The sequence below is a fragment of the Elaeis guineensis genome, chromosome 14, assembly GCF_000442705.2.
Source record: "Elaeis guineensis isolate ETL-2024a chromosome 14, EG11, whole genome shotgun sequence".
Lineage (NCBI taxonomy): Eukaryota > Viridiplantae > Streptophyta > Magnoliopsida > Arecales > Arecaceae > Elaeis > Elaeis guineensis.
Window position 1 is genome coordinate 63,151,131 of NC_026006.2, and position 62,637 is coordinate 63,213,767.

At 38.8% G+C, this 62,637-nt stretch overlaps 2 protein-coding genes across 14 annotated transcripts; both read left to right on the forward strand.

Moving 5' to 3' along the window:
• Positions 1-13,725: 13,725 nt before the first annotated feature.
• LOC105057207 (uncharacterized) lies at positions 13,726-42,211 on the forward strand. Of its 13 annotated transcripts, none has more exons than XM_073248832.1 (23): positions 13,726-13,954; positions 14,046-14,145; positions 14,324-14,396; positions 15,058-15,131; positions 16,269-16,291; positions 16,404-16,579; positions 20,550-20,651; positions 20,797-20,818; positions 20,910-21,061; positions 21,252-21,350; positions 24,077-24,131; positions 26,028-26,115; positions 27,585-27,798; positions 36,071-36,248; positions 36,331-36,368; positions 40,084-40,156; positions 40,229-40,333; positions 40,425-40,450; positions 40,583-41,173; positions 41,294-41,459; positions 41,587-41,636; positions 41,731-41,930; positions 42,022-42,210. In XM_073248832.1, the coding sequence occupies exons 4-23, from the start codon at positions 15,090-15,092 to the stop codon at positions 42,070-42,072; spliced, it is 2,451 nt and encodes an 816-aa protein (XP_073104933.1). In that variant the 5' UTR covers positions 13,726-13,954; positions 14,046-14,145; positions 14,324-14,396; positions 15,058-15,089; the 3' UTR covers positions 42,073-42,210. The 13 variants fall into 13 exon arrangements, with proteins under 13 accessions (XP_073104933.1, XP_073104934.1, XP_073104924.1 ...); XM_073248833.1 differs by having other exon boundaries at positions 41,303-41,459; XM_073248823.1 differs by having other exon boundaries at positions 40,583-41,459; positions 42,022-42,211.
• Positions 42,212-52,939: 10,728 nt separating this feature from the next.
• Positions 52,940-57,056, forward strand: LOC105057370 (uncharacterized). Its single transcript, XM_019854723.3, has 4 exons — positions 52,940-53,272; positions 53,384-54,602; positions 54,676-54,865; positions 55,143-57,056. The coding sequence occupies exons 2-4, from the start codon at positions 53,417-53,419 to the stop codon at positions 56,602-56,604; spliced, it is 2,838 nt and encodes a 945-aa protein (XP_019710282.1). The 5' UTR covers positions 52,940-53,272; positions 53,384-53,416; the 3' UTR covers positions 56,605-57,056.
• Positions 57,057-62,637: the final 5,581 nt, after the last annotated feature.

Below are 62,637 nucleotides of genomic sequence, written 5' to 3' on the forward strand. Positions count from 1 at the left end.
TTGCTAGCTTGTGTTGGTACTCGCTTTGGTGGCTTGAAGAGATGCGTCCTAACGTGTTTGGTTCTCCTCCATTTAGATTCGTATCTCTAGTTGATGCCGTCATGTACAATATGAAAAATTTGACCCGCCTCTATAGCTAAGAAGCGTGGTTGTGTACGATTCCTTGTGGTCATGGGCTGCATGTGGTCTGATGCCCTGCTCAATGTGCGATCCTCGTGAAGAGGAATCTTGCATGGCTTAACCACCTTCCCCATATATTCCAAGATGCACCTACATTTTTGCTGGACTAAACGTGAAGAAGATAAGCTTCAAGAGATGCTTTGCATGTACCAATCTTCTCAAGTTTGTCAATGCTGAGTTGGCAATTTAATGCTTGGTCACCTAAAGCAACTCTTGCGACTTAGTGGCATGTTCCCCAACTGCCTTCATTATTCTTTGACTGTTGGGATTAGTAGATGGTTATCCACTCACTTAAACCAACCAATGTCAAAAAATGTTTGTGAAGAGGGGATAACCTTCACTACTCTAGAGGCTCCAATGATATTAATGGCAGCATTTAACCCATGGCATACTGCTGACAGCTCTGTCGCTCGGACAGAATTTGTGGTCAGCGAAATGGCTCACCGTCAAAAAACCCAATCTTCATAATTGCGGTCTATGAAATCGAGGCATCATAATTAAGAAGGGGCTTTAAATTCTAATCAGCAAACCATAAAAGCTATTTACTTCAACCCCAATAAAGGTGAAATAAGTTAACCTGTAGAACTTTCACTCTATTCTTTCTTTTTCTTTTTTCTTTTTTTTTTTCAATTTTTTCACTACTTAACCCACTCACTTTCAAACATTAACCAAACAGGAAATATGACTAATCCAAAGATAAGCTAATGAAGGATTGTTACCTGAAGCTAAAAATATCTAACCAATAATCACAAAATTGCATTTATTCATGAATAATAGCAACATTGTTCAATTATATCATCATCGTGGAACAAAATTTCACACTTTGGACTCGTCTAAAATTTTAAATTTTTTTTTTTTTTATTCAAATAAATAATGAGACCTAATGGTCGCTGCTGCAGGTCATGACAGGCAGGTAGTAGCTGTTGTTTAGGTAGCCGTTATATAATGTTATAAACGCAACCGCCGTCCTCCCGAAAATATTATTATGCCTCTTAATGGCACATTAAAGACAAGAACGTGAACGCGCAAGTGACGCTTCTTATACGCGGAACCAGCTTGTTAGGCTGCCCAACACTTTTCTCTTTTTAATAATTAGATAGAGGATATCCCCATCTTTTTCTTATGTCTCACATATAGAGGCGAAGAAAAGGCATACTCCTTAGACTTCATTAAAGGCTAAAACTTGAAGGCCTTATAGAGCATCCCCATTTCTCTGGATTGGAGTCTGCCTTCCCCAAAATCCCAAGGCCCACTTGTGCAAGGTATGATATATTTTAATTTGTTCCTCATCTAATTGACATCGTATATTTCTTAAGGAAGTACTTCCTTTTTTTTCTTTTCCATTACCCCCTTAACAAGCTTGTTTGGGGTAGTGTGACCTGGATTCCTGATATATAATGTCATCTATACTCTGTTCAAGATACTCCAATCCCATAAACTAAACTACTTGCGCTTCCATACCTGTCCTTAAAGGATATTTGATTAATTTGGATTTAAGCAAGAAGTTTGTTATGTTTGATTTGCTTCAGGATCATGGGTCATCACCACCACCACCACCACCACCATCATGAAGGCCACAGCTCATATGATGATCCCTGTTTTGCCTGCTGTTGCTGCCCTTGCTTTGTGGTTTCCTCTGTCATTAGGGGATTCGGGAGATGCATCTTTGTGGCCTGCTACCCCATCCTGCAATGCTTTGGATTGGACGAGTACAGGCATCGCCACCACCACCACCATCACAGCCATTTCCATTGATTCCATTCCTCTAGCAAGTTGTCCTTGAATTTGTTTATAATAATATTTCGATGCTTTCTTTAAGTAATAATTAGGCGTTCCGGGTTAGTAATGTTAGTGACGAATTATGAGAAAGTTTGTGGGCTAATGAGAAGTGGTTAGTGCGTCATTGTTCTCCAAATTGGCACTCAAGAGACTTTGGTTGCAACTAAGACTTTTCTGCTGCTTTAAAAGTAAAACGTTTCAGTTTCCTAGGTTTGAACGTTGGTTGATGTGGCTCGTCTACAAACAGACTGCAAGGGACAAATTCATACAGCTTATGTAATTGTTTACATTATATATATTATATTTGTGGAATCATGCTAGTAGAAAGAATTGCTTTTGAATGGAAGATGGTGACTCAAAACATGATCTTTCTAGTTCAATCTCTAGATGGAGAGGGTCCTTTGCTGCCAAGAGATTGTCATCAAAAGGATTGGAGGACGACACGGGTCTACTGAAAATTGTGAGGATTGGACATGCATTTGGGCCACAGGTTCCTCAATTTGGATGCAACACCTTGGTTGGAACTAATGATGTCAGTTTACCGATAATCCATTAATTATTTGGACCTGAGATGTCTAAATTTTCAGCAGAGAGGGCAGCCTTTTTCTGGGAATCCTCTGGTGGGACTTCGAGACATTGCTTTTGTGAATGTGTCATGGATTTAAGTCTTATTATGATAATCGGAGGACCAGAATCTGACATGCGCATAGCATTTAACTTGAATGCATGGGCCCCGTTTATTAGATGAGCGGAAGGCCTCCACAAGGTAGCCTTCAAATCGAAAAAAATTATTGATTAAAACAGTTCTACCATATGTTATTATTTAGAATAGCTCAATCATGTATATTTTATACCATCTAATAAAAAATCAGCATATTATTTTGTTGGAAAAAGATGTACTATTGTCTAATATTTTTTACTGTTTTGAATGAAAAAAACTTCATTTTTTTAGATGATGTGATGGTTTTTTATTGATTGATATAAAGTACGTATGATAGAGTTGTTCAAACCAATAATTCATCCAAAGTCAAGAATTTTCTTCCATGAGGATTTTTTTTTTAGTTGTGGCAGTTTAGTTGATGTAGATACAACAATTCTCTCAATATAAATGTGCAGAATACATATTTTTTATTTCATTGTCCTTGTAAGCGTGTTTGGTGAGCCTTCAAAGTGCTGAAAATTATTTTTGTAAAGTGAAATTATAACCACTTGCAATCATTTGGGAACCCAAAAGTAATTTTGGAGTTAGCCATGTTAAATTAAAATGATCAAAAATAACTTTTGCTCCTGAGAAAGCTAAAATCACCTTCATAGGCTGCGGGAGGAAGAGATATCGATAGATATACTATGTTATTAGTAATAACTTAATTATTATTATTATCCATTATAAGTATTATTTATTAAATAATACTTACTACTAGGAGTATCATCATCTTACGTAAATATTGAGAACATAGTTAATAAAAATATTCTTATCCAATTAGTGGATGATTATATTCATATTTGATATAATAAACAATATTATCAAATAACCAATAAAATAAAAAATAATAAAATAAGAATATACTATTCGAACACATGTTAGAAGTGATTTTTTTCACCTAACAATCAAATATCAAAAGGATATATATATAAAAAAACTAAATATCACAAATGATGAAAGTGCGCTTCAGCAATTCAAAATTCGCTTTATGAAAGTGCTGTTTTTTTTGGTAGAACTGTGAAATTGTTATTTACTGAAAACTGATAAATACAAAGTATTAAACAACCTGGAGCTAGCAATCACAAAAACAGGCTCTGATGACAAACATAAGACAAAAGATGTAACATATACATAGTAGTTTGATTACATAAAAAACCTATAACAGAAAATTCAAACAAGCAATTAGTAGTATGATGCAATCCAACACCCCAAAATTCAACCTTGATATGCGGGCCATGAAACAGAAGAATGTATCAGGTGAATCTGTAGCAATATAGTAGAGATTTTTGTAGGATTTGAAGAGAATAATGAAGTATTTGCAGCCTTGTGACTAATATAGCAAAGCAGATATAGGGAACATTATGTAAAGATTCTGTACTTGTAACCCAGTAAGATCATCCAATTTACAGTGTGTGGAAAAACAAAGTTCATGTACTGCAGACTTGTAAGTGTGGAATCTAAATATAAACATATGTCCAGAGCTCCTGCAGCAATAAAAGCGTTTGACATAAGAGTACTGTGCAGTAACTAGAGGTGGAGTCAAAAGTATATATAAAGCAGTTCGCCAAAGATGTAGATGATAACATAGCCATCTTAGGCGATGCCCAACAGGGATGAGCATCAAGGTGCACCGAATCATCGATATGAAGAACCTGGGAGCAGAAAAGCATAGGGTCCAGATATCCTCAACAGCATAAAGTGGCCTGAATGTGTACATAAGAAAATATAATGATCTTATAGCCAAAGGCAAAGCAGAAACCCAGAGTGGAAAAAGCTTATCTTGTGCATTCAAAGTGTTGAAATGAGCTGTAGATCCCTCTGATTAGGAATGCAATCGTCTAATTAGAGGAAAATATGTTTGTATAATTCCTAAATTGAATCCCTCTGATTATGAATGCAATCGTCTAATTAGAAGAAAATATATTTGTATAATTTCTAAATTGAATCCCTCTGATTAGGAATGCAATCGTCTAATTAGAGAGAAATATATTTGTATAATTCTTGAATTGAGCCCATGAAAATTAATAAAAAGAGCCCTTTTGGTCCTAGAGAAGTAATTCTTCTTCCTCTGAAATCTTCGTCTTCACCCTCTTTTCTATTCTTCTTCTGTTTATACTTCTGTTTGTCAACATGGTATCAGAGCATATTTAGGGAACAGAGTGCTCTGTTCTGCCTCATCTCAATCCCTAAACCTCTTCAACCGTCGATCGTCCACAACTCAAATCTCTCCTCTCAAACAGAGTGGGATCTGTTCCCCCTTCAAACCATCGCCGCTGCTCTCTCTGTGGATCCCTGCAAACCTTGAAAGCCACTCTCCGTTTCTGTTAAATTTCTCACTCTCTCTCTCACATCCCTTCAAATCATCGGCGCCTCTTTCCCGAAACCGTCATCTTCGTCTATGATCACCGCCTCTACTATGATCGCCGCCACCGCTGCCGTGGCCATCGTCGTCGCCGCCGCTGCCTGAGCCTTCTCCACTATGATCGCCGCCTCCGCTGCCGCTGCCATCGTCGCCATCGCCACTGCTATCGCTGCTTCTGCCATCACCGCTGCAATCGCCATCGCTGACGCTACTACTGCCGCTGCCGTCGTTGCTACCGCTGCTGCCATCGACGCCACCACCGTTTCCACCCGAGAACCACGGGGTTGAAAACGGTTCTCATCCCTTATTAGATGCTGTTTTTTCTGGAGCAACAATGGAGCGTCATGTTTTGGAGTTTCTGAATATTATCAAGGCACCTTTTATGGAAGCAGAGATTCGATATTTTTTCGTCATCTGAGTTTATCTCAGATCGTTGGTGAGAAAACTTCAATTTTCTCCCTCAAGATTGTTTTTGTTTACTTGATCATTTAAGTTTTTGTTATGGGTGATAAAACTCCTTTAACCATGGAGGATTTAGAAAAGTTAATGGTTAGGATGATGGAATCTCGTATCTCGGGTAGTGAGTTTTCAAAGATCACCCTAGAAACTAACCCGGTCAAATTGGATGGGTCGGGTACCTACTTAAGTTGGACGCGACATGTTCGTCTAATTTTAGATTCTCACAATCTTGAGGGGTTTATAAGTGGTACTGCAAAAAGGCCAGAAGGAGATGGGATAGCTGTTAGACAGTGGAATTCTAATAACTCTCGGGTGGTAGCATGGCTCCTTGCCTCTATGGTACCAAGTGTTGTTCATACGGTTGAGGCACTAACGAATGCTTATGAGTTATGGCAGGCTATAGCCACAACTTATTCTTATAAAGGCAATAATATGCATGCCCATAAGATCCAGCGAGAGCTTCGAGGACTTAATCAGGGTTTCCGATCTGTAATAGAGTATGTTGGAGAATTAAAAAGGTTGTGGAACGATTTTGATTTTTATAGTCCCTTTACCCCTAATCATCCTGGTGATGTTGATGTGTTTCGCAAATGGATAGAGTGACAGCGACTTGTGGATTTTTTAGATGGACTAAACCCAGAGTTTGAGTATCGACGCTCTTCTATTCTTAGTACACAGGAGTGGCCAACTCTTGATGAAACTATTTCTTTGGTTCTTAGTGAAGAAACTCGATTAACCACTATATCTTCTTCTACGAACACAGCTATACGATCTGCACTTGTGGTACAACCTAATACTCTTAGAAGCTCGTCTCCTAATTCTGCTCAAGAAACTCAACCTCGACCTCGTGGGGTTAAAATATGTGACCACTGTCATAAGCCGGGCCATATCAAAGCTTACTGCTATGAGCTACATGGTCGTCCAAATAGAGGTCGTGGTCGTGGAGGTGGTCGTTTTGGTAGAGGCCGAGGTCAGTATAATCAGGCTTATTTTTTTTCTATGGAAGATTTATCAGTTGAAGAAATGCAACTTTTGAAAAAATTCAGATTTGGTGTAAATATTTCTGAAAGCAGCACTTCCACAGAAGATTCTTCAAATCAACCAGCCAGTTCTCAGGGTAATTTTGCCCAAATAGGTATCAGTGATCAAATTCATGCTCTTAACTGTAGTAATTTTTCTCCATGGATTGTTGATTCTGGAGCATCCAATCATATGACTGGATCCTTTAGAGATTTTGTGTCTTATATTCCCTATTCTGATCGTGATAAAGTTCATCTTACTGATAGCTCCTTTACCCCTATTTCTGAAAAAGGATCTATCAAATGCACTTCCGAATTATCCTTATCATTTGTTCTACATGTCCCAAGATTTCCTATAAATCTCCTATCCATTAGCGCTATTACAAATGATCTTGATTGTGCCGTAACTTTTTTCAAAACACATTGTGTCTTTCAGGAACCAAAGACAGGGAGAAAACTTGGGACTGGCATAATGCGTAATGGGCTCTACTATTTGGAGGGAGGAGTGTCTGGAGGCTACTCAGAAACCAGTTTGATTGTTTCATCTTCACAAAAGGAAGATCTGTTGCTCCAACACCGTAGGCTTGGTCATCTTTTATTTACTCTCTTAGCTCGTATATTTCCAACTATTTTTGAAACATATAAAGAGAAGCTTGTATGTGATGTCTGTGAACTAGCTAAACACACTAGAAGTACTTATCCAAACTCAGGCCGACGTAGTAAAGCAATGTTTGAGGTAGTTCATTCTGATGTATGGGGACCCTGTGGGACCACCGCTATTTCTGGTCATTGGTGGTTCGTCACTTTTATTGATTGTTTTAGTCGTTGCACTTGGGTTTATGTATTGAAAAATAAGAATGAAGTGTTTCAATCATTTAGAGATTTTCATAAAATGATTGATACTCAATATGGAGCAACTCTTAAGATTTTTCGCTCTGACAATGGAACAGAATATCTTAATAAAGAATTTGAGGAGTATATACATAATAATGAAATTATACATCAAACGACGTGTGTTGACACACCGACTCAAAATGGAGTTGCTGAAAGAAAGAATAGACACCTTCTTGAAGTGACAAGATGTTTGATGTTTTCTATGAATGTTCCTAAGTTCTTATGGGGAGAAGCAGTGTTAACTGCAGCATATCTGATTAACCGAATGCCACTTCGAACTTTGGACTATAAGACTCCTCTTGAATGCCTGCAAGAAACTAATTCTTTTATAATTCCCCCCAAGGTATTTGGTTGTGTTTGTTTTGTTCGGGATCATCGACCTTCGGTTGGCAAGCTTGACGCTCATGCCCTCAAGTGCATTTTTGTAGGATATTCATCTACTCAAAAAGGATATAAATATTGTTGTCCGACTGAGCGGAAGATGTTTATCAGCATTGATGTAACATTTCGGGAGTCTGAACCATTCTATATATCTTCTGTGTCCTCTTCCTCTTCCGTTACCTCTGAAATTGATCGAGAGGGGGAGTCCTCTGGAGGGAGTCCTATTACTGTGGATGTTACTATGGATGTTGGTACAAATGGTGCATCTGACACTCAAGGAGAAGCATCTGACACTCAAGAAGAAGCATCTGAAACTGCAACTGAGACTCTCCCACAGCCTGTTTTATCTAATTCATCTCCTCTCTCAGAGTCTATTACGCATTCTCCAGTCTCCAGGTCTTCCTCTCCTGTCCCAACGGGTTCATCTTCTACGATCAATGGTAATTCTCCTGTACCTCCCATCCATTTTACATTAGATAATGATGGTCTAAATGTTCCTATTGCTTTACGGAAGCCTACTCGTAATGCTGATATTCCTACTCGACTTAAGGATGGAGTATGGTACAAACATGACATCACTAACTTTGTATCCTATGAGTCTCTCTCTCCATCTTATCAGAGTTTTATAGCTTCTTTATCCTCTGTCTCCATACCCGAGAACTGGAAGGTTGCTAAGAAAAACTCCAAGTGGAAAGCCGCCATGCTTGAAGAAATGCAAGCACTAGAAAAAAATAATACATGAAAACTTGTACCTTTGCCAGTTGGTAAACAAACTATGGGATGCAAATAGATTTTTACAGTTAAACAGACATCTGAGGGTACTGTTGAACGGTACAAAACTCGCTTGGTAGCAAAAGGATATACTCAGACTTATGGCATCGACTATGATGAAACTTTTGCACCTGTTGCAAAAATGAACTCTGTTAGAACCCTTATATCATGTGCTGCTAATTTCAGATGGGATCTGTTCCAGCTCAATGTAAAGAACGCTTTTCTTCATGGAGAACTTCAGGAGGAAGTATATATGGATGTTCCTCCAGGATTTGCTACTGCTCAAACAGTGAAAAAAGTATGCCAGTTACGACGATCTCTTTATGGTTTGAAGCAGTCACCTCGTGCTTGGCTCGATCGCTTCCGGCAAGCAATCATTCAGATGGGGTATAAACAAAGCAATGCAGATCACACACTCTTCTTTCGGCACAATAAAGATAAGATTGCTGTTTTGATTGTCTATGTTGATGATATTGTAATCACAGGAGATGACTCTGAGGAGATAGCTCATTTGAAGGCTAGCTGGCACAGGCATTTGAAGTAAAAGATCTTGGACATCTTCGATATTTTCTTAGGATAGAAGTTGCTCGTTCTTCAAAAGAAATTTTTCTCTCCCAAAGAAAATATATTCTAGATCTTCTTACAGAAACTGGTATGTTGGGATGTCGACCTATTGCTACTCCTATTGAGCAAAATCATTGACTAGTAGCCGATACCGATGTCCCTATTGATCGAAAACATTATCAACGATTGGTAGGGCATTTGATTTATCTATCTCATACACGGCCTGATATTGCATTCGCCGTTAGTGTGGTAAGTCAGTTTATGCATGATCCACGTTCAGTTCATATGGATGCTGTAACACGGATACTTCGTTATCTCAAAAGCTGTCCTGGTCGAGGTTTGCTTTATTCTTGTCATGGCAACCTACGGGTGGAGTGTTATACTGATGCTGATTGGGCTGGATCACTTGATGATCGTCGCTCTACCTCAGGTTACTGTACTTTTGTTGGAGGTAATCTAGTCACTTGGCGAAGCAAGAAATAGAATGTAGTTGCTCGATCTACTGCTGAAGTAGAGTTTCGAGCTATGACACATGGCGTATGTGAAATTCTATGGTTACGGATCTTGTTATTGGAACTAGATCTTTATCAATCATCACCTCTTATGCTATATTGTGACAACAAGGCAGCAATCAATATTGCTAATAATCCAGTACAGCATGATCGAACAAAGCACATCGAGATCGATCGACATTTTATCAAGGAAAAGCTTGATGCTAGAATCATTTGTATGCCTTATGTGCGATCTGCTAATCAACTAGCAGACATTTTGACCAAAGATCTTAGTGTGTCTTCTTTTTCATTTATTCGTGACAAGATGGGTCTTTATGATATCTATAACCCATCTTGAGGGGGAGTGTTGAAATGAGCTGTAGATCACTCTGATTAGGAATGCAATCGTCTAATTAGAGGAAAATATGTTTGTATAATTCCTAAATTGAATCCCTCTGATTAGGAATGCAATTGTCTAATTAGAGAAAAATATATTTGTATAATTCCTAAATTGAATCCCTCTGATTAGGAATGCAATCGTCTAATTAGAGAGAAATATATTTGTATAATTCTTAAATTGAGCCCATGAAAATTAATAAAAAAGGCTCTTTTGGTCCTAGAGAAGTAATTCTTCTTCTTCTGAAATCTTTGTCTTCATCCTCTTTTCTATTCTTCTTCTGTTTATACTTCTGTTTGTCAACACAAAGTGTGTTCAATGAGACTCCTGAGCCAATAGCACACTAGAGTCATTGATATCATCGAGTGTTTGGGTAACATCAGCCTTACCATAAGGTTTGAAACCAGAAGGTGCAGAGACACAGCCAACATTGACCAAGTTACATAAAGTAGTTGGTCATCCCAAGGAATATATGAAAGGATAAATATATAAATAGACCAGCCAGAGAAAGAGTTTGGAACCTGTAAACCATCCTGCATGATGGAAAGAAAGCTCTGGACAATGCAGATATCCCGTCCTGGATGCCCCAAACTCATGGCCAGTAAAAATATCATGGTCATGATATAGAAACAAAGGTATGAAATCTGGGTGTGAAAAGTTTCATGCAGGTATTTATCCTGCATCATTAAATAGCACAAGGACTGGCCCAAGACAATATCATGACACAGACCTCCTAAATTCAGCAGTAGGAAGTTGATAAAACTAAAGACGATGATAGTGAACTCTATAAGCATCTGCATAACGAATTAATTTAGCATCACGATACAAATCAGCTTCTGAGGACCATAAAAACTCACCTTGCAATGCTGTATTTGCCATGTGATCAGCAAGTTGATTAGCCTCTCTATATATATGCAAAATTATACTGGAAGAAGCAATGTGTTGCCAGAGTTGGAGATCATGAAAGAAAGGAATGTGTTGTATAGTAGATCGATACCGCGACTTGAGCTCATTAATGACTGTAGTAGAGTTGCCTTCTAATATAAATCTAGAGATGTGTAGGTCTTGCTTAGCTCTCTTGACACCTAGCCAAGCTGCTAATAGTTTAGCATAAGGCACTGATAGATGCAAAAATGATTTTCCTCCTCCTCGAACAAACCGACTACAATGATCTCTAATCACATATTCTATTGCTGCCTTATCGAAACAACCAATGCATCAAAGTCGATTTTATGGCCCGTTCTTTTGTAGGTAAAAGATTTACCCATGAAACTATATTTTTCTGGGTAAGTATTTCTCAGGTAACATTTAGACAGGAAAATAACTTATCTATGTTCTTTTATACATGGGAAAGTGGCTTTGAAATATGTTACCCATGTTCTTTTGCATTATTACTTTTCCGGATAAGTCGCTAAACTTTATCCATATTTTCCATAATACCCTTTTATTAGTCTGAGTTATTAGGCATTAACGATAGAGACTTCGGAAACGAGAAAAAAGATATTTTAGGAATAAAATTAAGAGATCACTTTATCGGTTGATGGAAAAATCATTTAGCTATCTCCTGGATGGGTAAAATTTTCCTCCTATTTTATGAGTAAATGCCACCCATAGAAAATAATTTACCCATCTTGAAATCTGTGAGAACATGGGTAAGTTGGTCAATAGGAAAGTTGACCAACTTTTCCATGATATTTACCCACAAAAGAACGAGCAAAGACTCCAACGGGAGGGGGTATCCAATAAATTATAGGTGACATAGTGAAAAACTCAAAGAAAGAAAAAGGATTTCCCCAGCATTAGATGGAGTCAAGAAAGATGCATACATTACCACTTTGCGCACTACCTGAACCGCAGAAGCTTTAGTCTGATTGAAGATGCGCTCATTGTGGTGTTGCCTTAGTGACAATGTAAGGCAAGCAACAAATGCTTTCTGAGTCGGATCGCTTAGAGCTTGCTTTTAGGAAGTATCCAAAAATTGCTTTGCTCACTTATACAATCAAATATATCTTATATGAAAGTGCCAATGCTTGCTTCTTCTTCTTTTTTTTTTTTCCTTTCTTTTTTTCTTTTAAAGGGACGTGACCTCTTGAAGGCAAGCCAAGTGAAGTCAGCTTTTCGAGACTCTCGCATTATATACAAAATAGAGATAAATAACTAAATGATATTTTATGAAATAGTGATATTTGGAAAGAATCATAAAGCATGCCAAATGGGACAACAACTCAACAGCTGCAAATTTCCAATTTTCAACCTATCTTTCCGTTGAAATCCTTTAGATGATGCACGATACCTTCTATATATTGTAATGCAGTAAACCGCCATTTGCAAAGACAAATGGAGAAGTACACGTTCGACCATGGCTGAAGCCGAATCAGATACACATCGGATATTAGTATATTATCAAATACAAATACAGATGCAGATATGGATATTAGTCAGATATTAAAATTTATATCTATATTTATTTTAAATAGATATTAATATAAATCAGATACTAGATGTATGGATATAAATACTGATATAAGTCGGATAATTAAATTTTATGACTACAACATTAAAGATATTACTAAATGGATGATAAATCAAATTAATAATAATTAATATGGTTGTATATTTTTTTTAAAAACTAATAAATATTATATAAAATTATACAAAATCATAAAAGAAATTAGATATTCGGATACGGATCGAATAGTCGTCTATCTACATTCATATTTATTTATTTTTAATGAATATAGTTATCAATACAGACATTAATCGGATGTTCAAATATCTGTCCGCATTCAGATAGATTCGGATGTAAAAATAGATCCGGACAGATACTAGTCATATTATTTTTATCCCAACATCAGGCATAGGAATATTTTCGAGTTATATTTGTCAATCTGCTCCATTGTGCTCCATTATAAGGTTTTTTTTTTTTGCTCTCGGGCACCATTGCAAACACTTATTCCATGAAAAAAAAAAAATCTCCCTTAAATCAAGAGTTGCTAATAAGTTATATAAAAATAATAAAAAATGAGTGTTCGTTGCCAAAGAGTGCTAGCCGAATGAATTGGTAGTACCACTTTACAGGAGGCGTGGGTTTAATTCCACCCTTGCTTTAATACTTAGGCTTCCTATTCTAGTTTGCACAAAAAATATTTATATAAATCACAACTATCTCGCTTTAAGACTCAGGCTTCCAATTGGTAATACCACTTTACAGGACGCGTGGGTTTAATTCCACCCTTGCTTTAATACTCAGGCTTCCAATTCTAGTTTGCACAAAAAATATTTATATAAATAAATCACAACTATCCTTATCAGAAGTTTTTTTGAATAATTTATTCGATTCTGCTCTTTAAAAGATATCCCATGATAGAGCAAAAATTTCAATCTATATAAATTATATTTTTTTTTATCTCGTAACCGATAAGAAACTAAAGATATCTTTTCTACGTCACAACATCATCGGTGCGAACGGACTTGTTGCACCATGTCACTCTTTTTACACGACTCGCACCATATCCCCCTCCTATGCGGCCCTGCGTCCGCCCCAGGAGCTCCGGACAAAGTATATGTACATCATAGCCATATAATACCCGACTTCCACCGTAGCCCATTAACCGACATTGTAGTTTATATATCATAACTTCTTATACGCGACTTACACCGTATCCCACTGCTGCCTATAAAAGCTTCTCCAGGGGCGGCTCCCATGTTTCCCTCCCTCCCGTTTTTTGAAAGAGGGTTTCTCGTTCCTCCCGGCAGGAACTCCGATCTCGTCCACGACAACAGAGCGACGGCGATCGGATCCCTGCACCCTGTGGAGAAGAAATCGCGGTTTTCGTATGGATCTGTAGCTCGTCTTTTGGTAAAAGTATGAGTTCCGTGAGTTCTTTGGTCTTCTCCTTCGTTCATTCTTGGTGCTTCCTGTGATCGTTGTTGGGTTCTCGCAATAAAATTTAGGTTTCCAATCTTGTTTACTTGGATCTTTCCGCTTTTCTTCTTATTTTTTGGGAGATTAACGGTTTCATGGAGAAATTGGCTTTGATGATAGGTGTGTTGTGAAGTGTATGGATCTTGTAATGCTGATCAAATTGGAGGTTAGTTCGGGTGCCATGAAATGATATTAGGATGGAATAATAGTTGATTTACAGGTGATCTGGGCTCCCCCGCTCTTTTGGAGATTTATCAATGTTCTCAGATAAACGTTTTGAACATTTCTATCATTATGCATGCCTATTTTAAATCAGCGATCTTGATGTTTTTCGGACCTGTACAAGCATTTCTAGATTTGTTTGTTTTTTCCTGATTCGTATTTAGGGTTTTTGGCAGACGGTAGATGACCTGATTTAACTTTTCTTGGTGCCAGAGTTTGTTTCAGAAGGAATACTTTTTGATAACCCAGGTGACATGTACTCTGGTGAACTGCTGTTATTTTGCATTGTTAATTGGTTGGTTATTATGACTGCTTATAGTTGTTTTCTAGGATTATTTAACAGAACCCTCTAGTCTGTATATGTCAAATTTAATATCAGTTTAGTTATAGTATTGGTGGTCTTACATTATCCGTTCTTTTTGAAATTCCATTGTTTAGTCACTGAAACCGTCTCTATGATGCCTCTCACTGGAGATTTCAATTATGAAAATAAACATAGTTCTATTCTCTGTGTGCTGATGTTGTCGAATATTATGTTATTTATACCATTGGTGGCCTTTGATCATCTGATCTTTTTGGAATTGCATTGGTCATCTTAATTATAATTTGGCATGTGGAACAATTCATCATGGTAAATTTGTGTTCATGGTGTAACATTAAGTTAGGCTTTCTTCTCACTTCTCTCTTGATGCCTGAACATTTTATCACTTATTGTATTGAGTTTTTTATTATTTTTTATTTTATTTTCTTGCTTTATTCATTTTTGGATATGAATTGGCTCTCATATACTACACGAGATTGTTTTCAGATGCATTTTATGGAACTTTTACTTTCAAATGATCTTAGTATGAGGTGTTATTTACTACAGACTATTGCATCCTTATGACAGCAAGTTGTTATTTATTCGCAGTTTATTTGTATGGACAAATCACATCATCAAAAATGTTACAATGGATGGGAGGTTCTAGGCGCAAGGTGACTGCTGTGAGTATTCATTATCATGTTTTAACTCTGGTCAGGTATTGGAGGCTTATTTCTGAAAAAAAGGTATTATGCATTTGTTGGACAAATATCAACTCTTTATTTTAAAGAGACGTTTTGGGAAGAAATATGATACAACAGGTTGATAGACTAATATTTTTGAGAACTTATTTTAACTATTTTGCACTGGTGTCAACATAAAAACTTCTAGCTTTGTCTTAAAAAAAAAAAAATCCAAATCTGACTCTTTAGGATATAAAATATGTATGAAGAGAATTGTTTGGTATGTCTTCAAGTTTAAGTAGCACGACAGCCTATTTCTATGAGGATCAGTTATATTGTATATGCTCTATGCAGTGAACTTCTTTAATTTGTTTAAACACGAAAATCATTTCAATTCTCCCTACCATGCAGTTCATAAAATCTCCTCTCTCCCCTAACCTTTGTTACATGAGTTTTAAGCTTTTTCTCCCCTTTTCTTTTTGATCATCTGCAGCTGCCTTCAAATCCTGCTTTTTCCATAGATTGGTGATACGTTTTCCGCAGTTAGATTTAGGAATTTTTTATTGGTTTGAACCATGATTTTTCATGTGTTTTTCCTTTGTATGCAAGTTTTCGGTATCTATGAATTAAATTCTTCTTCAAAAGGCTTGCTGCTTAAAGCTCTTTAACTGTTATTCGAGTGTCTCGGTTCTCCTGTTAATCAAGCAATGTAACACTTCTTGACATCACAAGCACAAATATTGGATTTTGACTAACAATTTATGGTCCGACAACAGATGCTACAATGAACTCATGTGACACTTGATTGACTTGGAACTTGCGTTGATTTAATTCTGTCTATTGAGTTTTAAAATGCTTCTTTTTCGTAGAAGCTGAGTAAGCCTTTGATTTCCTCAAGTAATCATATATTCAGTTTCCCATTGTGTACCTGCTAAGCACTCCCCCATTTTTTAAGTGAGGAAGGTGCCTTTTATATGTCATCTTAACATGTATGGACTCTTACAGTTCAGAAAGTTCCAAAATGCTGAATTTTATTTCTAACAGTCTACTTACATGAGTTCTGCGTTGTTCTAAACTTGGTAATGATATGTTGTCTATTTGATTTGTTTTGATTATGATGGGATGGTGAATCATCAGTCCAGAAAGACAATGCATAACAGGTAAGTTGTATCTCCACTACAACATCTTCAACTGCACCCTCAGTTTCGAGAGTTCCTTGAAGATTGTTCCTTGATATTCATGCACAACACTAATGAAAATCATAAACTAAAGGCAAAAGCAATACTTTGAACAAAGAAAAAGACAGCAACAGGCACCTGGGCTAGAAAATCATAATGATGTAAGAAACAAGCGGGTTCATTACCAAGAGGAGCCTCGATCACTTGATATCTTAAGCTTGACAAATCTGGCAACAATTGCTCATGAAGATTATTCTAGTCATATCAATGGTAAGAGAGGAGGTATTCCTAAGCTTAAGAATATGATCTCATTTTCTTTATCATCCTTTGAAGAATTCTTTTGACTTAGAAGTCATGAATTGTAGAACTAGCATACCGCTTCTATGCGTATATTTGAGAAGACATCATTTTTTTATGCATTATGTGTAGGCTGATTTAAGGTGGATTTTAGATATGAGTCTTCTTGAAAAGTTCTGATCACAATTAACTAGCCTCATCCCAACTATTTAAAAATCATGTCTAGAGAACCTTTTAGATATTTCTTCTTGCTAATGGTGATGCAATCTTAGTCATATTATTCTAGTTAATGGCTACATAATCTATCACTTCAAGCTTCTTAAAAATAGCTTCCATGATTTCCATCCATATTTTCAGAGGTCTTCCTCTCCTCTTTCCTGACCTTGTTAGTTCCTTTTCTTGTCATTATCTTGCATCATTTTAAAGTTGCTCCTACAATTTCAATAGATATTATGCCTGTTTTAATATTTGCTATTCCTTTGCTTGCTTTAAAGTAATCCATTTTCAACTCTATATATCCTAGTTTTCCATACAGATACCTCAACATCATCTCATCTCTATAATGCCAATTAGATCTTCCTAGTCATGTTATCTTTTTGTTTGCAGCTTGAATATAGTGAAAAAAAAAAGAAAATCATAACTGTGGTATTCTTTTGCTGCCAATATTGATAGTCATTCATTTGTGTTTCAAAACATTTTGTGTTAGCTTTTCATTTTACAAATTCCAAGTCAGTATCCACTAAAGCTTTTCCCCATGATTTCAATTCAGGCTTTAGTCATCTACTAGTTCTAACCATAAACACAATGCCTTTTGCAAACATCATTAACATTGCACTTCTTGTATAGGTGTATTTAGTTCATAAATGACAAGTTTATATAGATAAGGGCTTAAAGCTGCCTCTTGGTTTAAGCTCATTGCAAATAAAACTTACCGTGTCGGCCAAACTAAGGGACATCTTAATATTCCTGACCTGTCCCCATGATCTTATCATGTATGCCTCTACACATTTCTAAGCTCCCACCAATTCAATGATTCAATCTCTTTCACCTCAATTATATGTTTTCTTTTGATTAACTAAAACCCACCTGTTTCTCTTTATTGCAAATGGTTTTTTATTTGAAGCAATGAGGTGCAACTAGCCACAATGCTCAATTTGATGTGACTAACTAGAATGGGCTTAATTGGGTAATATTATGGAGTTTAAAATGTCAAAGGATATAATTTGTTGGAAGCTATAACTATATCTACTTGAAACTCAAGGAGCATATGTTGAGAGATTGTAGAACACAATTGATTTCCTAATGGATGCATGGTCTAACATTTATGCTGCTGGAACTTGAATAAGATGATCTCCTATAACATGTTATAATGCATTATTAAACTTGTAAACATATGTTTCAATAATATGTATCACTAATCAAAAATCTCTTCATAAACTTTGGTGATCCAAGTCAAAGTTTTCCAATAGATAGGGAAAATGCATAGTGGTATGACTGTTTGTGAAGGACGCTAGCTATTTGGTGCAAATGGATGCTATACTATAGTATTTTAGAAATTCTAGGGTGCCGACACTTTTAGGCTCTTAAATACCACAGCCTTACTTGACTCTTTGAACTGTTGTAATAATGTAATATAAGCCTGAAGTGCCAATGCATGACACTTTTGCAGTGTCCTGTATTCTCCCATTTCAGGGCAACCAGGCAAAGAACAACACTTCAATACTCAACTACTCCAAGTTTTGAACAAATATCGATCTAAAGTTTCTCTATACTTGCATTAGCTTGTCAGGACCTTTTCTCCTTTTCTTTGAAATAACATATCATGAAACACACATTATTCCTTTTTTTTAAAACATGAAACAAGGTACCATTGAATAATCAAAATAGGCAACAATACATAATATTATTCTTTTTCTCTCTTTTGTCCTTCTTAGACAATTTAGGGCACCTAGCCACTAGGCACTAGGCACTAGGCACATGGACCAAGAACCTAGGAACACTGTGAAGTGGATGATAAAAGTGATCTATTTGGAAGAATCGTTGGACATAACAACAACTTATCTCGGTTTTCTTTGCTTCTTGTTGTGAACATGCTCCATTGCCAAATGATGTTGTTGGGAAATCTTGGAGTATAATGATGATTTTCCTTTTTTTTCTGCTAGTAAGAACCACATTCCTACTATCATTTAAAATGACAATCTATTTGTCAGAATAGAGGGAAATAATGATTTAGAAACCCATCCTTAGAGGAGTTGGTGAAGCAAACAACTTCTACGGAAGTCTGACACTTGCAAGATAATTGCCTCAACATCGAAGCATCCTGCTTTTTGTCATCGAGGAAGTCTATTATGAAACAAAAGCTAGTGGTTGAATGTTACTGAGGTGAATCACTAGTCTAATGGGCATGGAGTCCCAGCATATAAGAAAGAAACTGAATAAATGAGTAACTGTACTGCCGAATAAATGAGTAACTGTACCTTGGAGGTATCAAAGAACGCATAGCTATGCTGAACGATAAGGCAGACAAAGAACAGTATTGAACTAGTTCACTAAATATTTCATCAAGAAAATGAAAATGTATTGTCATGAGATGAAGTAGATAAGACCCTTGTTAGCTGACAACATCTAGTAGGATTGAGAATCACTTACCATTAGTGGCCAGAACATCAAATGAAACTTCATTGATGCATCAAGTAAGATGATGCTAATGAAACAAGCACAATCATCTAAGTGCAATCTGCTGTTGTTATTGACAATCAATTGTGGCATATAGTCACCAGCTTTGATCAAAATATCAATGTCGAAAAACAGAATTATGATGCTGTGGAGGGTTAACTATGTGAGGTAGTTGGGGACGTGTGTATTAAGAATGACATAGTCTGATACTGAGAGAGAATAGCTAGCTTGTGGAGATGGCATACATTCTTTGAAGGGTGTAAATAGCCAGGTGGCTACAAGTTGGCTGTATGTTGACTTCACAAATATGTTGGTCTATGGCCAATGAGACTGCAGAAGACGGAATTCGTATTCATCTTTGGTTAACAAAGGGGCTTATAGTTTTTTGGTTCTTTAATTTTGTTAGAGAAGCAAGTTTATTTATTTAAATGTATAGTTTGGCATGCTAATTAAAGGTCAATTAGCTCGTGAAGGTCTTTTAGAAGGCTACTTAATTTTATATGTATTGCCTTTGTTTGACTCAATGACCTTGGGTGGCTCTGGAAATGATTTGTTGCTAAAGAGTTGCTCTTGAAGGACGGACAGGCAGAGAACTTGCTGGCTTAACTTGTGATATGCAGAAGGGAACTCTAATGTCATTGGTTTCACTAATGAAAATAGGAGGGACCAAACTTAATTGAAGCATGGCTAGCTTCTTTGAATTCCAAAGAAGCAAGTTCTTGGACCTAGTTCATTTGCAATGGAGTCAATAGTTGTTTTGCACTTGTTTAGAAGGATACATAATATTGTAGATAGGTATATAAATATACCTGGAAATCTTCTTTTCCTTTTTTTCCTTTCTAGTAGGAAATATTTTTTGAGCACTATTCAAGCATTATTATTGGGCAATCTAACAATCTAGCATCTGGACTACCTGAATAAAACAATCAATTTAGGTTTAGTTGTATCTTTATGCAGTTCAACCATGTGCTGGCCCATATTAGCTTTTTAGTCTATCAGTGTAGAATGATAGGGAACAGGTTGATGCAGGACAGTACATGCCAATTGAAATCATTTTAGGCATCCCTATTGAACTATACACAATTTAGTGATTTGATAGGGTCTCTGTATATATTTTTTCTGAAAAAAAACATCGTTGGCAGAATGGTTTAGAACCAGATCCATGTAATGAAGTCTCTACCTTCATATGTTCTTATTGGATTGCTAAGATTTTTTTTTTTTTTGGTTGGCCTTTGGGTTAATTGGAATTTTTTTTTTGTTTATTCAGATCTTGGTTCTCTGCAAGCAGATCGTAAACTCCCAAAGCTTTCCCCTGCAATGATGTTGAAGAAAATCACCTGTCAATATTCCAACAATTTGGAGGAAGCATGTAAGGAATGCACTACTCATATATTTACATCTTATGGTAACCGGAGAAATGCAATACATTCTAAGTTTGGATCAAAAATATCTTTTCTGATTTACTCTGGATTCTGTGATATGACTTGTATGGTGATTTTTACTGTTTTATTCAGGTTCTACTGCACCCCTAAACAAGTACGTGCCACGAAAATTCTTTTCTGCCTCTTTTCTATAAACTCTTTCTGTATCTTGCTACAGAAAAGAAGACAGCTTATTTTTTTAACAGGCTTTCTGCAGCCAGTGCTCTTCAAGATGAACCAGCTGCTCATAGTCTTAGAAGTAAATTGGACGACTGTAGGATGCCAGCATCTTCATATGAGTTTATTTCCGATAATACTGGCAGTAACTCAATAGAACAGCAGGAAGAGGTCCAAAATGGTAATTGTCAGAGAAGTTATTGACTGTTGATTATAAAGTCAATACCACTAATCATAACTGCCTAAAGATTGCTACTTTCTGTAATAATTTCAAGTGATTCTGGGGACTCTTTTCTTCTAGTTGCTAGAAACTTTATTATTTGATAATTAGGATTTTCTTTTGCTTTTTTAATTATTTTGAATCTTCTTAGCAGAAGTTTCTATTCTTGATTTACTCAATGATGATGGACCAAAAGGTAATCCTAAAAGAAGATCAATCCCTGAAGCTCATGTTGCATTTTCGGTGGAAGGTAAGGGCCTAAAATTTAAGTTTCCCTTTTCTGATTCTGACCTAGTCTTTGTCTAGGAAGCCCTCATCCTAAAGAGGTACCTCGATTTATTCTTCAAAATTGTTGTTTTGTCATTTTGGTTGTGTATTTAAAAAAAATGCTGCAATTGAAGGGTTAATGCTAAAATAATTTAGACTTCTCAGTTTTCCCCCTATATAAAATGTATTGTTGGATTTCCAGTTGATAATGTGGGTAAATCGGCACAAAATTATTTTAACTCCAACATATGCAAGAAGTTGCCAAAAAATGGAAAGTTGTATCATGTTAGGACTAGAAGGTTGGAGTAATGCCAGAAATAGTAGTTTGCATGTTCCAAAAACTGAACAAGAAGGTTGATTTTCTAATTGTTGGAAACAATTAGAGTAAATTACAAAAACCCCTTTGAGATTAGGGTTAAATTATACTAACACCCCATAGTTTGAAAAACCTATGCTTACTCGTTGAGGTTTATTTTTATCCAACACTTTGACCCACAACTTAACAAAACATTAGTCAAATCATTAACCTTAAATGGGACCCAAATGCAACATCAGAAAAAAAACTAACCAGAATAACCTTAAGTCAGAATAACCTTAAGTGGCATAACAACTACCCAAGAACATAAGAAAACAAATACATCCTCCTCCCCACCTAAAGGCAATTTTGACTTTTTTATATGAGGTAAATGGTTTCACTAACACTGTTAATTTAACTGGGTGCAAGTTTAGGTTTTACAAACTATTGAGTGTAAGTGTAATGAACATAAACTTAGAAGGGGGGGGGCAGGTTTGTAATTTACTCAAACAATTAAGCATACTCTCATCAACTACCTTGTAGGGATAGGCATGATGGTATGCATGTGAAAGATGGTCCATCCGGTGTCAGTTCTTGCAGCATTTCTTTGAATGATCAAGATGAATGCTATAATCACGCTATTTTAGGCAAGACGTGGAGAAATGTGGTTCATATTTTACATGGTGTTTAATTCTGATCAATTTATGAAATATAATTGTTTTAGTAGGATGCCATTATGTAGTGAAGTAAGGTACATATAGGTCAGCCAATGTCTATGGCTGGTTACACTGTTACAGTATGTATTTTGTTGATGTTGTTTCATCCCATCCTTTCGGGTGTTTGAAAATGAAGTAAGGTAGGGGTATCTAGCATTCTATGAAAAAGAATAAATACCGGTAACTGGATGATTGGCCAATCTATTTATCAGATGAGCATGCTTTGGCTTAGACAAATGCCAAGGGAAAGATATGGGAATGTACATCGCACCATTTTATGGGATATACTGTAGGTTCAGCTATTTTCTGTTGTAAAATATTGCTAGAGGTTATTAAGATAAGAGGGTTAAGGAGGAGTGTGTCTTGATATGACAATGGACATTCATCAAAAGGAGAGCTATCTAAGTAAGCAGGGTTGAGATGCTCTCCTAGAATAGAGAAATAGAGGTGGTCGAGGTGCCCATGAAATTGACAACAATCATCATCTGCAATAGTACCTGAAAGTTGGACATGATGGAGTAACCTATTAGGTGGCACTTATGGCAAACACAAAATCTCTTAGAAAGGGACACCTCGTAGTGGTGGAAATGGAGTTTGTGGCTCAAGGATGGTGAAAAACTACACTCATCAGACTCTAGTTCTGATTGTGCATTTGGAGAATGTAATAACTGGTATAGTGCAAACATCTTAAACCAAGTGGAAAGCATAAGCATTCGTTTGTCAGACAAAGAGGTTGATGACTTGATTCACTTCCACTTTCGGAACAGGCTAGGTGAGTGCTATGTTAGTAAACATGGTTTAATTGCGGTATGATAAGTGGAAAAATATTGTCCTCAAATTAGTAGTTGACTTTTCTAAAGTAGATGCAAGAGAACCCTTACTATGACTATAATGCGTACTGTGGCAGTTTTGTAGCATGGTATCTCAGAATGTTGTCGGTGAACTTATCAAAGCAATAGAGAAAGGTTAAATCTTGTTAGGGGGTGTTTGGTTTGTAACCGAAATTGGAATGGGAATGAAAATCGGAATGACTTGGAATCAGAATCGGAATGGCTAAATCCTCCGAAGTGTTTGGTTTGTGACCGGAATCGGAATCGGAATCGAAATTGGAATGAAAATTTGAATCCTTAGAAAAGAGTAGGGATTGAGTTCTATGGAGGGTGTTTGGTTGGGGGGAGTGGGGGTTTGGAATCAGAATCGGAATGGATGACTCCCATTCCAATCGTTTGGTTGGAAGGAGTTTCATTCCGATTCCGATTCTGGGATGGAATGGGAATGGCTCAATCTATATAGAACTCAATCCCTATTCTTCTTTATGGATTCAAATTTTCATTCCGATTCCGATTCTGATTCTGGTCATGAACCAAATGCTTCGGGGGATTTGGCCATTCCGATTCTGATTCCAAGACATTCCGATTTTCATTCTCATTCTGATTTTGATTGCGAACCAAACACTCTCTATATAGATTAAGCCATTCCCATTCTACTTTGGAATCGAAATCGGAATGGGACTCTTTCCAACCAAACGGTTGGAATGGGAGTCACCCATTCCGATTCCGATTCCAGACCCCCACTCCCCCTAACCAAACATCCCCTTAGTGTGATCATTCTCCTTTCAGTATTTGAAAAAAATTATTTCAAATATAAATAGTAGGTCAATATTGCAATTATTTGATATGTTGATCTCTACTTTGTCAGGTCTTGGTAAGGTAGGGATGGAAACTCCTGCTCATTCACCACGACTACATAAGAGGTTATTTTGTGATGTTTATGGTGAAGTTCTATAAAATTTCTGCAGCATACTTAGTATTGCATGTTGATTTGACTTAGTGTGAAAACTAGGTAAATACTAAAGTAGTTAAGGTTTCTAATATTTTTACTTGTGTTTGTGTTCTGTTTCCTCTCAATTTGCTCGAACTTTTTTGATTATTGAAGAACAAGTTTGGGGTTTAAATGGTTATAATGAATGTTTTATAGTTTCATATTGTCCTGACAATAACATGTTAATGATGCTGCGAGAACAGTCTGAGCATATTGACATGAATATTGATCAAATCATCAGTTGCAAAAAATTAATATGTGCCTGCCTACCCTGAAATTGTAAGAAAAGATTCAATTTCAAGCCCATGCATAAAGAAACATTTCAAAATGCGTCAAGCATTATTTGGATGAGAAAGAGATAATAATACTGAATCATTTAATATTTGGTGGACTTTTATGTTCACTGTTGTATATAATTAGATTTTTGCTGATCATGCTTTGTGACCAAACTTAGAAATTAGTATGGATGGATCTTTGAACCATGGTGATGCAGCACTGGATCCACCTTGTCATCTTAACTTCCAAGTAACAACTGATCACATTCACTCTTAATTCTTTAAATCTATGTACAATATCATTTTTAATGAAATTTAGATAGTAAATAGTATATGGCATAATCCTTGGTTTCCTGACCTATTTCAAAGTGATATGAGGTACTTCTATGTGTTTTTCGCCATCCCTTTCTTGCAATTTTTTATATGCTGCAATAGAATCATTCCCCATAAGTTTAGAACTTAAAGATATTATGGGACTGCTGTTGGATTGGCACTGAGTGCAGTTAGTTGACTGCTGATAGTTAAATTAAATGCAGATGGCACTTGCTTTTGATATCTGGTGCATGCAAGTACTTAGCTTGAAAGTGTATCTGTGCCCCTAAAAGCAACTCTCAAATTCTTGGTCTTGTCTCTGTAAAGTGTTTTTATTGCATGTGTTGGATAGTATGCAAGTTAAAAACTGTTGGTACAAGTGTAAGACATGCAATTTTGACATGAGAATGCAATTTTTAGTTGTAGGAGTGTGAAGTCCTTTCCAACATTAGTAGTTGTTTGCTTAATAGTCATAGAGAATTAGCGTGTATTCATATTTTGCATGAGTCTGGAGTTTTTTGCATAATAGATGATTTTAAAAAGAATAGGCAATCAGTAGTTGTTTGCACAATAATCATAGGGAATTAATCTCTATTCATATTTTGTATGATTTTGAATTTTTTGTATGCTAGATGATTTCATAAAGCATGTGACTTGCATGCTTTCCAAGGTTTTACACAACCCACACCCAACCCCAACACACACACACATTTTTTATGCAGTTTTCTTCAGCCAAATGATAAATCCCTGTATGCTGCAAGCTATGCATGAATTTAGAAACAATGGAGAAAACTGTAGTGGATACTTTGGTGCATTTTCAGCATGTTAATGTCCCCAGGATTTGCAATAGCTTTTTGTTTATTAACACCCTTCTGATTGTTAAAGATAGCATTTTTCAAGCCTAGTTCATGATCGCCAAGCATTATTTAGGTATATGTTATTGCCTTTATGTGTCATATTTAATTCATCTGCAGTCAGTGCCTTGTGCAGAGACTTCTCTGCATTCAACAATTCCATCCAGGAGTTTATAGATCTCCTTTTATTCTATGGTGATTTCATCAAACCAAGCATTTTTTACTGGGATTGTTAGGTTGTCGTTATTTTCTAAACCATCTCAGTTGTTCTAGATGATAGCATCATTTCATTCCTACATATAGATTTTGTGCTGGCGGCAATGATATGTGAAACTCATATAAAACTTTGATTTAAAGTCTTCAAATATATGTTATGATGTTTGACAGGGGGTTTCCTTCACCTCCAAAGGCCTCAAGATGTACGCATTCTTCAGAAAGCCTGAAGTCCATTTCATATGATCTTGGGCTTGAATTGGTGAGAATTGTGATGCTTTCCTATTTTTTCCTTCTTATATAATTATCTCTATTTGTTTAAGAAGTTTGATATAGGATGAATATGGTTGCTTATATCTTCATTGGTAATTGATTCAAAGTTTTTTATTTTGTTTGTTGGATGTTCTGGCAACTGCTATGAGACAGTAAAGTGTTTTGCAAGCCTCCCAATATGTTTCAGTTATCATATTTCTGCTCTTGAGAATCAGGCTTCAGCCATGTACACTTAATCATGTGGTTCCCTGGTTAATCGAAGAAAACTGCAAACTAGATGTAAGAACTTTGTGTGCAACCTCCATGCCAGAAACTGAGGATTGATATCATATTCAACCAATGACCATATAAAAAAAAAGGTACTTAAATGGAATAGCATTCAGTTGGAACCCTGCTGACATTTGTAAATCCTCTTAAACTGGTTGGCAAGAATATTAAAAGTTGTACCCTAGGATGTAATTATGTAATAGGTCCATGGACATACATGTGATCCTTATGAATGAACAGGCATTATATATGTCTCAAATCCAATATGACTGTTTAGAGCATGAACACAAGTCTGATTTAGATCATTCAATGATCGTTATGAAGTCGATACATTGTTAGCAAGCATGAAGATTATTATATTAACAATCTAATGAATAACTTTATTTGCATACGCACAATCAATGGTTCTTGATTAGAACTTTCACCGAAAGCTGAAAGATCATGCTACCAGAGTAATTCCAGTGCCCTCTCAAAAGCTCTAAAGTTAGTGAAAAATAATGATTGGATTTTAATTTCAGTGGGTCCTCCAAATTGTTTCATTTTTTCTGACTTATGTTACACAAAAAAAAATATAACACAAAATCATCCTCATGTACTATTGTATATGTCTAGCGATTTCCCTTTGAATGGACATTGCATTCATCCTGAAGTTCTCTTGAAGCCTACTAATATTGGAGTACAAATTTGTAACCCTACATTATAGGCAAGTCATGCCATGTTTGACTCAACTAGGAAAATGCTAAAATGATGTACAACCTTATGGATACTTGAAGAAGCAAGGTCGGCATGTAAGCAGGCCCTGTTATATGTGAAAATTTTAGGTGGGTTAATCCTGTATGACCGTCTTTTGTGAGGGTCACTTCTTAATTTAACATCTTCCTAGGGTGTTATGGTGTGTTATTTTAGACCTTATGCTCCCTAAGGGCGTCTCTCTCTCTCGCCCTCATTGTTGGTGTTCTCATGTGTAATATGTCAACTACAGCTCCAAGTTTTATGTTTTGCTATCTAGCTTGAAATTTTCAAATCCTAACACAAATAAGTTAGATGTTTTTCATCCGCTATGTATTAAAATTAAAACCTTTTTCCATTGTTGCTCAGCCATTTTTTGTCAGTCACATATTTATAGCAATATTTTTTGTTTGAAACAAGCAGATCACATCTTATTCATTCTATTCTTATTTATATTTGCAGAATGCTATTATTCATGATGTCAGCATGTCAATTGATGACAGCTTGCCAGAAATATTCTGCAATTCAAGGGGCCTTTTAAATGACATGGGCTTTACAAGACGCCCAAAGTTCATGGACTCGTATGTGTGTCCAGATGTCTTTGAGAATCTAACCAATAACTTTAATGACGAGGAAGAAATTATTCCTGCTGAAAGCAGAAATAAACAATGGAAATGTATGTTTTATTTCAAGGCTTTGCTTTTTAACAATTGAAAGTTATATTTTCTTAAGCTTTTCTTGTTACTTCATCATGTTAGGTTCTTCATTCAGCATCATGTAGCGGCAATTAAGTTCCCTGTTTTGAGGGAATAAGTTATTACTCTTTTTTATGAATTAGATATTAGGTTTTTGCTGTATATGTTAAAAAATCTTTACTTTACTTTATTTTAATAAACAAGAAAAAAGTTCAGATTTTTGGTATGATACAGTTGGCAGTTATGTTTAGCTGAAAACAATTATTTTTTTGAAAAAAAAAATTATGTGATGCCATTGTTCTTTCCTTGGACCAAATAAAAATAGGTTAGTACCTATCTATACAACCAATTATGACTATATATATTCTACTGAAAAATTACTTTGTTTTCAATATGTTGCAAGTTGTACACGAAAGAAAAATAATTCAAGGATATTTTTATATAATGTTGCTATTGTTGTCGCAGTTAATGTTTGCTGAAAATCACTAATTTATCACATATTAAAAGATGAAGAGAGAACAAGGAAAAGAGAACCTCATGAAGTTTGAATTGAACCCTACGAGACAACCTGTATCAGGACACTAAAACTTTCTAATTATACTTCTAATGCCTTGAGGAATTTCCTATGAAACTCATGTCTCCAAAACCAACACAAAATTAGTTTCAAATTAAACTCAAGAATTATGATGAAACTAGAATGGAAATACCTAAAATACTATTAGGTTCCTAATCAGCTGATGCTTTAAGATTTGAACAGATACCAGATAAAGGGACCAGCACCATATAGCTATTTAAGTGACTGGTTAAGCATTTAAGTAATCATTTTTGATAATACTGGCAAAGTAATGAGCCTACATGTTGCAAATTATGAACATAATTATGTATTATTATTGTTGGGGTGATTGAATATACTCCCCCCTGATTCACATTCGGCCAACCAACCATACGTCGGCGATTGGTGATGGACCATCAAAGCCACACACTGCAGAATGAGTTCCGGCTCAATTATAACATGTCATCTTACTCTCAATCGGTGTAACGAGTGGAACGTCCGACTATCAATCGGTTGCACCGACACATAGTCGGAGATTCTCAATCCACTTTCTTCTCGAACCAAGTCAACTATGATGATCACTGACTAGTCGATATGCTAAAATAACCAATCGACAGTCAGTCAATATACCATATGTACCGACATACAGTCAGTACATCAAGATTACCTATATATAGTCGGCATATTGAAAACTGCCAGCACAGAAGGCGCATAACGGCTACATGCATGATTATCAGTGGGCACTAACTGTCCATCGAACGATCACATAATTTCGAAATAAGCGAGACCCATATGTTTAACCGTTACAAACGGTTATCAGCAGATTATCAATAAAACAGAGGTAAACGAACAGCTTTGGTAAGACACTTCTGGGCTAACACTCTATCACTTTGAATATTCTATCTGCTGTTCACCATTCTTTACCGACTTAAGCATTGGAGGTTCTCCACCAGATACAATTTTGATCAGTGGACTTCTTTTGCAGGTTGCTCTTCACTGGAGCTAGACTTTTTGAAGGTAATTTTGTATCAACCAGATACCTCCAGTCGGATGGCAAAATGGACAATGAGTTCGATATTCAATATCGCCCACGACTATCATTGAAGGCTCAAGTTTTAGCCGACTTTATCACCGAGTACACTGTACCCGACGATAGATCTGATAATAAATTCGACGATAAGTTAGAGCAAATTAAGAATCCTGAGGCCGAACCTATGTCGGTATGGATGCTACATGTTGATGGGGCATCCAACGTCTAAGAGAGCGGAGCTGGCCTCATCCTCACCAACTCCGAAGGGACTGTGATCGAATATGCCTTTCGATTCGACTTTAAAGCATCAAATAATCAAGCCGAATATGAAGCCTTGCTAGTCGGCTTAAAAATTACCAAGAAGCTTGGCATAGACATTTTGAAAGTCTTCATTAATTCACAACTGATTACGGGACAAGTTAAGGGTGAATTTGAAGCCCGAGATCCGACTATGATGAAGTATCTTCAGAAAGTGAAAGATTTCATACAAACTTTCAAATATTTTGAGATCTCGGACATTTCGAGATCAAAAAATGCCTGAGCTGACGCGCTGTCTCGACTCGCAATCATTTCATCCAACTTACTCGATCGAACATTCATTGAATATCTCGAACAGCCGAGTATCGACAAGATTGATGAAGTGCTATAAATAAATGATGAACCAAATTAGATGGATCCGATCATCCAATACTTGATCGATGAAACTTTGCCCACAGATCCTTTGGAAGTCAAACGACTAAGGTGGACGGCCTTGCAATACATCCTGATGAACGGACAACTTTACAAGAGGTTGTTCTCCCTTCCACTGCTTAAATGCTTGGGATCAACTGATGCTGACTATTCTCTTCAAGAAGTTTACGAAGAGATTTGCGAAAATCACTTGAGGGGCAAATCATTGGCTTACAAAGTTCTGCGACAAGGATACTACTGGCCCACAATGAAAAAAGATGCTGTCGAGCTAGTTCGGAGGTGTGAATCATATCAAAAATATGCTAATATACAGCGCCAATCGGCCGCCAATTAACATCGATCGTTGCACCATGGCCATTTGCACAATGGAAAATCGACATACTCGGTTCCTTCCTTCTGGCATCTGGTCCGAGAAAATTTTTGGCGGTCGCTATAGATTACTTCACCAAATGGGTAGAAGCTGAATCTCTGACGCAGATCACTGAAGGTAAGATGGAAGACTTCATTCAGAAATCTATCATTTGTAGATTCGATTTGCCGCATACTATCATCACCGACAATGGTTGACAATTTGACAATCAAAATTTCAAAAAATTATGCGTAGTTTCATATTACGCACAAACTCACTTTAGTCGGCCATCCACAGTCTAACGGTGAGATGGAGGTGACAAATCGAACGATTCTATATGATCTCAAGATCTGACTGAATAAAATCAAAGACTTCTGGATAGAAGAATTATATTCGATCTTATGGGTATATCGGACAACTTCTCGCATCCCAATGGGAGAATCATCGTTCAAATTGGCCTATGGAACAAAAGCAGTGATTCCAGTGGAGATCGGATTGCCATCAATAAGAGTTGAACAGTATGCAGAGCCAAGTAACTTCGAATATTGAAGAGCCGATTTGGATTTGCTCCCGAAGGTTCGACAGCAAGCTCAAATTCGGATGGCCGCAATCGACAAAGAGTAGCTTGGTATTACAACACAAGAGTCAAACCGAAAGCTTTCTGTCCAGGAGATTTGGTCTTAAGGAAGGCAGAAGTTTCAAAATCTTTGGACCAAGAAAAATTATCTCCAAACTGGGAAGGACCCTACAAGGTGATCGAGACACTTCATCCGGATGCATACCGATTAGAGACTTTCGATGGAACGACTATTCTTCGGATATGAAATGCTGACCATTTGAAAATATATTGTCAATGAAGTTATCTATATGTACGACACATTTGAAATGAAATGATCAGATTTTGACTTTTCTTGGACATTCGACTATGATATCAGACTGACAACAATCGACTCTACATACTGATTCCAGTCAGACAATTACATATGCCGACTCAGCTACGGCTGAACGGAATAATATGCCGAGTCAACCATAGTTGAGTGGAAGAATAAGCCGATCTGACCTTGGCTAAATCAAAAAAATATACCGACTCTACTTTGTTGGTGGAAGGATATTCGGCTTATCACCATATATCGAATACTTAAGAAAATTTATGCCTAAAAGCTAAGTTGGCTGATATCCGACTAGCAGGCAAATTATTCTACTACGACTATCGATCGTCATTTGGCACTTCGACTGATATTCGGCTGTTTGATTAGCATTTGATTATCCAATCGATATTTGACTATATCGGCAATAACGAACATCACGTTCAAAAAGACGACATACAAGAAGTTCGATATTTAGAAAATTTTCAATATTTGAAAAATTTTTCATCCATTCATCAAGAAAAAGTACAAAATTAGACCCAAGGTCCGATTACAAAAAAATCAGTTGGACTACCGACTGATAACAAAAAAGAGGTCTACAAGTCTACGATATCAACATCGATTACCAATTGGTGTCCTTAGTTGCTGCATCAATCGCTGCCGCAGCTTCAGTCTCCTGATCTTCAATGGTAGCCGGCTTTACTCCGATCGACTCAGGTGCGGCTTCCTCAGCAATCGGAGCAGACTCTGGCGCAGTCGGTGCAGATTCCTTGGGGCTGCCCCTCAGCGATCTCTTCTTCAGGAGCAGGGACATGGTGATACTGCTCAGGTCTAAGTTCAGGTATAACTTTCCGATTGCGTCTCTGTCGTCTTCATAGCCGACATAATAAGATGTGTAGCCATCCTCGAGGATTTTATTTTTAAAGTCCTCGGACCCTTTGTAGTTCTCGATGGCTTGCTCCCGTGCCCGATTGAGTGTCTCTCAAGCCGACTTCGCCTCTTTCTTGGTGGAAGCCGACTCTGCATCAGCCAGTGCCAACCTTGCTTCGGTGGCTTGATGCTTCTTCTATTCTTTCTCCAGTTCTTTGGTGCAGCCGTCACGTTCTTTTCGGAGTCGATTAACTTCATGCCTCTTTTTTTTAATCCGGGACTCTTGGGACTTGACGGCCTGCTGTGTCGATTCCAACTCGACGGGCCGACTGCAACTTGCCTCTTGCCGACTTTCGCTCGGCTCTTACCGACTCCAGTTCCACCTTCATGCGAGAGTTCTCCTCTCGCTTAGTCGCCTCCTGAAGCCGTTCAATGGCTGTAGCTTTCTCGGCATTGGCGGCCGTAACCTTGTCGATCCACATTCGATGAAAGTCGGTGATTTTTCGGTATCCACTCTCCAATGCCTGCATGTCATGCACCTGTTGAAAAGAAAAGAAGACAAGTCAGATAAAACAGACAGAAGAAAAATAATCAAAAAATAATGTATCGATTTACGCGAAGCATCATCGGATAAAAAGACAAAAACATCTCAGACACCATCCGATCTTTCCTACTCTCCCTGTCAGCCGGGAGAAGTGCAGTTTCAATGAGTTGCTTGGCCAATTTTGGGTTCGTCAAGGCCGACTCACCTGCAAAAATTTGGACGTCGAAGAGCCCATGTGAAGCCCGTCGACGACCTATCGTTAGCTAAGGTAGCTGGTGCCTTCTCCCGCTCTCCAGTGGGTGGCCGCTTGCTTGAGGCCGCCATCCATTCGGGCATTGAGAGTGCCCGAGATAATGTCGGCCCCATTGAGGGTGCTCGAGTTACCATCGGCACCGCGGTGGCCAGTTCGAGCACGGTTTCTGCCCAACCCCCCATCGGCGCTGGTTTGATGACCGCAACATCATCGTCCTTGTCTGGTTCCCCTCCAGATGGAGGCGCTTCAATTGGTGGAAGCACTGTCGGAGCCGGCAGCGCGATGATGGATTCGGCTCTGGCTTTCGGGACGACTACCAATGGAGTATCAGTCTTTCTCACTGTCGTCAACTGTGTGTTGGTCCGACTTTTCTTCGATGCTTGGAATGGCCCCGCACCAGCCGCAGCTCTCTTTTTGGCGGCGTGCTGTCAGACATCAGCTACTGAGACTCACGCCAAAGACTGCATGGCTGCAAATAAAAGATAACAATTCAATCACAAAAGAAAGCTAAGTAATAAGAAGTCAAGTGAAAAGTAAAGGACCGACTAAATTATACCTACGACAGGCGCTGAACTAAGTCCAACGTTGTACAAAGCTTACTCTGTCACTAGTTACGCGGGACTTCCATGTCCTTTAATCGGAAGAAGTCCTCTCTGTCAGCTACGTCAATCCGACTGTTCTCATTCGAACTCGTGTTTGGATTCGCCCAGGTAGAAGGAAAGCCCCAAGGTGAAGAAGAGGAGACGAAGAAAAATTGGATCTTCTAGTCATGGATGGAAGATAGAAGGTCGGTGATGAAAAACAGACCCTTCCTCAGTAAAAATAACCGCCAGCTCTCGGCCTTAGGGTGGGGTCGAAGGAGGAAGAAGGGTCAAAAAAGAGACACTCGAGGTATGGTCGGGACCATATGACAAAGTAAAGCAAAAATAATGAGAATCCGAATGGAATTCGGTGCGAGCTGGGCTGGACAAAGTCAGTAGTAATCCAAAACATTCCGAACAAACTCCGAAATTGAAAATCAGAGCCCGATCCGAAGATTTTCCAGATGGAAAGCAACTTGACCCAGAGGTGGGGATATCACCCGATCGTCCGAACCAGGCGCAAACAACCAAAACTGGTCTGGGATGTGATACTACTCCCGAAACCGAGCAATGATGGACTCTGACAGAGAGGAAACCTCCATTGCCAGATTCGACATAGAGTCGCCTGCCAGATCAGTAGGCCGATTACCCTAAGAGAGATTAGGAGACCTATCTATAGGTCTGTCACCTTCCTCCCTAGATATGGCCTTACCCTTCCCTTTCCTATTGCTAGTGGCCATTGGTAATGGCAGAAAAGAAATCTAAAGGAAGGCAAAGGAATGGGAAAAGGGAAATGGGGAGAAGTTTGACCTGAGAGCTAAGAAGGCCTGAGGGATCATAAAAATAGGGAAGGAGAAAGCTCGAAGCCCTTGACACCCGCGGAAAGGCTCTTGATTGCAGGAAGGTAACAAACACTCAGAATAATAGTGAAGGATCCAGAGAGATGAAAAGGATTTAATATATAAGACTCCTCAACGGCCAAGATGAACTCATTCAAATTAAGATTCTCTTATATTCCGACATGTGGCGATATCTGAACCGATTATCATTCGGACGGTTTGATGCACCCACCATTAGATCATGCCACATCATCATTATCCACAAGAATAGTCGGAAACCATGGCTGTCGGATACGTGGCAAAAATCGACTGATCAGAACCAAATCGATCGGATTGTTCAGACGCCAAACCATCTTTTCAGTTGGACATGCTAATGATGGCAACATGACCATCAAAATGACTTAATGGCTCAAGACTTTTTGACTTTCGAGATGATCATTAATGCCTACAGTTGAATCGACCGTAGAATCGTGGCTCGAGATGACACGTAATAATTCCCATCGTCCAACGTGTCAGGCCACATATCAAAACCACATGTCAAGTTACTTTGAACTTGGGAGTGGGGGGCAACTGTTGGGGTGATTGAATCTACTCCCCCCCGATTCACAGTCGGCCAACCAACCATATGTCGGCGATTGGCGATGGATCATCAAAGCCACATTGCAGAATAAGTTCCGGCTCGATTACAACATGTCATCTGACTCTCAATCGGTGTAACAAGTAGAACGTCCGACTATCAATCACTTGCACCGACACAGTCGGAGATTCTCGATCAACTTCCATCTGGAACCAAATCAACTATGATGATCGCTGACTAGTCGGTATGCCAGAATAACCAACCGACGGTCAGCCAATATACCATATGTACGGATAGACAATCGGTACATCAAGATTACTGACATATAGTCGGCATATTGAAAACTACTGGTGCGGAAGGCGCATAACGGCTACATGCACGATTATCAGTGGGCACTAACTGCTAATTTCATGATCACATAATTTCGAAATAAGCGGGATCCATGTGTCTAACCGTTACGAACGATTACCAGCAGATTATCTATAAAAGAGAGGTAAACGAACAGCTTTGGTAAGACACTTCTGAGCTAACACTCTGCCATTTTGAATATTCTATTTGCTGTTCACCACTCTTCACTGACTTAAGCATTGGAGAGTTTCCATTGGACACAATTCTGATCAGTAGACTTCTTTTGTAGGTTGCTCTTCCCTAGAGCTAGGCGCAACAGGAGATTGGCCGCAACAACTACTTTTCCATTAGTTAACCCTTTCTTGATGTTTATTAATTGAACGATGACTTGGTGTTCTGTATGTTGCATGCCTATGAGTGTTGTAATAATTTTAAACTTCTTAAGTTATGGGGTCAATGCTCTTGACATTCTTATATTTTTGTACTTAAATATTGATGAAAACATAATCTATGCTCAATAGTTGGTGAATTGTGTTTGTTGCATTCCTGCACTGTTATGTTACAACTTTTAAAATAGCAAATTCATTGAAGCTTGTCTTCAAATTGGAAATCAGAGTACTCTTTGGTCACCTGTTGTCAGAATGTGGAATACTGCATGAATTTGTTGTATTAAAATTTTTTTGGCACATTTTTTATTTTAATTTCTTGTAATATCTAAGACAAACTTCATAGATCAGAATCTTACTGTTTCAGCATGTTTGCCAGCCAGATCTGATGTCTTAGATGATGATTTCCTTGATGGAAGGAAGCATGATGTGCTATGGAAGATGACACCATTCCATTCTGATGGCCATCCTTCCATTTTCTCCGATTCTAAAAATTCTGAAATATATGACTATGGCTTTGGAGATAACTGTTTTCAGGAAAAAAGGTTGCTTTTTCCAAATATAGCTTCATATAGCTATAATGACTAATGACCAACAATATACTGACTAAAATGTTTTATTTTGTAGGACTGCAGTTGAAGCACATAAAAGATCGGACACTGCAGGTGTTTTACATTCCTAGCTAGGTTTTTGTAACATTACTGGCTCTAGATGTATTTGTTTTGTTTCTATATGTTGTTGAACTGAAATCTTCACATGTTTCACATTCCTAACAATGTTTTTGAAATATTGCTGACTATGGCCAACAATTGTTTGCTCAGCTGGTTGGCACCAAACTCTCCATGGGAATTTCTTGGGTTCAATCTTGGGTGATGGCAAATAACTACTGCATCGCTGAAAAGCCAAAAAAAGAAATACTGACACAAATGGCAAATAACTGCTTAATTGCTATGTATCATTGAATAAGCGTCTTGACTTTCTGCTATTTTGAAATTTGAATAATATATGACAAACCATCTCAGATTGTTTCTGTCCATTATTTGTTGGTTTTTCTTTTAGTTTATATGCTTTTATACTTTCAAATTTGTAGGTAAATTGTGTATAAGACTGCCATAGAATTAGCTGTAATAATATTGCCGAGAATATTTATGCATACAGCATTTCATTAGTCCTTTATAACTAAAAAACGGTTAAAGAAACTAAGAAAACTATAGTACCAGATCATTGTTTATGGGCTTTCCTTGTGTAGTTTCTCATCAGGTAGCCTTTGAGGCCTACTTCTGGCACATGATAGTTTTATCTGAACCATGCTAGATCACACTCTCCAATATTCATCTTCTCTTCATGTTGAAATGCTATCAGTTTTTTTTTTCCCCCATATTCAAGATACATTTCACCAATGCTGCACTGGTTTCCTTTGTGCCATTTTCTACGAGACCTGGATGACATGTATGTTCTCAAATTCAATGTTTTTAGATGATGGGTTTTGCATATAACCCCTCCCTTATAAAACCCCGGCTTTTATATATTTGGAGATCAAGACCTCTCTTATCTCAGAAATTCCTCTTTAAGACTGAAGTTAACTTCTCATCAATTACAATGGAATGTTTGCTGCACTTTTTGCCATTTCCACCGTTGTTTGACCCTTAGGTCCTTCCAACTAGTATACCATTGTCATTGAATTTGAGCTCCTTGTCCCCAGCTTTTCTAGACCTAAGATCTTGATTTCACCTTGAATTATGAGACAATGGTGTTGAGGTATAATTTGCTAGCTAGAAGCTCCAAAGGGCCTACAGAGAGTAGTAGTGGGTAGAAGCTTGACAAATATTTCATTATGGCAATAGAGAGTTAATTTGGGTCCCTATTGGTTTATCTCAGGGATAAAAAATATCCTGATACACGAATATATATGAGAGGGATCTTTTGTGCAATGAATCTTTGATGGGAGGGTTATCCTCAAAAACCGTTAAATTTCAAATGTAACATCCTGACAATTAATAATGATCACTTACATAATTGTATATTTATTTGCATTTTATGCATGTAGGCTTCTGCATCGGGATATTTTGGGGCACACAGATTGCTGCTATAATATCCATGCAAACGTTAGCTTTTAGACCAACACCTTCATTCATTTAGAAAGTGCACTTTGTTTTACACATTTATACATTGAACTCTCACTCGAGACCCTAGCTTATATGATCATATACTTATTTTGTTTTAGGTGTGTACTTAGCTTATATGATCATATACTTATTTTGTTTTTCAAGAGCCTATATGGAGTTCGTTGGATCTGAAGGTACTGGTGAATCTACTGGAGTTACTTGACAGTTGACATAGTTGTCAACTATAGCTTGAAACAGTTTGGCTGGAACCTAAAATCCATCAAAGGTTCAAAGGGTGTAAATTTAGTGTAGCTTGTTTAGTTTTGGTGAATGTCCTTATTATGGACTGCATTCCTACAATAAACACTCTTTGGAGAGAAACAGAAGGAGCAATCTTTAGAAAAGGAATTAAAAGTGGTAGGAGGAAGCATAATCTTGAGCTAGAAGTTGGACAAGAACATCTGCATTGAGGGTTTTGAGGTACTCTCAATTAAGAAAACACAAGATGTCCTTGAGAACGTTTTAGCCCGAGAGTAGCTCAAACACTAGGCTTTGGCAAATTAAATTCTAATAGAAGTAGCAGCTGTCCTTGAAAGATTAATATTCAGGCCCGAGTTTATCCTTTACCGGATCGTTACAAATTTTTTTTTCTTTTTGGAAGTGAAAAAAAAAATCACATTTACTGTTGGGTCTAGTGAATAAATGGATAGAGCCTTATGGCTCTAATTCTGGTGAAATAAAAAGCAATGAGGCTTGGTTCTTAATTTGAATGATTACCCTATCTAATTACATGTTAAAGATAGATGAGTGCCTAATGCAGGAAAGGGTAGATTCTTCTGTGAGTGGACCATTGATTTTCTTTAGCGATGGAAGAAGGAAGAGGACAATTGGCCGCACCGGTTGAAGAGAAGCGTAAGTAATAAAGTTGAGGAAATGGACCGCCCAAAGCCTAGGAAGGCTGGCAGCTCCACCTCTTGGTGCTAAGCATAGAGTTTGCCGGCCGTACTATGAGTTACATATTAGTGCAAAGGGTATGGTTGGGAATAGCACACTCTCCGGCTATTGTTTCCCCCATTCCATACTGGGAAGAATGGAAGGCAAAAGTTCAATAACACTTCTTCTTGTTTTTTTTTTTTTGTGATTTTTCAATGATATCTGATGCTCATGGAAACTCTTTCATTTCATAGAAGTTCTCCTTAAAAGGCAAATAGCATTTCCTATTGATTTGTCCCTTGGACTAGACCTATGTTGATTCTGAATTATCCATCGCGAAACTGTTCCCAAGGGCTCTACTCGGCTAAAGCCCGAAGTGCATTAGCAATCTGAGACACTAAAAGTCTTATATCTGATGGTCTTTATGTGCTTGGCATTCCTTTGGTGAATGACACCCCAGGTGTATAGCAAAGACTCCATTTCCATGGCTTGGACTAGCAAGCATTTTATATAGTATGGAATATTGGAATTACTTGCAACTGGGTGATATTTTCATGTTTGCACTCAACTGCAAAACTTTTAGATAGATTGATCTCATGTTGAGATCTTAGCCCATTATTTGAAGCCTGCTTCTTTGTGGCATTCGCTTGTTTCCTACCACACATGTATGCAGTCACAATGCTCTTGCCCCAGTAATGAAGAGATTATGCATGCAAGCATATGTGTGCAGTCATGGTGCTCTATTCTGAGTGGCTATAATCAGCATAGTTGATATACTGATTCTACCATAATGATCCAATGATACCTATGTTGTTACTGTCTCAAGAAAGTGGGACATAAATGCTTTAAATGCAGTTTAATCTTCACAGAGAAATGGAAGTTGTTATACTTGCTTTAGGAAGACCAAAATGTCTTTATGTTCCAGCAGTGTCCAATATTGCCTGGCATAGCCTGATGAGCAATGTATAGCAAACCATTCCCCAATCAACTCCATAGTCAATGGCCAGAGTTCAATGCTTCTTGCTTCTGTTTTGCCAGATACTTCTTGTATAAATTTTTGGTAGAAATTTGCATTTTTACATAAACTGGATACCAAAGTTTTTGTTTATTACAGTAACATAAACATTTACTTTGCTGATAGTTGTCTAGGAAATTTATAGCACTTTTAGTCCTTTTTGCTTTTCAAAGTTTTTGTTCTTGGACACCAAAAAAGTGGATATTTAATAGGCTATTGTTACATTACTTACTGCTATTTTTTGATTGTATATATTCTAACCAGACTTGTTTTTTTTTTTGAATCTAATCTTTTAATTGATGTTGGTCCTTCGCTGTTTGATATCAGCACCATCTTCCCCTTATTTCAGCTATTCAACATCAGAAAAGGAGTATGACTTTCTATCGTTTGACCAGGACAAGTACCTCTCACATAGTGCTGTTTGCATTATTGTTTGAAGATGGTTGCTAGTACTGATACATGTGATGATCAGGTACCCCGTACTTAAAGAGAGATCCAATTTGGACTGCATGTTAAATCCACCTGCTTGGTCTTTTTTGAAAACAGAAGACTCGAAGGATAGCATGAGTCTGTTAAGGTGACGTTTTGGACCTTCTTTTGATTTGTCCTTTCTCGTACATACGCTTTCAGATTCTAATCCTAATTCTTTAATTTTCTTGAACTTACAGCGAAGAGTCATGTTCATCTGCTGCAGGTTATTCATGATTTGCAATTATAAAATTCTGATTTGGAAAGTCAATTTGATTTTGGCATGATTCTAGCAAAAACAAAACAAAAGAAACAAAAGGAAAGCTTCCTTCTGCCATTAACATCATGTTATTTGCAGTGAGGGAAGAAAGAAGTTATGACTTAAGACCACACCAAGTGGAACTGAAAGATTGCAAAATAAGCCATTTGGATGAGCTTCATACGAGCTTTGTTAAAAAGTATAATTTAGAGAAAGTCTTGGAAGATGAAATGATTTATACAAGCCGTGGCAGAGCTTCTGGAGAAAGGAATTTGGCAGGAACGGAGAACTATAATAAAAGCACATCAAATCAATTGAGTTCGAAAGCAGATTATTGCTCAGAAAAGGCCTCTTCACTTCAGGGAATTTTAAAATCAAATTGCATTTCCTCGTTCAAGAAAGAACGCAGATCAGATAATGTGGCTTCTTTTGCCACTTCCTGTCCCAAAAGTTCTACAGAAATAAATAATGCATCCTTTGACTGTAACTTTTTTCATGAAGACAAACTGTTCGACCTTTTCCCTGTTCCGAAATTAAATCTTACAGCAGATTCGATCCAAAGGAGATCCAAATCAAAAGTTCCTTCTGAATGTGAACCTTCAAGCAACTTCAATTGTGAAAGTGTAGAACAACCGTCGGGCCCTGGCATTCAGTTCCAGAAATCGGAAGCGCACACATTAAGCACAGAAGGTTACTTTCATTATTTATCTTCTGCTAAAAATCATGACCAAAACAGATCTTTTGAAGAGTCAGAAAACAAAATATCTATCAAAAAGAATTCTCTAAACTCACTAAGTGGTGGAACTGTAGTTGTTCCAGATTGCAAGGACAGTTGCAGTGAACATGAGGAATTAAAATATGAAGAACTGCTTGATGGTCCAAAAACCAGAAATCCTTTTGAGGAAGCTGGTGAGACTGCATTGCCCACGGAGGAACTTCCTTTACATCTTAAAAAGAGTTGTATTGATGATAAGTCGTAAGTATTATCTTCCCCCCTGTAAGGTCTTGTTTTCCTGCACCTCTATGCTGACTCTCCTAGAGAAAGAAGATCTGTTATGGTACTGGACTAATGAACTCACCTGTGTCCTACAATACTCTGTCAGAGATCCCTCTGATGGTCCGTGTCCAGTTCAATCTGAAGTGAGCAACAGAGGTTGTCTTGTTCCCTTTTCAACCCTTATTTTGCACACCCTTTCTTTGAAATGTCTTCTGTGAGTTTTCATTTTATGGTAATATAATTTTTGCAGACCCTACGAAAGAAAAGTTGGGACCTGAAAGAAGTTTTGTGACTATGGGAGGCAACAAAACTGACGCACCTTGCCAGGTGATGCTTGAAAGTTACGTTCTTCAACTTCTGTGTGTCCAGAAGGTACTCATGGAAGCATCAGTAAAGGATGAGGGGATGACGGGATCTTATCAAACAACCAAAAAGGATGACGGGAAAAAGGTATGCGAACTGCCTTTTATGCACCAATTTGGTGAAAAGATTTGTTAGGCTTTATAGTTGATGAGTACCGTGGTGATAGGCTCATTTTTAGGATGCTTATTACATTTCCAAAGTCCTCCCTTGCTCAGCCGACTGGAAGTGACAGTTAATAACTATGGTGTATTAAATGAAGCATCACTAATGTTCTTAATGACACCAGATTTTACCACTGCCCTTCCAAAGATGAATCGAGCATTGTTTCTGCCTATACTATTTTAATAGTCCTTTCTGAAAATATATATCTCTAAACTGTTCCCGCATGTTTTATGCATTAAATATGCTTACCAATTTCTGGGATGGAGCAACTTGGCCACCATCTGCTCTGCATAGGTCTCGACCCTGATTACCCCGAATTGGCAGTGGTTGAAGGTGCATATTCAGGTACAGGAGCAGGGATATTTACAGTGAGTGCTTAATTGCATGCTTGTAAAGAGGATGGTAACAATATCTCCAGGAAAGAAATGAGAATTTCTTGTTACTTCACTTGGAACGGGGAAGCCTAAAACATCACGGATTAAAGAATCAACTAAAAGTACAGATGCTCGACAAAAATTTTGTAATTATTAACATGAATCATTCCTACACTTCCACTTACGTATCAAATATCAAAATAGATTAACGTAGATCTGCAGTTTATGTGACCTATTGCATGGCCTAGCAGCAGAAAACAACCATGAGTAAACATGTTGTTTCGAGACTGGCTATGTGAAGTCAGAGTTATGGGATAAGATGGCTTAGATCTGTATGGGAGGAGGTTTTATGTTGGAACCTTACGAGGTGCTTCTCTAGTGCATTGACATTTGTTCTGATTGCTGCTACTCGCATCACTATTTCCCTGACAAAATGGAAAAAAGGTATATTATTTCCCAGGGTTTGCATACCTAAGTATTTGGTATCGAGATGGCCCCCCCTGTTTCATATTGAAAAATAGGATTTTTGGGTCGGTGCCATGCATTTCCTAATCATCAAGATCAATATTTCAAAAAACAGTATTGATGGTGGTACTGGTATCAACATTTAAAAATGCATAATAACTTATTTTCTAAATTCAATTTCAAGGGGGGTGCCTGTGGTAATCCCGATGGAAGAGATTTTTCCTTTTTAAAATTGTACATGGGCTTTCCTCTGGTTACTATCTCTCATGGGCAAAATCATTCTTCCGATCTGCCTGTTCCTGGTTCGGATAGAGAAAAATTATTTCCTTTAAGGATTAGGATTGACGAAAAAGATGAGGGCGAACAGGCACTTTATGCTGCTCACGCCTGATAACAAAAGTTATTTGAACCATGGTGCCTTCGTGCTTCGAAGAATTATGTTCGGGTCCACTGGGCTTGCAGACTTTTCAATCCATGAAGGACCCTCTGGTTCTCTACTAAAGTCAGGCAAGCTTTAGTGGAATTAAAAGTTTCTGCTGCTCAACAAATCCAAGCGATGCCTGTAGCCTCACTTTTACTGTGTCCGTCCTACCTATGGATGCCTACAGAAATACAAACCGCCCTACAAAATATTCCAAAGTGGACCGGCTAATCCAAATGCATCCGCCAACTAGACAAACAATCAGTACATGGCATTTTTTCTTTTCCTCTCTTTTTCTTTTTTTTTTTTTTCTTCTTTCTTTCTTTGATTAAGCCCACCATACACACCTCAAAACCTGATCTCAATGTTGGCTACATTTAGCCTTGCACCAATATCCTTAATAAAATCCTCTAAATTTTGATGAAAAGAAATTTCAAATGGAGCATATTTGGTTGCAGGGAGTTGGACGCTGGAAGGGAGTTGGACGCTGGAATAGAAGTGAGTAACTCGTGTTCGGGCTATTTGGCCCGAGAAGAAATCTTCCAATCTTTTAAAATTCAATTTTTATTGTTTTTTGATATTAAAATTTTATTTAAATTTTAATTTTGATCGTAAATCAAATATGTTGGAGGATATGACTATTCCAATTTCAATTTGGATCACGATTTGGATCGTGAACCAAATGTGCTCTTGATTTCTAATACATTTACTAGCTTATTTTTCCACCAAGCTAGCTAGCTTTCTTGAAAACTAAACAGATACCCATACGGTTATTATATCTCATTGTACGCTTCGATGCGTGACTCATGGAATATTGGTTGTAGGAACTGGGAACTTAACCTGCCCAATTGTGTCATACCCCGAGCCTTCCCAACTGATGGGCTTATTCTACCCGCGTACACACTAATTAATCTGAATCCCTTTTTCCCCCTCTATTCGTTGACGCCAAAAGAGATTTTAAAATTGTAGAAATGAGTCTAAAAAATTAGTGCATTTATCACAGAAGCATGCTTGCATTTGAAACGGGACCCGCATCCGACAAAGGAGAACAACTCCCATTTTGCCACGTAATTTATTAACTCTCCACCAAGCCAGAGCCGCCAACCACAATCAAAACCGATGTGCTTTTCACTTTCCTTTGGTTCTAACACATTCCCATCATACAGGATTTCCGCATAATTGTTGGTGCATTGTCAGGCAGATTGCGAACCCGCACATGATCTTTTGCGCAGTCTAACCTCACCTGGAAATTGTCTACCATCATGGTTAGAAGAAATGCAGTAAATGCCCTTTTTAATGAAACTTTTTAGTAGAACTATGCTATGTCTTCAAAGAAGAGATGGGCAATCCAGCGTACTGAGAGTCTTTGCTTCATCACCCCCAGTCACCACCCAGTTAGCTATTTTACTCTCACCTATCACAATGCTAATGATGATAGTAGACTGAATGTAATTCAACAATATCGAATAGCATGAACCGTTTCCATCGTGTTTGTATACCAAACTTTCAATCACATGAACCGTTTCTATAGTGTTCAAATACCAAATTTTGCAATTAGTTTGATTTATATTCCTATTATCGTCATGTGTATTCACCCACACCCCTCTATCACAATGCTAACCCATTTCTGGAGTGTTTGTATGCCAAACTTTGCAATTAGTTTGATTTACATTCCAACTATCCTCATATGAATATCAACACTCATGCATGCACTCAAATATTTTTCAGTTGATAATATGGAGAGATGGATATAGATAAGGCTACTACTTGCTTGTAACAGTGTTCATATACATTTTAGATACCGCTTGCTTCTAACAGTGTGCACATATTTTAGATACGTTTACTAATTTATTAGGAAGACAGTTTAATATAGCAGGTCCTTTATATATATATATATATATATATATATATATATATATATATATATGATTGTTACTGTACTTTAAGAGTTATTTTGATCTTTTTATTATTAAAATTTTTTAACTATCAGATTTAGGATGAATGACACTGATTTATCCATGAATAAATAAATTTAATTGATATTACACATACGGTAAATTATGTCGAAATAGATGACTAATCCCCTACCACCTCCTCGCCATGTCTAACATCCATCCCGAAAATCGCGGTGCTCCCATGCTTGTGCACACCCATCCCTGTTGCTGATCCACACCCCCTACCTAATTGACCCCTCAGGTTGCTGAGGTCATTGCTGAAGGTGACGGTGTAGGGGACAAGGATTACGGCGGCGAGGAACAGATCGTGGGAGGAGGAGGAGAGCCACTAAGAGATCATGGGGTTGCCACTGCTTAGAGATTGTTGTAGCAACGCGCACCGGATTGGATCGATCTAGGCTTATGATCTAATAACTAATCTCTTCGAGATAATTCACCAAACACATTGCTGGCATGAATAAACAAAGATAAAGAAACCAAGATTTACGTGGTTCGGCACAAGATGCCTACATCCACGGGGAGGAGGAGCAATCCACTATAAATTCGTCCCGAAAAATAGGTACAATATGGGGTATAAAATACTTTTATCCGAAACCAACAAGAAGGCAACAAAATATCGAATAGAAGGCAACCAAGATCCAATCGGATCAACCAATCTCAGCCTCGGCAATAGATCAAGATAAAACAATACCTGAGATGAAGATACCTTCCTCAACCCTCGGCAAAAAATCTAGATGAATACCTCCTTACCAACCGAAGCAGCACAAGGCATCCATGAAACCGAGAAGGAAGAAGACAGATAGACCACCAACCGAAAACCAACAGAAGAAAGCCGGAAAGCAACCCGCACAAGAGGCACAGGCGAGAGATTCGCCAGAGAGCAAATCTGCACAAGAGCACAGGCGAGAGATTGGCCAGAGAGCAAATCCGCACAGGAGCACAGGCGGGAGATCGGCCAGAGAGCAAACCCGCGCGGGAGAACAAGCAGGAAACAGGCCCGCACAAAAAACAAACCCTAGAAATTCCTCTGAACGCTTGAAACTTCACCACCAAAGAAAGATGCCCGCGGCCTCCTTATAAAGGAAGAAAGCCTTCTCAAAATAGAGATTCAGCCGATGTAGAATTCCCAACTGTCACGGGAGATATATAAAGAAAGAATAATTTGGAGCAAAATATAACAATCCTCCTCCTTGCGACAAATATTGTATCTTTTATATCAGATGTGGATAAAAAAAAACTTTTATGACCTCCTCCTCACCACAAGCCCCACAGGGCATTACCAAATACTTATTCCAATCAAGTTCAGAAAATTCCTGAACTTAATTGCAGGGATTGGTTTAGTGAACATGTCACCTGGATTATGGGTAGTGTATATTTTCTGAAGTCTAACATCACCTTTCTCTACCAGATCTCTGATGAAGTGATACCTGACATCTACATGTTTTGTTCGTTCGTGATACATCTGGTCTCTGGCAAGGTGCAAAGCACTCTGACTGTCACAATAAATGTCTAAACAATCCTGTTCGAGACCCAAATCCTGTACTAACCTTTTTAACCAAATAGCTTCCTTTGCTGCCTCTGTCAATGCCATATATTCTGCTTCAGTGGTAGATAAAGCAACTGTAGACTGCAAAGTAGCTTTCCAACTGACTGCACATCCAGAAAGAGTAAACACATATCCAGTCAAAGATCTTCTCCTGTCCAAGTCACAAGCATAATCTGAATCACAAAATCCTGTAACTATGCAATTACTCTGTGTAGAGAATATCAATCCCAATTTAGAAGTGCCTTTCAGATATCTAAGTATCAATTTCACAGCTGACCAGTGAGCCTTTCCAGGCTTATCCATATATCTGCTTACTACGCTTACTGCCTGTGAAATATCAGGTCGAGTGCAGACCATCGCGTACATGATGCTGCCAACTGCGCTCGCATATGGCACTCTAGACATATATCTCTCCTTATCCTCAGTCTGAGGAGAGTCTCTGGCAGAAAGTCTAAAATGACTGGCAAATGGGGTAGTGACAGGCTTAATTGTAGACATACCAAATCTGTCCAAGACTTTTTCAATATAACTATGCTGAGTAAGGAAAAATCTACCTGATTGTCTGTCATGAATAATCTCCATCCCAAGTATCTTCTTTGCCGATCCAAGATCCTTCATATCAAATGCAGTACTGAGCTCGGCTTTCAGTTTCTGGATGATTGACATGTCTTTGGCTGCAATTAGCATATCATCCACATATAATAACAAATAACAAAAGGATCCATCTGAAAGCTGCTGGTGATACACACAACTGTCATATGGAGATCTACTGTATCCATGGTCGACCATAAATCTGTCAAATTTGCGGTACCACTGTCTTGGAGACTGCTTGAGACCATATAATGATCTCTTGAGTAAGCATACATGATCTTCTTTATTTGGAACGTCAAAATCAGGTGGTTGTTGCATATAGATTTGTTCCTCTAAATCACCGTGAAGAAAGGCTGTCTTAACATCTAGTTGTTCCAGCTCCAGATTTTGAGAAACAACAAAAGCAAGTAACACACGGATAGATGAGTGTTTGACTACAGGAGAAAATACCTCCTTGTAATCAATACCCTCCCGTTGACTGTATCCCTTTGCTACCAACCTGGCCTTATATCTAAAATCTTGAGGAGTGGCTCCTTCTTTCCTTTTGAAGATCCATTTGCAGCCAATTGCCTTCTCACCTTTTGGTAATTTAACTAACTCCCAAGTCTGATTCTTTTCTAGAGACTGAAGTTCTTCAACCATAGTCATGATCCATTTATCAGCTCATGAACTACTAATAGCCTCCTGATATGTGGTCGGCTCATCACCAATGGTGTCTGCAACACTCAGAGCATAATAGACTAACTCAGCACAAGCAGAATCCTCAAAACCATACCTTTGAGGTGCTCTGATCTGACGCTTAGGTCTGCGAGTGGCAATACTCTCAATCTGATCCTGATCTTGTAATGTCACCTCCTCCTGAGTCTGAATCTGTGCATCTGTCTGTTGTTGTTGTGATTTAACAGTCTGATCAATATCTACAACATTCCTATCCTGCTGATCCCGATCCTGATCACTTTGAGAAGAATTAGGCTGTAGCTGCCTTGAAGCAGTGGCTGTTTCATGAAATGTCACATCCCTGCTGACTAGAAATCCTTGAGATCCTAGCTCTATGCACCATAATCTATAGCCCTTTACCCCATATGCATATCCAATAAATATACACTTTTTAGCCCGGGGGTTCAACTTTCCATCTTTTACATATGCATAAGCTGGGCACCCAAAGATTCTGAGTATTGAATAGTCTGCAGGTCTTCCAGTCCACATCTCTTTTGGAGTCTTCATGCGTAATGCTGATGCTGGAGATCGGTTTATAATATAGCAGGCTGTGTGAGCGGCTTCTGTCCAAAAATCTCTACTTAATCCTGAACTAGATAGCATAGATCTGACTCTCTCTAATAGTGTCCGGTTCATGTGTTCTGCCACACCATTCTGTTGAGGTATACCCACTGTTATTCTATGTCTAATAATGCCTTCTGACTTGCAAAAGTCATCAAATTCTGTAGAACAAAATTCTAAACCATTATTAGTCCGAAAAGTTTTCACCTTCCTTTCAGTTTGCCTCTCGACCATAGACTTCTACCATTTGAATGTTTCAAATACATCACTCTTATTTTTAATGGTGTATATCCAGACTTTTCGAGAGTAATCATCAATAAAAGTAAGTATATATCTTGATCCACCCTTGGATAAAATTGGTGCAGGTCCCCATAGGTCAGAATGAATATAGTCTAATATACCAGTTGTCCTATGCACGCCTGTAGTGAAGCTGACTCTGTGTTGTTTTTCAAATATGCAGTGCTCACAGAATCTAAGTGCACCAATCTTCTGACCACTCAGCAGACCACGTCTGCTCAGCTCCTGTAGACCTCAGTCTGAAATGTGTCCTAGTCTCTGGTGCCATAAATGTGTCAACTGCTCAAGAGAAGATTATACTGCTGATGCCTGATCAACAACTGTACTGCCATCCAGGTAGTAAAGGGTGCCACTTAATTTATCTCTCAATAAAGTTAATACCCCTTTATTGATAGTTATAGATCCTCTACCCCATCTGCCCTCATATCCTGCTCTGTCAAAGGCATGTATTAAGAGAAGGTTCTTTTTTAATTTAGGAACATATCTGACATCATCCAATATCATCATGGTATTTGAATTTGATTTAATTTGAATTATTCCAATACCTTCTATATTACAGATGCCATCATCTCCAAGAAGAATAGTACCACCTTCACAAGATCTAAAGGAAGAGAACCATTCCTTGTGAGGTGTCATGTGGAAGGATGCTCCAGAGTCCACTATCCAAGTGTCAGCATGACTAACACTGCAGGCAGCTGTGAATACTGCATCATCTGATATACTGCTATGACTTCCTGAAGAAACTGCAATTGATGCTGTATCAGAGATTGTTCCTTTATCCTTTTGTTCCTTTTCCCTTTTAGATTGTAGAAGTCTACACTCAGATTTTCAGTGACCTGACTTTTTGCAATAGTGATAAATACCTGCTCTTTTGGGCCTAGACTTTGATCTGTTTTTGGACTTACTTCTACCTTGTCCATCCTTTTTTTGTTCATCTCTACCTCTAACAATAAGACCTTGAGCTGGAGTCTGAGCATGATGCTGAAGCTGTACTTTTAATCTAAGTTCATTGGACAACAAAGTAGCTTCTACTTCTTCAAGACTTATTGTTTCTTTTCCATAAAGCATGGTAGTGGTAATATGCTCAAAGGACTTGGGCAAAGAGTAAATTAGAATCAAAGCCTTATCTTCTTCATCTACATCGACACCAACATTTACTAGGTCAAGCAGGAGCTTATTATACTCATCCAAGTAATCCTTAAGTGAAGTTCCTTCTGTCATACGAAATGTGTGTAATTTTTTCCTCAAATATAATCTATTAGTCAGAGATTTTGCCATGTATAAACTGTCTAGTTTTTTCCATACACTTTTGGCTGTATCTAGTTCCACAACATTGCGTAGGACTTTATCACTTAAACCTGAAAATAAGGTTCCTAGGGCTCTCTCGTTAATCTCTTCTTTAACAGCTTCATTATCTCCTGGGATTGAATCCATACCCTTAAGGGCTTTTGCAACACCTTCTTTAACCAACAAATATTTCATCCTTACCTTCCATAGTGAAAAATCTCCCGTGCCATCAAAGACGGCCACTTCATGCCTGATGGTGGTGGAGTGAGAGACAGACACCGGATCATTAGCCATTGAGAAACTTTGTTTCTTGTCACCAGCCATCCAAGTGCTCTGATACCAATTGTTGTAGCCACGCGCACCGGATTGGATCGATCTAGGCTTATGATCTAATAACTAATCTCTTCGAGATAATTCACCAAACACATTGCAGGCATAAATAAACAAAGACAAAGAAATCAAGATTTACGTGGTTCGGCACAAGAGGCCTACATCCACGGGGAAGAAGAGCAATCCACTATAAATCTGTCCCAAAAAATAGGTACAATATGAGGTATAAAATACCTTTATCCGAAACCAACAAGAAGGCAACAAAATATCGAATAGAAGGCAACCAAGATCCAATCGGATCAACCAATCTCAACCTCGGCAATAGATCAAGATAAAACAATACCTGAGATGAAGATACCTTCCTCAACTCTCGGCAAAAAATCAAGATGAATACCTCCTTACCAACCGAAGCAGCACAAGGCATCCGTGAAACCGAGAAGGAAGAAGACAGGTAGACCACCAACCGAAAACCAACAGAAGAAAGCCAGAAAGCAACCCGCACAAGAGGCACAGGCGAGAGATCGGCCAGAGAGCAAACTCGCACAAGAGCATAAGCGGGAGATCGGCCAGAGAGCAAACCCGCATAGGAGCACAGGCAGGAAACAGGCCGCACAAAAAACAAACCCTAGAAATTTCTCTGAATGCTTGAAACTTCACCACCAAAGAAAGATGCCCGCGGCCTCCTTATAAAGGAAGAAAGCCTTCTCAAAATAGAGATTCAGCCGATGTAGAATTTTCAACTGTCACGGGAGATATATAAAGAAAGAATAATTTGGAGCAAAATATAACAGAGATCCTGGGAGATTACCGCACGAGAAGAAGGAGGATCCTGTCGGGAGATCATGGGAAGTCGCTGCTCGAGAAGGAGGATAGCGTGAGGAGAGGCGGCGAGGGGAGAGCGCTGGCGCGAAAAGTGGCTGACAAAATGGAGATGCGGTGATGGAACGGGACCAGGAGATGCGAAGAGGAGGCCGAGATGGTTGATGCGACAGAAAGGCGACGAGGGAGAAGGCTGGCATGAGAGGCAGCTGATGAAGGGCTAGAGCGGCTGATGGGGGAGAGGGGAGAGGTAGCAAGGAGGCAGTGCGAGGAGGGGGAGGAAGAGGGGCGGTGAGAGAGAGGGAGGAGGAGGAGAGGCGGCAAGGGGAAGAAGCCGGCATGGGAGGCGATCATCGCGGCAGAGAGGAGGCTGAGGGGGTTGATGTGGAGGAGTGGCAGCGAGGAGAGGGAGGAGAAGGAGAGGTGGCGAGGGGAGGGGGCCGATGTGGAGCTAAGAGCGGTCAACACGAGGGAGAAGCCTATATATATATATGTGTGTGTGTGTGTGTGAGGATCTAATATGCTTTAAAAAAAAATTAATTTATTACACCAATCATCTATTAGCTTATTTTGTATTAATTATTTTATTGGAGACTAAATCATACACATTATCCTTCAAATATTGGATATGTAGAGTAAAAACTATAATAAGATCAATCACATCTTTTTGAGACCTTCATCTTAGAAGATGAGTTTCGAGTCATTTGGATGAACATCATTTGTGTCAAATTGGAGCTACAGATTGAGAAAATTTTCATAGAATAAGATCCTATCATAGCTATCGGCTGGATTTGAAGCGAGATAGAGTAATTCGAGGCCTCCTCCTCCGTGACATCTGGAGTTCTATCGATGTGTCTATCTGACATATCTTTCGGCAAGCCAGTAGTACGGTGGATTGGGTGGTATCATATATAGTGACATACATTGGAGTATGATCGTCTGTATATATCACAAAAAAAATACTAATCAGTAAATATAATATTAAAAAAAAAGAGAAAAGTAGTTATAGCTAACTCATGTCTCATTAATTTAGCTTCTGCCGGTGTACAACCGCATGCCAGCAGTTAGATATTTTGGCGAATTGGTAAACGAAATGAACCCTGCTTGATACATCCTGTTATATGTATTCTGTCATATGGAAGAAATTATCGATTGGACTGATCCGAAATGAATCATAAATAATTTAGTACTTAGGATCAGAAAAATGCGATTAAATACATACATGCAAAAAAATATTTGTATCAAAAGAAAAAAAAAAAACATGATAAGATGTGTGTTGAAAATGAAAAATGAGAGAAAGAGGATTAAATAATCTATGATCTACTGTAGACAAAAGAAAGAGGATTAAATAATCTATGATCTACTGTAGACAAGGGCCAACCACTAACTGAGGGTCATTTTACGGACCCAGAGGGGATGAGCTTCGAGGGCTGAGATACACGTGTCGTCCATGTCAGATAATCATTACCTTATTATATTCCGCCACGTGTCCACCACTGGAGTCAAGAGCTCGGCCCTTGCTCCCTGCACCCTCTTCTGGTTGGAAATAAAGCAGCTGTTAGCTTTCAAACGAAGCGCCACAGAAGTCTCACCTCTCGCTTTCTCTCTCAAATGGCCGAAGGTTTTCCGTTTTCCGGCAATGCGGCGTCTTCAGGCGAGTCCTTCCCTGCTCTCCGGGGGACTTTGACGCCCCTCCTACTTTTCCCCTAGTAGATCAGGCCGCCGTCCTCCTCTCCTCGCCGGATTCCGGCGACTAAGCCTCCAGGGTTTCGTCATTCCAGTCTCCCTCCGAACCCTAAGCATTTCGAGAATACTACGCTCACCTATCCAATGTGTTGGATTCTTGGCGAGACCCCCGGACGCCAAATGCTTGCCGTTTCTTGGTTTTCCTCTCTGTTTCCCTGGTAAAAATCTCTCCTTTTTGGTTTTCTTCTCTTCCTCTATCACAATCAAGAAGTATGCTTTCCATCTCCGTAAGCCCTCCTAATCTCGTTTTTTTCTTTCTCGCGTAAAAGAACAAACTTGGAGTAGAACAGAGCGTATTAGAGATGAGGAGTCTTCTATTCCGAATCGTTTCTTTCCTCTTCTTCCTTCCTCTGTTAGCTGAATCAAGGAATCCGGCGTTAAACGACGACGTCCTCGGCCTGATCGTCTTTAAGGCCGACCTCCGAGACCCCGACTCCAAGCTCGTCTCTTGGAACGAGGACGACGACTACCCGTGCCACTGGATCGGCGCGAAGTGCGACCCGAAGACCAACCGCGTCACCGAGCTCTCCTTGGATGGTTTCTCGCTCTCCGGAAAGATCGGCCGTGGCCTCCTTCAGCTCCAGTCCCTTCGGACACTGTCTCTCTCCAAGAATAACTTCTCTGGGAGCCTTAGCTCCGATCTCCTCCGGCTCGAGAGCCTCAGGAACCTGGATCTAAGCGAGAACAAGCTCTCCGGACCCATCCCGGATGACTTCTTTGGGCAATGCAGGTCCATTAGATCCATCTCCCTGGCTAAAAATGCCTTCTTTGGGGGGATCCCACCTAATGTCGGTTCTTGCTCGACGCTTGCAGCTCTGAATCTCTCCTCGAATCGGCTCTCTGGTTCTTTGCCGACTGGACTCTGGTCTTTGAATGCTCTCAGGTCGCTCGACCTCTCTGATAACACTCTGGTTGGCGACATACCGATGGGAATTAGTAAAATGTACAACCTGAGGTCGATCAGCTTGCGAGCAAACCGGCTCTCCGGGCATTTGCCAGATGACATTGGAGACTGTTTGCTGTTGAAATCTCTCGATCTTGGTTGGAACCTGCTGTCTGGAAGTCTCCCAGAATCGATGCAGAAGCTCTCAACATGTACTTCCTTGAGCTTGAGCTCGAATTCTTTCAGTGGGGAAGTTCCCACATGGATTGGAGAAATGAAAAGCCTAGAGACTCTGGATTTGTCACGCAATGGATTCTCCGGCCAGCTTCCTGGTTCATTAGGTGATTTGCAGCTCCTGAAAGAATTGAAGCTTTCGTCAAATGGCTTCATGGGGAGCTTCCCGGATTCACTATCTTCTTGCAAAAGCCTGTTGGTTGTGGATTTTAATCGGAACTCGCTTACCGGCAATCTTCCATCATGGTTGTTTGCATTGGGTTTGCAGCAGATTCTAATTTCAGAGAATAAACTGTATGGATCGATAGAAATCCCTACGAGCTCTGCTTCAACCCTCCAAGTTCTGGATCTGTCCAGCAATACCTTCTCTGGTAATATTCTGACAGAAATTTCAAATGTTTCAAGTGTTGCAGTTCTTGAATCTCTCCTGCAATCCGTTTTCAGGCTCCATACCAGAAAATGTTGGCACGTTAAAGTCTTTGGAATTCCTTGATCTAAGTGGGAACTGGCTGAATGGAAGCATCCCATTAGAGATTGGGGGTGCAGTGTCTCTGAAGGAGCTGAGGTTGGAGCAAAACTCCCTCAGTGGAGGAGTTCCAACCCAGATTGGAAATTGCTCTTCCCTCTCAACCTTGTAAGATTTTTCTCCTCTCTGTTTTCTTTTCCCTTTTCCTTTGTTTGGAGCCATAATCTTGAAACCTGCCATCAGTGATTAACATGGCCATATGGTCCTGCGGTTTGAAATCTCCCACAAAACCTTACTTTTCTTGTTTTAGTCATACTAAGCACTATTATATTTCAGGTGTCTTAGTCTTTTCTGGAATTCTATGTGTGTTGTTAGGTGATTTTTGAGGCACTATCTAACAGGTTTCATGGTTTCTTTTGCTTTTTGTTTGGATTTTAACATACAGGGATCTGTCACAGAACAACCTCACAGGTCCAATTCCCTCAACCTTAGCCAACCCCACCGAGCTCCAAGTCATCAATCTCTCTCACAACAGACTCACAGGAACCATCCCAAAGCAACTTTCTAATCTCCCTCACCTCCTCTCCTTCAACATATCTCACAACCTTCTCTCTGGAGACATCCCTTCTGGGAGCTTCTTTAACACAATCCCTCCTTCCTCCCTGTCCGACAACCCTGGCCTTTGTGGCTCCGTTGTCAACCGGTCTTGCCCTGCCGTCCTCCCCAAGCCCATTGTCCTCAACCCCAACAACTCTTCACCCAACCCCTCATCAGACTCCACATTCTCCTCTGCTAACCTTCACCATAAGAAGATCATCCTAAGCATTTCTTCTCTCATTGCCATTGGAGCTGCTGCCATCATTGCCCTTGGTGTTATCACCATCACCATCCTAAACTTCCGAGTTCGTGCCTCTGCTTCCCAGTCTGCTCCTGCTTTGGTCCTATCGGATGACTGCCTCAGCCAATCTCCTACCACGGACGCGAACTCAGGCAAGCTCATCATGTTTGCTGGAGGTGACCCTGAATTCAGTGCTGGTGCCCATGCGCTGCTCAACAAGGACTGCGAGCTGGGTCGTGGAGGCTTTGGTGCAGTCTACAAGACCATGCTCCGAGATGACCGGCCTGTGGCCATCAAGAAGCTCACTGTTTCTAGCTTAGTGAAATCCCAAGAGGATTTTGAGAGGGAGGTAAAGAAACTGGGAAAGGTGCAGCACCCCAATCTTGTGGCACTTGAAGGCTATTACTGGACTCCATCCCTCCAACTTCTAATATTTGAATTTGTTTTGGGCGGGAGCTTATACCAACACCTCCATGAAAGCTGTGCCACGAACATACTCTCATGGCAAGAACGGTTTGATATAATTCTTGGCACTGCAAAGAGTTTGGAACACCTTCATCGGCTCGACATAATTCACTACAATCTGAAATCTAGCAACATTCTGCTCGATGGCTCTGGCGAGCCCAAGATAGGAGATTATGGTCTGGCAAAGCTGCTACCAGTACTGGACCATTATGTTTTAAGTAGCAAGTTACAAAGTGCTCTTGGATACCTGGCACCAGAATTTGCATGCAGGACAGTGAAGATAACTGAGAAATGTGATGTGTATGCATTCGGGATGGTGGTGTTGGAGATCATGGCGGGGAAAAGGCCCGTCGAGTACTTGGAGGATGATGTGGTGGTGCTGCGTGATATAGTGAGGGGTGCATTGGAGGAAGGGAAGGTGGAGGAGTGTGTGGATGGGAGGCTCTGTGGGAAGTTCCCCCTAGAGGAGGCCATTCCAGTGATCAAGTTGGGTTTGATTTGTACTTCACAGGTGCCATCGAATCGGCCAGATATGGGGGAGGTGGTGAACATGTTGGAGCTTATCAGATGCCCTCAGTATAGCCAAGAAGAAGAATTGGGTTGACTCCTGGATTTAATATCCTTTCCATTTTGAGTTCATTACATGATTAGTGGGAGAAGGATTTGGATTTCTGGTGAAGTGGAGTCCGGCATTTTATTGAACGAGAATGAAGGACCTGAAGAAAGAAGGATGTTAGGTCATAGCATTGTAGTTCTGGCAAGGCATTATTATCGTGTTTTCAGTTGTTTAGTGTTTGAGGGTGGGGAGATTATCCTTTTCTTCTAGGTAATAGAGATGTGTGGCTCATTGTCGGAATCCATTTCACCAGGTTCTACAGTTGTGTGAACCTTCTGTAGAAAAACATATGCTAATATTCCATATTACTCATGTAGTTTTCTTCACTTTCTTAGCACAGTTTTTGTTGGTTGGTTGGGGTGGAAGAGGGGATTGCTGTTGATTAATTAAGGTTGGTTCTAAGTTGGGGATGGTACAACCCTCTATACGCATTGGCAAAGGCTGAATGAACTTCCACTTGCTGGCATACTGATCCAAACTGAGAACCTACACACACAGCAACTTTGCTAGGGTGGCTTCCTGGGGCACTTGGAACTTGCCCTGCTTTATCATGTGATTTTTCTCCCCCCCCCCCGGCGCTGCTTCCGCCCATCTGTAGTCTTGTAATTTCTCCCACACTGGCTGTGATTTGGATTGTTTCTACAAATAACTATTTTTAGAGGGTGCTTGGTTGGGAGGAGTGGGGAACTGGAATCGGAATGGGAATGGATAACTCCTATTCCAATCGTTTGGTGGAGAAGAGTCCCATTTCAATTTCAATTCTGGAATGGAATGAGAATGGCTCAATCTACATAGAACTTAATCCCTGCTCTCCTCTATGAATTCAAATTTTCATTACAATTTTGATTCCAGTCACGAATCAAGCACTTCAGAGGATTTGACCATTTTGATTCCGATTCTGATTCCAAGCCATTTCGATTTTGGCCACGAACCAAGCAACCCTTATGGTTCTTTTAAGGTTATAGTCTCCAGATTCGGTGGACTTTATACCTAGTTCACGAAGCACCTTTGTTAGCTTTAACTATAGGTATCTATCAAATGGATTATATTCACATAATTTATGAAGTTTATTACCCTATTCAGATGCTTTATGGCAATCCAATTCGGCATCATTCTTTTTGGATCAGCAAGATAGATGCGTGACACATGCATCTGTTAAAATAGAAACATTTTTTTGATGGAACTGCTAAAATAGAAACATGAAGGTTATTGGTGTTGAATATTCAAGCTTACGCCACTTCAAACAAAGTAATGTGGGCTCCAGCAATGAAGCTGTGTAAGTTTAAACCCACCTACTTCCCAAAACCGTCTCCATGACTTACTTGAACTTTTCTTTGACAATACATATCTAGAGAGACGAATTGCTCGCTGAAGTCTTCCCATCTGTGGAGAAAAACGAGTTGCCCACCTACCCTGGATAACTGAACTTGTCCTCTTGTGAATCGTTACACGACAAACAGGGGAAAAAAAAAAAGGTGCAGCTGTCAGCTTGTGCCTCTTAAAATATCACTCTCTGCCTTCATGTGCCTAGAGTATCATGGTCTTTTTTTCTCGTCCTTGAAATGAGAAAGCTTATATTATACAATTTAGAACAGCACTGCTTGTTTGAGTCAAGAAACAACCATTTTAAAAACACAAAGTCAGAAGTGAGATGTCTTAGCTAAGATTCTATTCACTCGTATGGTAGTAAACAAAGGGCAACGTATCAATAAATGGAGGTACGTGGGAGTGGTAGATAGTATCATTCAGTATGATGACTTTGGAATAGTAGCACCATTTTCTATTATGAGCCCTCTCATCCACCTAAGTATACAGGTGAGAAACAGCGCATGAAGACGTGATAGTTTTTTTCAGATGAGTCAGAGAGCTTGTACTCAATTCAGATATTTGGTAGCTTTGCTTCGCGGTAAATAAACTTGGATATCAGGTACAAGCTACTAGACAAACATTCAAGCATAGAAGACCTAAGAGTAGTTTGATGAGTAGAAAAAGCAGTAGGTGAACCAACTGACCTATAGTACTTTGAATAGCTGATGGAAGATAGAATGTGCTTGCTAGGCTGCTAAATATTTAGCTGCACATTGCTTTAGCCTCGTGCCTCAGTACCTGCTTCTTTTTATACATAAACAAATGCAGCATATATTTAGTTCGACATATTTGTCTATTCTGCTTCAAAAATATCATTTGACTGCCCTTCTTGGGTTTTCTCTTTGGCTACCTTTTGCAGGCATCTGTTGATATTATACTCCTCTGTGGTTTGCCCTACAACTGCAACTTTGTTCTAGTACAAGTGGGTTTCTTGTCACTATATCTTTTAATGAATTGGGAAGTATTCTATCTCATGCTTTGGACCAAGCATGTACCTCAGCTAAGCATGGACCACTAAAATCTTTTACATGCATGTAGCTTTAACTTTTAGTCAGTGTATATTTTTTCTTTACCTGAGGTCTCTGATGTGATTTTGGAGTACATCAGGTATTTGAACTCTCGCCCAGGGGGTTGCACAGTGGTCCCTGGCCGGGATATTAACATCATCACAATCTCTCAAGCCAGCGTAGGGTTAATCCTCTCTCATGAGATACATGTCACTTCTCTGTTCAAGGAGTCAGCTCAGAAGTATACAACTGCTGGACCTAAAAAGCGGCAGATTTGTTGTGGTGTTTGTTGTATCTGCGTACATCACTGTTGCTGGCTTCAAGAGGAGCTAGAAGTAATGGTCCTGGCAACAAACAGGTCATGTGGGGGTCCAAATATGCTTTTGTTAAAGGTGCCACAGAAGTGGTCTCCTCCCTTTTTTACAATGGGAGATGACAAAAGGCAGCTTTAGCATCTTACTTCTGTTTATTTTAACAAAGTGCAGGTGCTCGCCATGGACTTCGCTTTTGAATTTTGAGAATGGCGGGACACATAACTGAAATTAGAGCAGAAGGCCTGAAGTTTTTCTAGCATAAAATGTTATTATTGGATGCATAAATTTGCTACTAGAGAGGTGGTTGCTTGAGAATAAATGTAGAAAAAAAAAACCCATGAAAGCTAATGCTTTCGTCTTATTTCTCAATATCTGCTCGTTAATCTCAACATTAAACTCCAGAATATTTTTTTTAAAAAAATTAATTGAGTTTAGATGAATCCTTTTATGATAATGATAAGTTCTCTCTTGATGCCTCGCTTGGTTACTGAACTCTTTGAGTAAATGACAAAGAAGCAGGACAAACTCACACATAGCGAAGACAGTGTCTTGTCATTTTTCAAATGAATTGAGTTGCATGGTATTGGTATACAGGATTCTAGCACCTACTTCGGCACCAGGATGCAGAACCAGTGCAGATTGTGAAGTCACAGCCTTTTCTTTTCCATTCAATGTGGAAGCGTCCTTTACCAAAAAAAAATGTTGAAGCGTCTACTAGTGTAAAGGGTCTACCTCTCTACACTAAGCACTAATCCTCACCTTAATTAGTTGACCTTAATAACTTGTTTGGATTCCCAGAAGATTTATCCCTCCGATAATCCATATGTATCTAGAAAACAGGGTGTTTTAGAAGCACTAACACAAAGAAGAGGAAGTATGTTACCGTTAGACGGAACTTTGATTCTTAGCACCTTATTTAAGAAAAAAAACATCTTTTACGTGTTTATTTGGGTATGCCTGTGGGATTGGACTGAAAATCCTATAGAATAGGCCATCCATTTAAGCATGATCTTGTATCAACCAAATATTATCTAGTTCGAATCCTATGGGGAAAAAACAAATTCATAGATTATTTTCTTTTTTCCCTGTAGTCCAAAGGCTATGATTTGGGTTGGATTTGAATAGTCTCTTAGAAAATGCAAGATAGATAGGCTAATTGGATTTTCAACTCAATTTTATAGAAATATTGAAACAGACCCTAAGATGGATAATTGTCCCTATTATTTTGGGATTTTAGTTTGATGGCTTCTTCACCCCCACAGGAGTTTCATCTTTAAACAGGTCCTATATAATCGATGAGATAGAATTGGTGTAAGAGTGGCAAGGCAAGTCATCATCCTTGAAGGAGAATTAAAGAGGATTTTAAGAACGAAAATAAAGTGGAGGCTTAGAATAAGGACATGTACTGCTTTTGATAGGAGACAAAATGATGTTAAAATAAAAAAAAAAAGAACCGGTTCTCTGGGCAGCACATGGTATTGGGCAGCACATGGAGTGGAGTACCGAATCCTTTCCAACGCAAACGGTCGTTCCACCAACCTTGAGCCCATGCCAACGAGGACGTGGAAATCATGCGTAAGATGACACACTCAAGACCTTTGGCACGCGTGAAGAACACTGGTTCCAGGATCTCGGGGTCGTTCATTGTAAGGTCGACCATGGATTTGGTGAAGCCACTTTTCTCGATTTGCTAAAATGAATTCAAAAGAAAATTTATTTGAAAATTCTGTGATTTTCGGTTCAAACCTTCAACGTACCGAGACTAGCATCAAAAATTAATGAATTATGACCATAAATATGATGCATTCTCTGTTTGGAAAACAAAAAGGTATCATCATCAGATAGGAGCCAAAGGCATTTCATGGGTCGCAACATATAGGATTCTTGACTTCATGATAGCAGCAAGAACAAGCATTACCACCTCAGGACACTTGCAAGTTATTGGAATAGCCAAAAAAGTGGTGCACATGCCAATGTATCAGAGGCTGGAATTCTTGGTGCTTCCCAGCTCAAAAGTCCTAGTGGAACTGCAAAAGCTCTCCATAAACTCAATGAGATTCCTACCTGATGAATGACCAAAGGTTTTTTTTCCCCCTTTTTTTCTTGCATTTATGTGTTCTTTGTGGTGGCTCTATGAACAACAGTTTGTTATAGCTAATCTGATTTTTCCGAAGGTTTGTTCTTGCAAAACAACTAAACCTTTCCATCACAGGGTCAGTTGGACAAAAAAATCTCCAATGACCTTTTGCAAAGAAAATAAAATTAAAAAAAAAAAAGATAATTACCTTCCCTAAAGACCCTGACATGACTCCCTTTTCTCGGCAATGTCATATGCATGTGACCATTATGCTTTTCTTCTCTTCTGCCCTTCAGGAAAAAAAAAAGAAATTAAGATCTCATTGCAAAACTTAGTAGTCCCAATAGAAGTCCCACTTGTCCGGAGACCAAGAAGTGACTCCACTAAAAGGATGTTTGGTTGGAAGAAGTGAGGATTGGTAACTCCCATTTCAACCATTTGTTGAAAAAAAATTCTATTCTAATTTTGATTCCAGAGTGAAATAAAAATAACTCAATCTATATAGAACTCAATCCCTACTCTCCTCTATAGATTCAAATTTTCATTCCAATTTCAATTACGAATCAAATGCTTAAAAAAATTTAACCATTTCAATTTCAAACCATTCTGATTACCATTCTTATATTACCATTTTTATTCTACTGCTGCTTCTCCATTTCACTCATCATCCCAGCAGTGACCCAAATCATCTGCTTCATTTGCCGAGAAAACTAAACAGCTGTTGTGCTCCTCAATTCGAGCAGCTCATTTGGAAGCCTTGCATCAGCCTCCCAAACATGTGGCAAACGCAAAGCCTCTCCAGCGACAGCATTAATAAAGATAGTCGGTAGGCATCATAAATTGCGACAAGTGACATGGATGGTAAGCTATACTGAACTCCTTCACCTGGGATAGAAAGCTTTACCTAAAAATTGTTAAGCTCTTTTCCAGCATTAAGAATCAATAAATGTTTCGGTAAGTGATTCTACTAAAGAGACAGGATCATCATATGACATATTAATTCCAGTGTAACCTTTTGAGGGATGGAAATAACGTATATAATAGAAAAAGTCTAAAAAAGTAGAGCTGTCTCAACTACAATGAAATGAACAGGAATAGAGAACAAGAGATCTATTGATAAATAGAGTAATTTTGATAGAAATTGTAAAAACAATATTCCTTTTTGAGCATCGTGAAAACAACATCTCAAAAGCTCTTCCTGACAGAAACAGAGGTTACCATAAAACCAAATCCAAGCTGAAAATTTGATGTTGCT

Excerpts from the sequence above, each read along its gene's own strand:
- LOC105057370 (XM_019854723.3), top strand. The coding sequence starts at position 53,417 with ATGAGGAGTCTTCTATTCCGAATCGTTTCTTTCCTCTTCTTCCTTCCT. Across the intron at positions 54,603-54,675 it reads GTCCAGCAATACCTTCTCTG|GCTCCATACCAGAAAATGTT; the intron begins GTAATATTCTGA and ends ATCCGTTTTCAG. Across the intron at positions 54,866-55,142 it reads TGCTCTTCCCTCTCAACCTT|GGATCTGTCACAGAACAACC; the intron begins GTAAGATTTTTC and ends TTTAACATACAG.
- LOC105057207 (XM_073248823.1), top strand. The coding sequence starts at position 15,090 with ATGTTACAATGGATGGGAGGTTCTAGGCGCAAGGTGACTGCT. Across the intron at positions 21,351-24,076 it reads TGTTGCATTTTCGGTGGAAG|GTCTTGGTAAGGTAGGGATG; the intron begins GTAAGGGCCTAA and ends CTACTTTGTCAG. Across the intron at positions 41,931-42,021 it reads AAAAGGATGACGGGAAAAAG|GATGCTTATTACATTTCCAA; the intron begins GTATGCGAACTG and ends GCTCATTTTTAG.